A 72,089-nucleotide genomic window follows, 5' to 3' on the forward strand; every position below is an offset into this window, starting at 1 on the left:
CCCTTGGAAACCACTACTTTACTGTTAAGGACCATCGATTATCGTGCCTCCACAATGCGTGCCCTGCCCATGTCCATTTATTTATCTTCTTTAGGGACTATTTGATCCAGTGGAACTACTCGGAGAGGGCGTCCTCCAAGTGCTTCTTGCAAATAAAAGGCGATCGGCCGAAACGTCAAACAATAGGCCTACAGGACTCGTTGCAAAGGGGTCCTTTAAGGTGACTTCGCCGCTTCCTACTTGAGTTTTCTCCGGCTACAGTATCCTGTACAGAAATATTCTTTGGCGAGCACATATTACGACACTCATATCATCTACCAAAATATCTGTAGAATTTGTGTAATGGCATCTTTGTCATGCGCCGCAAAAAAAAAAAACTTGTGGCTTACAGAACCAGTAACAGACCTAAACATGAGCAGACTGGTTGTATCTGGGACTAGCGCGAAATAAACCTAAGAGATGTACCCGAATCGATTCAAAATTGTAATACTACCTTAGTTCATTCTGCATATTTCTATACAATCAGAGTTTCATTTCTGAAAAGACATTCTGTTCTTGAAAGCCACGCTGCTCGCCGCAGCAGTGCCAACCTCCTCTGTTTCCTCCACAAGTTTTTCCATAGCTTTGTAAATCAAACACCTTACACCTTAGATTTTCCGGGCCACTTCCCTTACTTCAACTTTTCTGCTTTCGGTTTCTCTGAACGTTGCGAACTGAAACTCTACGTTCAGATGCTCCAATGGCTTTTATCTCAAAGCAATGACGTAGCTAGCTATTGATAACTATGTAACCCATCATTTATGTAAAAGCCCTTTAAGGGGGTCTGTAAGGTAAATAAAATAATTGAAGCGAACCCTGTTTTGTGCGTTTACTTTCCGCAGATGGCCAGCACACGTCACTATGATCTATGGAGGGAATAGTGCAAATATTAACCGGTTATGAAATTCTAAACCCTGGCATTTCATTTTTTAGTATTGTATTGAGTAAGTTACTGTCACAGCTACCTCATGCCTGAGACGTTTCAAAAGTGGTTGCTTAGACTGAAGACAAGAAATCATAATACAAAACTAGGTACTCGCTTTTCATGCGGTCCAGGTTGTAGCTCTCACAGAAAAAAAAAACTATTAATTTCGTTTCAAAACTTGACTCTGCGCGGCAAAAAAGAAAAAAAAAAGATCATGACCATCAAGATTCCCTAATTTTTATTTCTAAATTCTTTTGTCCCAAGTATAAGCGTTCTAAGGTTATTTTAATGTTGCTTACGTTTATAAATATGGGTTTTTGTGACGTATTATATAAGTTTCCGAAACCGCTATCTTTCCAGCGAAATTATTGCTTGCGTGTTGTAGGGCGGCGCAGGCGGCAGGCAGCGTTAAAGCACGGTTCCAGGCATTGCAAGTGGCTATGCAGTGCATAGTTCCATTTTTCTAAGGAGAAAACTGATGATGCCATGCATGCAGGTGGCGGCTTCAGAGCATAAACCTTTGAAACCTTATTGCACGAAGCGAGACCATCGAGCGGCAACGAACACCACCTCCTTATTGTTCGCGCTTGCCTTGTCTTCTTCCGAACAATAGGCCATTGTCTGGGTGTCGAAGGACGGGAACAATGTTTCTGAAGGGTTAATGTTGTTGACACCAAGATGTTGGTTTCTTAGAAAAGCTGGAAATCCGACAGCATATTTTAAACTGAACACGTGTGTAGTTAAATCCATAGTTTGCGTATCCTTCGCTGTTGCACGAAGCTTCCACGCGTGCAAGTTCCTTAAAGCTTTTGAAGGAATATCAAACAACGGTGCAGCAAGAAATGAGAGTTGAAAGTTTTCTTTCTTCTATAACACTCGTGATAATTGGTAAGTTTTCATTGCTCACTGCTGAGGACCTCTTAACGGCAATTTAAGGATGCCAAATATTGTGAAGATGCTGTGGGTTCTTCCTTTTTTATCTCCAAATCCTAAGCGGTCGAATAAAAAATTGCAGCCATGCCGTGGTAGTTCGTTCCCCGTCTGGCTGTAATCTTCCTTCGGGACCAAGGAAGACGGGGCTGCCTTAAGATACAACTGTCAGATAGTTTGTATTTTGCGCGAGGCTCTCAAACTACCAGATACGTACAAAGTGGCTGCATTCTCAGAAGGAGTTGTCAAGTCTTTGTGCCTCTGATATGCCTAATCAGCAGAAATTCTTTGCCAGCTTCTCCCATACGTCGCTAAAGTGATGTGATGCAAACATAGACGTGCTGAGTACACTGTCCCATGTAACTAGCAGGACAGGTGTGCACATTACGCAGGAATTTGATAGTACATGCGCAATAATAAATATCGTATTGTTCAGCTGAATCAGCAAGATTCAGAAAAACTCTCGTTTGAATTTGGCATTCCCCAGGGCTTCTTTCTTGTACCTCTTCTTTTCCTCCTCTTTATCAATGACGTTGTAAAAGATGTTCCTGTAAAATCGATAGTATATAAATATAACTGTGCCCTGCATTAAGGAATAGAGAGCCCCTGGGATCAAGTGTTGTTAAACAACGCACCTCAGAAGCTTGTTGCCTGGCGTGAGGATTGGCAGATGTCGGTAAATTTTACCAAAAGTGCTTATATGTGTATTACTCACAAAAAGAAGAAGCTTAACTTATCGATAACTAACAACCTCAAATGGAACAGCACTTTGGTAAAGTAAAAGATAACGCCTGCCGTAAATTACTTTTTTTTCTCTCAGAAGAGCCTTAACACTGTCCGCAACCAATGTCCATTTAGTGGCATATCAGACAATTATACTTCCAGAACTCGATTACGCAGCAATTATGTTAAACCTTCTTACACAAACTAACATCAAAACCTTGAACGGGTGGAGAAAAAGGCACTTCGCTTTATCTGCAATAATTTTTCCCGCACGTCAGTCACAGAACTTTTAATACCAGCCAACTTTGCACAACTATACCATCGTAACTGAGTTTCCCGACTAAAATTCATGTATCAGGTTGTAAATAGACCCTATGCAACGTTGGCATCTCTGGCATAATGTCATTTTCTTCGGGATATGCCACTAGGCAGAGGCATCAACTAACTATGAAGCCATTCCGTGAAAAAAATAATTGTTTTAAAGCTTTTTATTTTCAGAAGACCGTAACTGACTGGAATAACTTCAATATTACAGAGTGACTCAACCTTCCCCTTGCCAGTCTGTGATGCTAGCGAAAAAGCTCAAATACACCTATATTTCTTTTTCTGCAGTGCATTGTTTCGCCTGTTTTTGCAGAGCATTCTGTTGTGAAATGATGCTTGCTGTTGTGGCCCGGCAGTGTACCTGTAAGTTTTAAATAAATAAAATGATTCCTCGAGTATGATTATGCTGTACTTTGGGATACAACTAGAGAATGAAACAGTTAAAGTGGGGCGTGCGCAAATTACGGTTCTCGAGCATTTAGGAATAGAAGACGATCAGCTAGCAGAAGGGACTCGACACATATTTCATTCTATTGTGCTAGTGACGCCTTTATATAAGACCGAAAGAAACACTTTGATCAGAATTACCACCTGCAGAAAAGAATATGTACCCGTGGCATGTTGATACTTTTGACTAGAAAGGCCAGCTCTATAACGTTGCTATGCGAAGTGCCGTAACATATACTTCTTAATTCTCTCGTATTATGGCAAAAGTCCTTTCTCTTCTGCCTACAATTTTAGAGCAAAAACAGGCAGCTGTTTGCGTGTTCTGCATGGCAACGAAAAATCGTTAACCAGCGGAGAGTTTACATAATTCAACTTTTTATGTCATCATACGCTGCTATCGCCGATGAAGCCATTTCTATAGCTTAAAAGGCTATTTTTTTAAACTAAATGGTTCACTTTCAGTTAATCGCTTTTTATTCAGGGGTCTAAATGTGCTATTATGCTGTTTGAAATATAAAAAAATTCCACATTTTTTTTTAATGCAGGAAACGGTTACAGCCCGGACGGTTACCGACCTGGCCCTGTTTTCTGCTCCCCAGATCCCAGGGTAAGTCTGAGACTTTTCTTTCACCAATATACTGAATGATAATATTACAAAAACTGAAATATTAAAAAAAATATTGCTGATAACCTGCTGTTATGTTCACATCCAAATGTGGCGAAGGTTCACAGCATTCTAAACAGTGTTAATATAGGCAAAAACTTGGTAGGGTTTCAAGTAGCTAACCCTAATAGATGGCGAAAGCATGTCCTTAGCCTAGTTGCCCTTTTATTGTAAAACTCTCAAGAAATGAAATAAAAAAATAAAAAAAAAATCGAGAGGAAGCCCGCACCCAACCAACGGTTATCGCAGGCGAACCAATTAAAAAAATAAAAGAAAAGGAGCCAACGCCCAAGAGAAAATTTAAGAAAAACCAATTACAAGAGAGAGAAAAAAACAGAGGCACAAATGATCGGCGGGCAAAAGTGATTTTTGGACGCAAGACACCCCTGAAGGATTAAGAATTGGGAAGGACGAAGTGAAAATGAAAGAGGGATGGGTCCAGCGTGCCCAGATTCTTCAGACAGGCTCGCAGGCGGCCAAGAGGAGGGAAAGTGCGGGGATCTGCAGGAAGGAAGAAACAAGAAAAGAAAGCAAAGAGAAAAAAACGAACAACCAGGAGATAATGGGATTAAGAAAGCAGAAGGTCTACATAAAAGACAGGGCAAATCGAAAAGGGAATCAAGGAAATGACAAAAAGGCAGGTAAAAAAACAAAGAAACAGAACGAGCGAAATGAAAAATAACCAAAGAATTAAAACATGAAAAATATAACAGCTAGAGGAAAGAAAAGAAAACAAAAGGAAAGAAAAAAATTGAAAACAAAACAAAAAATAAATGTAAACATTAAAAAAAACAAAATCAAGATCCACGTGCCATCCACATGCCCGTGAGGCAGGGGCAGGGCCACGGCCCACCAGAATTGGCCATATGGTGCCCCCGACGACATGAGACATGGGGAGGCGCAGAAATGCAAGGAGGTCCACGAGCCATCCGGGGGGAATAAAGGCGAGATACAGGGGAAAGAAGGGAAGAAACGCGAACAGCAACGCGAATAAGCAACGCACGAGACCGTGGGGAACCTAACAAAGAGGGGAAGTCATGAGGGGAAAGAAAGTGCAGATAGCCGGGAAGCCGTGCTGCTATGTCCGCGATGAGACGGCAGGCACGCAGGTAATGGACAACATCCCCCACAGCTGCCCCGCATGGACAAGAAGGCGAAAGAAGGAGGGCAAAACAATGGAAGTAGCAGGGAAAACGACCATGGCTAGTTAGGAGAGGGACAAGAGATCGGGGTGGAGGGAAAGAGAGCTGGAGACGGTTAATAGAGGGGACAAAAACAGCCAGGAGGGTGTCCGAATGTTCCGCGGTCCAGGTGTCAGACCAAAGCCCGAGTATGGTGGTACGCATGCGGGTGCGCACTGACAAGGGTGACAGCCATGACGGCCGCAGGAGGCCGTGCGCCGACGCCAGTGAGGCGGTCCAGTCAGCGAGCTAGTTGCCCCAGACCCCAGAATGGGCGGGGACATTCGCTTATCTTCGCGAAACTGATAGCGTGCCTTGTGTCTTTGCTATTTCTGATCTCCTCAACGTCGCTGACAAACAGCGTCAAGATTCCTCCTTACAATCACTCATTGATGGCCTGTGTTCAGAACACCCGAATCCGTCCCTGAAACTATGTTTTTTAGCATAACATGTTCCACCACCACAGCCTATCCCCTGATGCCCCTCCGCTATTGCTTGTTATTCCTGAACAGCTACGCTCCTCGGTTCTTGAAGAACTCCACGATCTACTGACAGCCGGACACCTTGCTGTCTCCCGCGCCGCACTTATGCTCGGGACCGGCGCCGCTTCTTTTGGCCCTGTTTATATCGTCCCATTAAGAGTTACATCACCGCTTGTGACCTGTGTCAGCGCAGAAAGAGGCCCTCACACTGCCTGCCGGTGTTCTCAAGCCCATTGATGTCCCGCTGGAACCTTTTCACCATCTTGCCCTCGACCTTCTCGGCCCTTTTCCCACATCCCTTTCCGGCATTAATTGGATCGCGGTCACAACGGCCTATGCGACTCGATACGTCATCACACGTGCCTTACCGAAGAGCTGTGCAACAGAAGCCGCGGATTTTCTCTTCCAAAATATCCTTTTTCAGTCTGTCGCTCCTCGCCAACTACTCACCGATCGCGGCCGCACAGATCTGACCAGAGTCGTTCAGGACATCCTTTGTTCGTGTTCCCCGCAGCACAAGCTCTCCACAACGTATCACTCACAAACCAACGGGCTTACTGAGCGGCTCCACCAAGCTTTGACCGACATATCAGCTATGTATGTCTCCTCCGACCACAGCGACTGAGAGAGCGTCTTGCCTTATGTGACCTTCGCAAATAATTCTTCACGGCATGGCTCCACGGGCTATTCCCCTCTCTAACTTTTGTTTGGTAGGCACGCCACCTTGCCCTCGGCACTCCATGCCGCCTTCTCTAGTCCCCACCAACGCATAGCCCGTTACGACATTGATGAAGCCACCCAGGCGCGCCAATAGCCTGCCATCGGCTCCAAGCCTCTCAAGCGTCCCAGCAGTCTACTCACGGCGACCGACACGGTGAAGTAAACTACGAATCTGGATGCGTCGTCCTTCTGTGGTCGCCTTCGCGTCACGATTAGAGATGTGAAGGCCTGAAAAAAACACTGCAATTTTGGGAAAAAACCGGTTTTTTTCGTTTTTTTCAGACGAGGGAAAATGGAAAAAAACATTCAAAATTTCACAATGCAATTTCAAGGTTTTACGATTGCTTGCTTTTAGTTTAGTTTAGGTTTTTGTTTTTGCTTTGAAAACAATTACAGCGTGCATCGTTGAACGATTGAAGGGCAGTCGTCATCGCCGGTGCCAGGTAGTGCTTTTTAAAACGTTCGTGCTACGAGTACGCGGGTTGAAGGCCAGGTCACATATAAGATCCAGGCTTGACTTAAAAACACACTAATACTTGAACTCACGGCTGATGTAGAAAAAAACGGCTGCAAATTCTACAGCACTACACACACGGCATAAATAACATAGGCTGCTGTGCATGTAAGCTGTTTTAGCCAAATACAAGCCTAGCTTCTTGATTTCCAACATAGCAGAACACAGAACATCCGCAGGAATTTGGTACAGGACAGGGGTCTTCAGTGAAGCACGTGACCCCATCTACCTGGTGGCAAGGCCTTTACCCCAGCCAGTCGCTAACTCGTCTGGCTTGCCGACTGCTGCAGATACCATCATCCGCCAGCTGCGAACAAACTGGTCACGTTTCGGGAACGTCCATACAAGGATTCGCAACAGGCTTTCAGGGGAACGCGTTCGAAAGCTTGTGTATGTGCAGTCGAACCTAGCTGTGGACACAGCTTCAATCCATGCTGCTGCGCGTAGTGCCGCATCCAGCGACAGCGACTCTGAGTCCGATATGAAGTGACTTATAGATCAGTTTTCATGTTCCCTTTCTCGGTGCAATAGAACAAGAAGTTGATTCCACAAATACGATATTTATACCTCCATATTCGCATGAAGTGCAAATCATTATTTATCTTCTCGGTGCAATAGAACAAGAAGTTCGTTCCACAAATACGATATTTATACCTCCATATTCGCATGAAGTGCAAATCATTATTTATCTTCTCGGTGCAATAGAACAAGAAGTTCGTTTCACGATATGACATCTATAACTGCATATTCGACTGAACTTCGGAGCATTATTATTGATTGTTGTGCTATTGCAAATAAATCTGTTTTTGTCATGTTTTGCAAAATTTCCAATTTTTCATGAAAAAAACCTTGAAAAAAACGTTTTTTTTCACGCCATTCAAAATTTCTTGAAATTTTACATCTCTAGTCACGATGGTCACCCCGAGAAACTTCCTTCCCACTACAGTGGCCCCTGCCGTGTGGTGCGCAGAGTGACTGACGTCAATGATGAAATCGCTGCCCATGCGTCCTCACCATCGTCCTCTCGCACCGCCACCGACATCAACCACGTCCGCCTCCATACGCCCTACCACGTGGCTGACACTTGGGCCCCCGTATTGTCGGGACGGCGCTTCTACCACCCCAGCTCATGTAGCAGGCTGACGACGACGATGGAGAGATGCACTATGCCACGAGTCGATTATAGACGAAAACGACAAAGATCTCTCGCTCGTACCTCTTCGCGCTGCTTGCAGATATCCCGGCCGCTTGTAAGTGCCTTCCTGATAGTACTTGTACTTGTATTCTTCCCAGTTAAAATGGAAAAGCGTAATCCCACCGTGCGCTTTTCGGGCCGTCCCTTAAGTTTCAAACTGGAACTCAAAATTTTAGGCGTTGTCTTCGACCGCCACCTCACTTTTTTTCCTCATGCTCACTTCCTCCGCGAGAAGGCAGAGATCCTCACTTCGCGCCTTGTCTCATTTATATCGTTCCATCGTTCCCTTCCTCCCTGTTCTCTACGTAGGCTTTATTTTCAAGTAATACAACCCGCTTTAACTTTCGCCGCGCCCGCTTTTTGGTCTCGCAGCGGCAATTCCCGTCTTCAGGACAAGGTTGTTTCAGTGCAGCCCATCCCTCTTCTCGCTATCACAGGGTCTTTCCGCACAACGCGCACGGCTGCGCTTCAGGTACTCCACCGGGTACCCCATGGAGGAAGGAAAACTAAGGAGAGGCCCTTCGTATTCCCAATGCATTGGTGAGAATGTGGCGGAAGTGACGTCAAAATTTAGGCTTAAAAAGTCGGGCCACTAGCAACGTTGTCGTTGTTGCTAAGAAAACTCGGGCCACTAGCAACGGCATACGGCGTCGTTAGCGTTGTTGTTGCTAGGGGCCCGAGTGTTTCTCGGTGGCGGTGGACGGGCTTTCGGCACGGTGTGTTCGGCCTTGCGTGTTAAAGTCTACATGCCTGGCGTCGTGACGTTACGCACGCATCTAAGATTGCTTTTAAATGCTGCAAATCAACCGCTCATTTCATATTTTGTTCGTCAAACTTGGTGTCGTTACGCGGAGCGATCGATGCATTGAAATGAATCTCGCGAAAAGGTGGCACTCCGGAACCGCGCTTCGACCCGCGAAGAAGCGTTGATTGTTTTGATCAGCGAACTTTCGCACCTCACCAAACAGCACAGAAACATGAAGCCGCTCTCGGCGATGCTGAGCTGCGTTTCGAAGGCCAAACGGGTAGCCCGAGGAGGATGGTGAGCTGAGCAATGTCGTCTTTCTTTGCCTGGCGTCGGAAAAGGTTCACCGCACCTGTGCGCCGGTCTTTGTCTAGGTGCGTGTTTGCGGGGAGGGAGGTGTAGGAGTGTAGCGGCGAGCGGCGTGGTTTTTTTTATAGCTTTCTGTTACGAAGCGCTTGCGAGCCGCGCGCGATCCCCGCCCCGTAGCTCGGTGGAGAAAGAAGATAGTGAGGAGAGCCGAGCCAACTTCCGGTTGCGGGGCGGCTTCACAAAAAGTGACGTCAGGGCCTCTCCTTAGTTCTTTCCTTCCCTTATGGGGTACCCCCTCTTCCCTTGGAATTGGATGGCCTCTGTGCGGAGTACAACCTTTTAAACGGTGTAGATCCCGTCACCTTTGGAGGTCACACTTACCTACCATCTGATATCTTGCCCCGCTTTGATCCCTGGTGCGACCATTCCTCTCTCGTTTCCTCGTTCTCCTTCACCCGTCTTCTACCTTCTCACTTTCCCTCTCAGTCCACCCTTCCCGGCCTTCATATATTCAAGGACGGTTCTTATACGTCCCACTCTGCGGGTGCTGCTTACGTCGCATTCTCATCTTCTGGCCCGCTGCGGAACGTGAGCCAGTTTCGTCTCGAGACAGGCTGTAGTGCCTTCTGCGCAGAGGCTGTTGCTTTTCATGAGGCTTGTTGTTATGTCCAGCGTGCCCCCTCTCCTTTACCCTTGCATGTATACTCTGATTGCCTTTCTCTCCTTCAGGCTCTTAACTCTAACAAAGACAGGTAGACCACTTAAAGCCGCGAAGAAGGGAGTCCATCATGCGTTCGAAGGTAACCAGCGCGTTGCATAAGCCGTCATAAGCCGTCAGTTGTCATGAAAGTGGTCTTTTAGCGGTCTATGTCACTAACAGCTCCTTGCCAGTACCCAGAACTAAGGTCAGTTGAAGAAAAGTCCTTGACTTCGTGAAGGCAATCTAGTGCGTCATCGATTCTAGGCAGAGGATAGATAGCCTTCTTACTGATGCCGGTGAGGTGACGGTAATGATGCAGCAGCGCCAGCTCCCGTCCTTCTTTTTAATCAGGAAGACTGATGTGGTCCAAAGGCTCGACGATGGTTCGATGATGTCTTTATCTTGCATCTTCTCCATCTCCTGCTTTGTTATACGGCGTTCTCCCCTGGGCACTTTATATGGACGTTTGTGAAGAGGAGCGGCATCATCGGTGTTGATGCGATGCTTCACATTAGAGGTTCGATACAACGGGTAGTCATCCAAGTCAAAGACGCCTCAAAAATAGGGCAGTAGCCAGATCAGGTCTCGGGCTTGCGTTGGTGAGAGTTCAGAAGCGATCATTTTGGCGCACTTGTCGGTTGGTGCCACGTTAGACAAAGGGCGAAGAGCAGAGAACGAGACGCAATTGGCCACAGCCGATATGACCTTTCGGCAGCAGGTCTGAGTGTTGCGATCGTTATGCATTGCGGGAGCGGCTGGACACGCCAGGCAATGTTAATTACCGTCAGGTATGCTCGATTTGCAGAGATTGTGACGACGGTAAGGGTAAGCGCAATGCTGCGCGTGAGGGACACATCAAGTGCCGGAAAGAGAATGCGATCACCATCGGGAACAGGTGGGACACAAGAGAAAGACACATGAGTGCTGACGTCGGGGGCCGACGGATGAACTCTGCTGTAGAAAGACTGGGTACAACTTGAGGCGGCAACTCTGCATAAGGAGGAAGGTCAAGCTCAACGACACTAATGCCGCAGTCGACGAGGGCCGAATGAGCAGAAAGGAAGTCAAGGCCAAGCATGACATCCTGAGGGCACTGGTCCAAACGGCGAACAGAACGGAAATGTGGCGGCCAGAGATTGTCACACGGGCTATGTGTAGTCGGATCACCAGAGGCATTCCACCATCGGCAGCGCGGACAACGGCTGTAGGGGCTGGCGTCAGTTTTTTTACTTTGGCAGTGGCGTGAATGGGAACTCATGACGGATACTTCCGCACCGGTATCACTCGGGACTATGACAGGGACTCCTTTAACATGAATGCTGAGCAAGTTACGTTGTGCAAGAAGTGCTAAGCGAGGATCTTCGAGCCGGGTCTCTACTGCAGCATCGCCTCCAGACGCTGCATTGCCTAGTTTTCCGTCTGGGAGCCTCCGCTGGGGCTAGGAGGGGTTAAGCGACAGCGTTCGGGTGAACGGGACTGTCGCCGCAGAGGGGACGGTGAGCGGCTCAGGCGGGCAGTCAGGAAATCAGCAGCAGTGCTTTGGGGATCCGCGCTCGGCGAGAAAACACCTGCTTGATCTTCGGGGCGGTGAAAGCTTGGCATGTAATTCGATGTGTAAAGACGGAACCAGCGGTTGCGACCGTGGCGAGCGATTTGGCCAACACGCGAACAGTGAAAAATAAGCCGATCATCGGATGTCTACCAGTCGGAAGGGTGGCGTCAGCGCGGGTCCAATTTATGAGGCCGTCCGTGATTCATCGCAGTAATATATCCGGGCTGGGAAGGAGACATGGGGCCGGTAGGCTGAAGACCAAGGTTAGAAAATTCTTAGCGGGCTACAGCTTTGATGACAGACATGGCAGACCACTGATGGTCGGCATCTGGTGGCTCCGGGATGACAGGGGACATGGCTTTCAGTTCTTGTGAGATGACGCGCGTGACAGTTTCAGGTGGTGCTGAAGCCTCTCGGGGCAGCAGATCTTGATATGATGATGTCTTAGTCGTGTTGGAGAGCCGGGCGAACTCACGGCTAATGCCACCGGCTTTTGCCTTCCTTGAAGCGTCGGCATTCCTTTACGATGCCGTCAGCCGCTGAGCAATTTTGATAAATTATCCGGTGGAATGCGTCGTCCACAGTGCATTTTTAAACGTCGCCTACTTTGCCCGATTCAGACATTTCATCGTCAAGTTTGTGGCACTGGGCCAACACGTCCTACATATACGAAACATAGGGCTCTGTCGAGGTCTGGAAGTGGGAAGCAAGGTCCCTCTTGGCCGCTAGTTGTCGGCCGAATGGTTTTCCAAACAGTTCGCGAAGTTTTAGCTTGCATGTGTCCCAGCTTGTGAGATCATCTTCATGGGCCTCGTATCAGACGTGAGCGGTGCCTTTCAGATAGAATATCATATTGGGAAGCGTGAAGGTAGGGTCCCATTGGTTGTAGGCCCTCATACGTTCGTACATGTTGAGCCAGTCGTGGACGTCGATGGCATCTGTGCCGGAAAACGTCCCAGGATCCCGACGGTGAGCCAGAATGACCGACGGTGTTTCCGGCAGTGTTCTTTGCTGCGAGACGTCTCGGGCACGGCTAAGCTGCCGAGGTGCCGTCCGTTTATTGATGTGGGCGTTGGTGAAATCTGATCCTCCATCAGATATGTAACGGGAAAAAATAGATTTACAAATATTCAAAGGGAGACTTGTACCGGCAGCCTGGATAGCTGCGAGCAGCGCTGAGCGGACCGAGTGAGAGATCTTTGTCCTCTTCACCCGTCGTCGACTCGTGGCATAGTGCATATTTTCATCGTCATCGTTGTAAGCCCGCTACAATATTAGACTAAGGTTAAGCTCTCATCGAGGTCAAACTAATCTGATCTGTTCTGTCGGAAGATAGAAGCTGAGGAAGTCGACAATGTACAGTGCACAACCCGAGTGTGTCTTGTAGTTTAACTCTAAGCGCGATCGGCTGCGATGATAGCATGGCGGTGTCGTGCAATGGCCAGCGAAGCTTATCTGTTCGCGCAACCGCCTTTTCGAAACCCAGTCACGGCAATATTTGTTTAATTTATGTGTGGCCTCTTCCTATGCTAGTTTTTGCCAACGTCACCTTCAAGATCAAGCTTGACACATACTCGATGAGCCGGTTAGTCCTCCTCAATTAGTGTTTCCGCACTAAAAGACTTCCATGCGCTTATAACGGCAGCCAGTTCAGTCGCTATTCGGTCGTAATAGCGGTGGTTCCCGCAGCGATGTGCGCTTTACTGAAGCTCTTGATGAGAGATGGGTTGGCTGCAAAGTGCGCTAAACTGATGGTTAGTTCCTTCGTTTATTTTAAGCTTTAACATACTATTGAGATACATTCTATGAAAGCTGTCCTTTCAAACTTCCGAGTCTGTCGTTTTAGGGTATTATACAGGGTGGTTTAGCAATGCGGGAGTGGTGCGAACAGACACGAAGTGCTTCTCAGCAACAAACTTCCAGCAGTGCATAACGCCTGTTATGCAAATAATTAAAAAAAATATCCTCTGTGCCCCTTGGTTTCTGTGGCTGTTGGCTTCTTTCATATTTATAACGAGCCCCTCATTCCCCTTCCCTTGTTTGCTTAATTGCTTAGCGAGGGCCTCGGTTCTGGCAGCCTTGACGGCATAGGAAGCATAAGAGGTTCTCACGCAGCTTGTACCCTCTCCGTTCGATGACGTTCTACGTCACACCTGCGGTAACTCAGGACGTTCTACGTCCGCCGCTTATGAACGTGGGTGGCGCTGATGAACATTCTCAAGGTTAGGTTACTTGTAAACATAAATACCCCCGAAAACAGCACATTTAACAGCCGTCGCCGTAGCTCGGAGGTAGAGCACCGGACGCGTAATTCGGAGGTCGTGGGTTCGGATCCCATCGGCGGCATGTGGTTGTTTTTTCTTCTGCTTTTCTAATCAATTAGCTCCACAAAATAAACAAATAATTTTAAAAAATATCCTCTGTGCCCCTTGGTTTCTGTGGCTGTTTGCTTCTTTCATATTAAAAACATGACAGTTAGTTTAGCACTTGAATTTCAAATTGTCCTAGTGTGCTGACTAGAACGAAAGACGTGCTGGTAATGGCTGACATGATGATTTTATATCGCCCAGTTTTGCGATGAAGACGTCTATCTCTGTAGCTCAGGGGGGCGTCATATGCGTAGCTTAAAGTTGCATGGTGCATAAAGCAACATAAACTAATGATCTATTGCAATTTTGGCGGCGCCCAATTATAAATGCCAGTTCTATTGTACGGCATTTCATGTACGTTTTTCTGCAAGGCCTGATAGAAAAAAACACGATGGCGATTGGCAGATAGTTGACCGTTTTTTAGGGCTACCGAAATGATGGAAAGAGATATCGAAACAAGCGCATAGATTGCATTAAAAGTGGCAGGTATCACTGATATCACCTGCAAACGTGATTGCTGGTTTTTGCTCAGGGAAGTGACCTAAAGAACATAAAGGGAAAGAAAGAACTTTATCTTTGATTATTTTTGATTATGTCAAGAAAGGTTCACCACTCATCCTGCAAAGGACGGGCTCGTATGAGCATTGGAATACATGAATTCTGCCGCCTGTACAACTTCCCTATTAAAATCGAGCCCGACCTGAAGGTGGAATGGCCCACGTCACCGGTTATTATGTGCAACTCATGTGTGGGGCTAGTTGGTACATAAGAATTGTAAAAGATGACAGAGGGAGAGAAGAAGACAAAGGAGGCAGGCCAAACGGCAGGACCAGCGCTGGTCCAGTCGTTTTGTGTGCCTTCGTTGTCTAGGTGTGTAGCGCAGCCTTCTTTTGTAATTCTAGATATCAGATTTATAAACAGCTCTCATTGGGTATTTTCTTTATGTTATCTTTATGTTATCAAAAATGTATCAAAAAAGATCCTTGTGCTTTTCAATAACTTACTCTATGCAGTACTGCTGTTTATTAGTGTTGTCGCTTCCCCGGGTGTTTTGCTTTGCGCGCACCCTAATATGTGGAGTTAACGAAAGCTGAACGCTGCTGCCTACTCTGGCAATGCACAGAGGATACAGCAACACCTCGATTCTCCGCCAATGAGCGAAATATACGCTAGTTTCGAGCAAACGAATATCCAACAGCTTGTGTACCTCGAATTGTGGTACTGAACCACATGTATTACACCCTGACGCCTGCAGGTTGACACATATGCCCCTTTTAACATAAGTATTTTTGTCGTACCTGTGATATTCGCGTGTTTCTTTCATCTTAAACAGTATGAATAGACAGACAATTGGTGTTTCTGGCCTGTTTCTTTAGTGAAATTCAGTTCACTGTTTTCTAGTTTGGCCTGGTGCCTTACGCATCGGCATTATAGTGTCCAGCTAAACGTAACTTAATTAACACTCAATCTGCACAACTCCGATCCGCTCGTTTGATTACCATCAACTGTCATCTTCCAGCTAGCGCCTCCTAATGAAATCAATTTTTAGGCTGCCCCATTCACTTTTCCGAGTGAAAATTTCTCACCTGTCCCTCATTCATAAAATTATTTTTTTTTTCGCCGTCGTTAAAACGCGAACCTCAATTCCAGCCTTTATGCATATAACCTCGCACAGACCACCTGTTTATGGCCGCCATTCTTTGTGGCCGTATCAATGTTTTCTTCAACTCATACTACCAAAATCATGCACAGAGTGAAACAGCGTTCCCCCATCCATTGCCTCTATCGTGGATGCGCCATCTTTCAAGGCAGGGCTTACTGACTTCCTTTTGCAATAACAACTTTATTATAGGTTAACAAGTCTGCACATTGTAATTTTGTATTTTTTTTTCTATTTGCTTTGTGCCCACCCCCAGTTTAACGCCCTTGATTCCTTGAGGGTATTGAAACTAATAAATCAATAAATTTTCACAGCAATAGTTTAGCCGTGCTTTATATATTATTTTATTGAAATGAGCTATTAATGGCTCAGAATATAGATTTGTCAATAAAAAGTTGAGTCACGTGATTAAGGATAGTTTTATTGCGCCTACCCAGGCTTTCAGAATTGCTTGGGGCGTAATTTTGCTGGCAGGACTGATATTCTACTTCCAACTGTTCACTCGCTTCTCTTAGTTTACTTTCATTTATTTGCTTTATATAAAATTATGCGCTGCATTTCAGCGCTTTCTTATGGCGGTTTTTTCATCTGAGGAGTTTCGCATTGTTAGCGACATTTCCTATTGTTCGTAAATGAGCATCTTGATTCCTCTTAGGAATCATCGACTGCATTAATAAAATTGGCATCGCCATTTGCTCCTTTTTCTTGTTGCATTCATTGAAAACGTAGCAGGAGCTGACATTTTATTGGATGCAGTATCCCAGACATGTGATTGAAAAATAGCCAGAAAATGTGGCAGGCGTTAGGAAGAAACCCCTAGTGTTTTATGGATTACCTGATTACAAGACATTTTAAGAGTCTTGCGCAGGGATGAGTTGGGTATAAGACTACTATGAACCCTATTCATAGGCTGGCATTTTGGTCAAGACATCGCAGTCCTAAGGTACTGAGGGAAGTAGCCGCAGGACACGAGTAAGAAAGTAGACATTCAAAGTAAACTGTCAGCCTTCAAACGTTTGCACCAAAAGACAAACTGTCATCGAGACCGTGTGAGGCATAAAAAGAATTTATTACTAGTAGCAAAGCCATACACAGGAAGCGGGTACACACTAATAACAATTATTAGTAAGTCAAGGTACCTACCTCTAAAAAAATTATTGAAAAATGAAATTAGGTGCACCCGTTTTCAGGTGGTGGTCTTGGTGATAAGAGGGTCTTTTCGACAAACCTTCAAATTATAGCACCGGAAAATGTATGTCGCCAGCATTGACCTGCTGTTTTAAACTGAAAAGTAAGCATTCTTTGAAATATTGCGACTGGTGCAACAAGTTACAGTAAACAAAATGGCTTGGAGAACGATGGAAACAGAAAATAGAAGAGTGTTTTCAGGCGGAAGCCTTTAATGTCTCATCGTTGTAAGCAGCAGTTGTCGACAGAAATGTCACGCTTTTCAGTTGGTCGAAACGGTCGTGACGCCACAGTGCGCCAATTTCAAACGGGGCCAATTGTACTTTGGCTAGTAACCATGCAGTTTTTTTCCCGCTAGAGGGCCAACGGAGGCGCATGTGCTTCGTATGGGCTCCGCGTTCGAGCACCTTCTGCAAGGAAAAAACCCAGGATACTTCGACTCCGACACACGGACAAGAAGCGTGAGTCTATACGGCACCTTTCAAGACCTCATTTAAGCAAATCGGAGCTCGGGCGACCGAGCTCCGACTGTCTAAAGCCAGCGTCGCTCCGGCGTCCTAGCTTACCCGAACGCCAGGCCTGGCGCGGCGCGAACGCCACGGCGGCAGTCATGGAGTACGCCGTAGCTGGGACGAACGCCTCCCCAGACGAATTGGAAACGCCCGATTGGAAAACGATTGTGTCTTACCGTAATCAGGACCCCAAAGTTATGTCATTAACAGCTCAGAAACGAAATAAGCAGAGCGAAAAGTCGAAGGCGCAACCTCTCCCTCCACTCCATCCTAAGAAACCGCTTCCACGACTACCGGAGGAAGACTATAAGATAATCTACAGACCAACGGGTGGCGTAGACATCACGCGCTACACCGAGAAATCTATCAGGCAAGCTATTGCATCAGCTAGCGGCATTACCGCGACCGAGGCTAACAAAGACCGATACAGAACGAACTGTACAAATAATGTGTTCACCATATCGACGCCGGTGCAGGCAAACGCACTACGTTACGTCGCAGTCAAAAAAATCAAGCTGGAAGGCAAAGACATCATCATGACGTCGTACATCGCTCCTCCGGAAAAGGCCTTGCAGGGAATCATCTACAGGGCTTACGATGGCGAAACGCAGCAAGAAATGATGACAGAACTTCGCAAAAGAAACCCTGAAATCGTCCAAGCACGAACCATGGGAAGAACATCAAAGTGCCTCCTGCTCCACTTCGACGCGGACGAATCGCCAGATAGCATCATATACTTCGGCGTCCTGTATCCGGTCTGCCCCTTCATTCCAAAAGTAGAGGCATTTACGAACTGCAGAAGAGTCGGACACAGAAGAAACGTATGTCCAGAGCCACTGCAACAACGGTGCCCGTACTGCGGAAACCAGCACCTCAAAGAAGAAATCTGTGACCCAGTCTGCATTGTCTGTGGAGAAGCGCACCGCAGAGGCGATAACAGCTGCAAAAAAAGATTTCTACGACCCCACACTAAAACGTCGGAGCACCATTGAAGATCAAAATCCCGGACCAGCGACGACTCAACATCCACCCAAAGAAAGGACCGCTCGAGCTCCTTCCCGCCCTTGGACAGCGGACGCAGCAGCAGTCGCAGCGGACGCAGCAGCAGCCGCAGTGGAGGTGACAGCGGCACCAGCAGCCGGACGCAGAGCCCCGGACCTAAACAGGTGAGCTGGGCGGGAGTGGCCTCTCACGGAAAGGGGACGGAGCTGCAGTTATTACAGTCGAAACTCGATCAGGCACTCCACCACATTCAAATACTTACGGACCGCATCAAACACTTAGAACAGAAAAACAGTAAACTAAAAGCACCCGCCAAATCAAAGGACCCTCCTCCAAAACCACTTGCCATGCAGGAAGTTACAGAAATGGAAACTACTGTGTCCGCAACATTCGAAACCCCAGTAAGCGTAGTAAGCAAGGAAGAAACACCTCGCAAAAAACGAGCACTAGCTGATGTTAGAAATCCCTCATTGGAGGATAGAGTCCCAAAACTCGAACAAAAAGTGGAAGAGCACAGTCAAAAACTCGATAACGTAACACAAACAGTTGACAATTTATCACAAAGACTCGAACAACACATAAAGAATGTAAATCACAAGTTCGGGGTAATCGACACCATTTTACAGGAAATTTTACGTCGGATTCCCCCGTCAGCTCAAGGGGCGCCAATCGATCTATCCCAGCAAAATGGCCAATCCTAAAAGCATAACAATTTGGCAGTGGAACTGCAGATCTATGCGCAACAAAAAAGCAGATCTGCAGTTACATATTCAATCGCAATCCGAAAAACCTGACGTAATAGCGATCCAAGGACCCAGAATATCTCGACTAAAACTGCCAGGGTACCGGGCTGTTCTGCCATGCCACATCACAGAACAACCTTTAACCACTACTGTGGTACATAGAAACCTTACCGTGGTTAACCACAAAATTGAAAACGTAGAGCTCGACTGTATATTAATCGAAATTTTATGCAGCAAAAGAAACTCCTCTTCTCTGTTCATACTGAACGCATACAGCCACCCCAGGGCGCAGGCTGGACCGGCGAAAGCCGCTATACTGAAAGCCCTACAAATTGCAGGCCAAAACGCAACCCTAATTGTGGGCGACTTCAACGCTCAACACGTGCAATGGGGACACGCAACTATATCTAAGAAAGGCACGGCCCTAATTGATTTTATCCAGCAAAGAGGGCTAACCCAATACACGGATCCCATGCAACCTACCAGGATAGGTAACAGCGTGAGCAGGGACACGTGCCCGGACCTCACGATAGGCAAAAATCTCCGAGACTTAAGCTGGAGCAACAGCAGACAAAATTTGGGAAGTGACCATTATATCATAGCATCTAAAATCGCCATTGCCAATCTCGAACCCCAACCCAGAAAAAACAAGATCACCGACTGTGACAAACTTAGGACGATCCGCGACCAAAATCAGGAACCGATCACAGACCTAGAACAGTGGACACAAAGCCTCCTATCAGATGTGGGAAAGGCCACTAAAGAACTAGTACATGACCTAGACGTAAATGCGATTGACAGCAGACTTACACACATGTGGGAGGCAAGGCAAAACCTAGAAAAAAGATGGCTTAAACAAAAATACAACAAAAAGCTTAGAAACAAGATACTCACACTCAAAAAAAAAAATTCAACACCACTCCGCAGAAATCGCAAGGCAGCAATGGAACCATATCTGCGAAAATGTAAATGGCAATCTAGGCACGAGAGAGACGCGAAATCTTCTGCGGCATCTCCTTGATCCGGAATCAAATAAAGCTACGACTCAAAGAGAAATCACCAAAATTTTAAACATGGACCCAGGCACGGATCAAGACATTATCAACACGCTACAGCAGAAATACTTCTGCACAACCCGAGAGACGCACTCACTACCAGATTATAAAAGACAACCTAACCCCCTCCTGGACGCTGACATAACAATAGCGGAAATAAGAGCAGCCCTCCATAAGATACGCACGACATCCGCCCCGGGAGAAGACGGCATTAACAATAAGACACTCAGAAACCTAGACGACGCTTCCATGACAGCCCTCACGGATTTTGCGAACGAGTGTTGGAGGGAGGGAAAACTCCCAGCGGCTTGGAAACATGCCATCGTTAAATTCATCCCAAAACCGGGCAAAAAGCTCGCGCTCGAAAACCTCAGACCTATTTCGCTTACATCTTGCATAGGAAAACTGATAGAGCACGTCATACTAGACAGACTCCAGTCTCACATGCACAAAGAAAATTTATATCCACACACTATGATTGGCTTTAGACCACATTTATCAACACAGGACACGATGCTCAGACTAGCAAGCGAAGTCCTATCTCAGGAGCAAGAAAGGAGCACCAGGGCAATCCTAGCTCTAGATTTAACAAAAGCGTTTGATAACGTCAAACACAAAGCAATCCTAGAATCTCTTTCACCGTTGAATGTGGGCGAAAGAGCGTTTAACTACATCAAGGACTTTCTCTCCGATAGAACGGCTAAAATTCAAATTGGCGCAATCAAATCCGACACCTTCTGTTTAGGAGACAGAAGAACGCCGCAAGGATCGGTCCTCTCCCCCTTCTTATTCAATATAACCTTAATCAAAATGGCACATGCACTCGCAAAAATCCCAGACCTAGAACACTCTTTGTACGCGGACGATATCACCCTTTGGACCACCAAGGGGAGTATCGCCACAATACAAGATGCGCTACAACAAGCGGCAGATGTAGTAGTAGAGGAGGCACAAGCCGCGGGACTCGCGTGTTCCCCCCAAAAACCTGAAGTCCTCATCCTGCACCCAAAGCGTCAAAGGAAAAATAAAGCGCCTGAGATCAAAATCTACGCGGAAGGGGCAGCCATCCCAGAAGTGAAAACACTAAGAATCTTAGGAATGCTGATACAGTCAAACCAAAAAAAACGACACGTTAATTAAGAAACTGAGAAACACTGTCAACCAAATCTCCTTCCTCATCAGACGCATCGCGAATAGGCGAGGAGGAGTTAAAGAAGCCGAGACCAGGAGACTAATACAAGCCTTCGTTCTTAGCAGAGTCAACTACACTACACCATACGTCACCCTCACAGTAAGAGAAAGAGACGACCTGGATTCTCTAATTAGACAGTCCTACAAAATTGCGCTCAACCTCCCACGTCATACTCCAAATGAAAAACTATTACAGTTAGGAATTCATAACACCTTAGCGGAAATGATAGAAGCACACCTCTCCGCACAATATGAAAGACTATCAGGCACTGAAACGGGACGTTTCATCCTAAAGAAAGCAGGAATACAATATGGAGGAAACCGTACACACACCTTGCCAATTCCAAGACACGTGCACGAACACTTAAAAGTCCCTCTTCTGCCCAAAAACATGCATCCACACTACGATACGGACAGAAGAAAGGCTAGGGCACAAAAACTTCACGAAAGATTTTCAGTTCAGAAAGACACGGCGCACGTGGACGTGGCAGAACATGCGGACAGAGACGCCTTTTCTCTGGCAGTTGTCGATCATCGAGGTTCTCCCCTTGCATCGGCGACAATAGATAAAACAAAATTTCTGGAGGAGGCCGCAGAAGCTGCATTAGCTTTAGCCATTACCTTCACCACTGCCAAATACGTCATAAGTGACTCCAAAACAGCAATTCGAAATTTTGCAAAAGGAAGGGCCCACTCAGCAGCCATCAAAATCTTACGAAAAATCTCAAATAACCGCCAGATAACATTGATCTGGGTCCCCGCCCATTCGGACCATCCTGGAAACGAGGCGGCGCACCGATTTGCCCGAGGATTCGTGGTTAACCGGGAGGTGCTCTACCCCGAGCTCAGGTCGGCCAAGGAGCGAATGACAACCTGCAAAGAAATTACTACCCACTTCAACAAAGAAAGACAGATCTTCCTAGAACCACATAAATCCCTCAGTAAAACACAACAAGTCAGTTGACGGCAGCTCCAAACAGACACTTTCTTTAATCCATACATGTACTCCATATGGTTTCCGGAGCAGTACAGCCCTGTCTGTTCTCTCTGTGGGAACCAAAAGACAGACACACCGCACATCCTATATTCATGTACTCAAGACATGCCATCGCACAGTCTGCAGCTCTCTACCCAATCTCAGTGGTGGTGGTGGTGGTGGTGAAAACATTTATTACGAATGAACAGGAGGTATGTTTGGATCAGCCCGTAAGGGACCGATCCTTACAAACACTAGGTGGAGGTTCCTAGTATGGGACCCCAGTGGCGGTTGCCGCCGCCCGGGCGCGCCCGACTAAGGCTTGTTGGGCCTGTAAGTCGTGGCAGCCGAGCAGGGCCGCCTCCCAGTCCTCCCGGGTTGGGTTGGGGATGGGGGGAATAGCCGGGTTGGAGGGGCAGGCCCACACCATGTGATAGGTGTCAGAAGACACTGCACTACAGTGTGGGCAGCTGCCGCTAGAGGAGGGGTCGAAATGTTTTAGCGCTGCCGGGCACAGCAATGTATTGGTGAGAAGGCAGAGAAGGAGCCGCTTATACGCCTTCTTCAGGCCTTTACATGGGCTAGGGCAGGGGTTCTCAAACTTGGTTCCGCGGAACACAGGGGTTCCACGGGCTGTCTTCTTGTGTTCCGCGAGAACCCTCACTGGCCCTGACCCGGCAGCTGATATGAGACTGGCTCTGAGTGCTCCTGAGCTACGCTTTGACTTGCTCTCAAAAGGGAAGCAGTGCCACCCATCACATTAGTATTTGTATTAATCGGTGCAATAAACATTTAACTTTTGCAACTCTCTCTGCAAAAATGCACTCGACAACATTGCTGGTAAGTGAAAGCGGGGTGGGGGGGGGGGTTCCCTGGAACTTATTGAAGGCTTTTGGGGTTCCTCCAAGCATAAAAGTTTGAGAACCCCTGGGCTAGGGTAAAGGCGATGATAATTTTGATAATATGTTTTAATATCTTTGAATCTATAGACCGGATTAAAATCGGGTTCCTGATCGAATGGGGAGGAGAAAACAGCACGGTTAGAGAGTGCGCGGGCGGCTGCGTCTGCTGCCTTGTTTCCTGCCAACCCCTGATAAGCAGGGGCCCGTATGAGGTAACGGTGTGCGGGGTCCGTATCCCGTATGCAATTTTGGTATATTCGATAGGCTAGGATGGGAGTGCGGCCTTGTTCGACGTTCCGACAGGCCCCTCGCGAGTCGGTGATTATGTATTTTGAATTGGAATGTGAGGCCGCGAGAGCAATCGCGACCTCTTCTGATTGTGTTGCACTGCGGGCTCTGAAAGTTAGGCCGTTAACTGTGTTGCTGTTGTGAACTACCGCGGCCGTGTACCATCCCCCGTGGTGAGGGCCGGAGGCGTCCACGTAGTATACACCTGTTTTGTTGCCATAATATCGGGCTAGCGCTTCCGCTCGTGCCAGGCGCCGACCATTATGGTCTTCATGTGACATGTTTGCTGGAAGAGGCCGCACGTGGAGGGCACGTCTCCACAGTTCCGGGATGCGAAACCTGTCTTCCATTGGAGGGGTGTGTTGGATATGGAGTCGAGCAAGAAGGCGGCGACCCGACTCTGTTAGCGACAAGCGCGTGTACTGGTTTGTAAGGTGCGCCTCCCGGAGCTCCCGGAAAGTATTCACCACACCAAGAGCCATAAGCCGGCTGTTTGAAGTAGTAATAGGGAGGTCAAGGGCACGTTTAACAATTTTGCGAAGGATGACCTAAAGGGGGAGGCCGCGCTGCTCAGCTCGGACCCGGAGGTTCAACTTCGAGCCACAGAGCGAGCCGAAGAGGTCGCCGAACGACATCGTCGGTCGGCCACCTTGCGTCCGGCCTAGAAGAGGAGCCCACCGCGGGGAGGGGAACATCACCCGAATCCGCGCCTAAGACCTCTTCTTTAATAAAGTTTACCTCCTCCTCCTCCTCCTCCTAGTAACCATGCAACCAATTGAAGGGTAGTGATGCTCCAAGTAAGTGGGAGTGAGCTTAGTTAATTGCTTAATTACCAAATTAGCCTAATTAACTTTTCTAGTCACGCCATATAAATAAATAAAACCGAGTATGAAATTGGTCGAGCTCGGGAATCGAACCCCGGTCTTCGGAGTGCGAGACGAGCATGCTATCCACTACGCCATGCCAGCTCGATGGTTTGGAATGAACAAAGGCGCGTCTAGTGAATACGGTGTCTTCGCTCACTGCCATCCTCCTCCCTTCCCTTCCAGCGAGGTTCAGGTGTCCAGAGAGTAATGAGAGACAGATACATTTCCTTTCCTCAAAAACCAATTTACCGACGAGCGAGGCGTAGAACCGAATGGGCGATGGCGTTTTATGGACTGCCTGGCAGCGTTGCAAGACGCTGTCGCGTTCCACTCTTAGAGTCGAAGCTTAACATCTTTACCACACATCAGTGACCGCACTTTAGGTCAAAAAATGGCTGAGGCTTAGCTAAGGTTAAGCCTAGTCAGATGCGAAGCATATTGGTGGCTAGGCTTGGTAATACATGGCTTTCCTTGGTTGAATACTTGGTCATTTTAATACAACCACTAGAAGCCTTCGTCGTGGGGGAAGACAACGGCATGGCTACAACCAACGGAACGCCGACTAACCCCGAGACGCGCGTTGGGTTAGCGCCTGGATTGCCACGGAAGCCGCGTCTGCCTGCCCGGTGGAGCGAGCGTTTCACCTACACCGAGTGTGAACGCGCGTTCGAAATGCGCGGGAATGCCGCTCGAGGACATTCCGGCGTCTGTGCGATGGCATCGTTCTCCCTCTCCCAGCGCGTGACGGCGATCTGTCGTGACGTCATGTGTCTCGTGGTATGTCACGTGATGTGACGTCACTGCACCACGTGGTCTGCACGGCGTGCAACCACAGCGACGGCGCGAGGTGGACCCCCGTCTTCCTCTGTCGTGACGTCATGTGTCACGTGGTATGTCACGGGGTGTGACGTCACTGTACACGTGGTCTGCACGGCGTGCAACCACAGCGACGGCGCGAGGTGGACCCCCGTCTTCCTCTGTCGTGACGTCATGTGTCACGTGGTATGTCACGTGGTGTGACGTCACTGTACCACGTGGTCTGCACGGCGTGCAACCACAGCGACGGCGCGAGGTGGACCCCCATCTTCCTCTGTCATGACGTCATGTTTCACGTGGTATGTCACGTGGTGTGACGTCACTGTACCACGTGGTGTGCACGGCGCGTAACCACGGCGAAGGGCTGTAGTGTACCTCTAGTGATATGCTTCGCATAAAAAGTGAACCCTTTTGAATTTTGACGGGTGTCCACCGAGATATGTGAGACAGTTACTGCGTAATTTCCTTTCCTCAAATACAATTTTTATTTTCTTCATTACGGGCCATCTTTGTCTTTCTTCTTTCACTCCCACTTCCTCCCTCCCTCCACGGTGCGGTTCAGGTGTCCACCGAGATGACAGAGAATTACTGTGCCATTTCCTTTCCTCAAAAAGCGTTGCGTTCAAACGGCAAGGCATCGCGCCGAACGGGTGGTGGCGTTCCGTAGACTCCCTGGCAGCGCTACAACACGCTGTCGCATTCCACTCCTAAAGGCGAAGCTTAAGCGTCATTAATTAGCAGTTAATTAGTATTCAGACATTAATCAGTAATTAACCATTAATTAGTGATTTGTCATCACTCAGTAATTAGTACTCAATTACATGTGACGCCTCCAGTGCCAAAGAAGCAGTCAAAGTGGTGCGGAAAACGCTTTCGCCTCTACGCACTTTAGACAGTCAAAGTGCACCCTGAATTTTACAAAATAAATCATTCTTACGCGCCTAAGGAAAGCGGGAAGGATTTTCGACCAATATGAATTCACAATCACGTAATTCTGGAACCTCCCAGCCTTATTTACTGTTGTTAGTTGAAATTAATGAAAAAATACAATTTAAAAATATCAACCTGTTGCGGTGCCGCTCACAGAATGCTTGAGACCAAGATTCCTAACTACACAAAATTTCAAATTGTCCTGACTTCTTTTCCACTAGTCCACTTGTCGAGACGTTACCTAGTGGTCTAGTGCTCCACCTGGACCCTTCTTGATTTTGTTTTTGTATGCGGGAGCTGGAGTGCGCTTATTCAAAAATAAAGGAAAACCGAAGGAAAAATTGGTTGTCGGCCAGGGCACTAAGCTACACTCAGGCGATACAGAAGGGACAGGGTAGGAGACAGGGAGGAGCGATGCAAAAGTTAGGAGAGCCAGTGAGAAGCGAGGGGGGTAGAATATATAAAACGATGTAAAAGGCCCAATTAAAAGGAAACATTAATAACTGAATGATGTTTCTCATTACATGTAAGCGCTAACTGTCTGCGAAGGCACATGATACCTTAATTAAAAAAAAAATTACAGGACGTTGGATAGCGTTAAAAATACTTGTGCATGGTCAGCTTAATTAGTAAATTTAAATCATTACAAATGCGAAGGAATATGCGCGCTACATTATTTGGAAATGTTACCAACGGCTGGAAGTTGGAAACAACACCGGGGTAAATTCTTTTCCTGGAATTGACAATCCACGTACTTTATTACATGACTGTACGCTGTAAAAAGGCGGGCGCATATTGTGTCAAATGCCTGTGCACATGATACGCGTAAATATGTAGAATATAATAAAAAACAAGAATGTTAGCTTGTAGGTAGCAGGTGTGTTGTGTCCTATCTATCCAAGATGAACTGTAAAATAGCAGAGGGGCCTGAAAACATCTTCGCTTAAAGCAGAAGACCGGAAGTTGAAGCTACATTTACGCGGAACTAGTACGCTACTATAGACAAACAAATGAGGTCCCGCATCTGCAGCGAAGCCTCTGGTGTGTACATTGAACAGCTAAAATACTGTCTGTAAGCAAAAGGCCCGATGAATATTTGTTAGAAATGAGTGAAATGAAGAACCAAAATTTGTTTCTCGAATCTCTGACCAAATATCGAGGGGCTTTAGCCTTCTGGCTTCCGACATGCAATGCAGCCCGTAAGGCAACGTCTCGAGGCTGCGTAAACTGATGTTAAAATCAAGATGGCTCAATGGAAACTGCAGTTAGAGCTTCAAAAAATATGTGGGCGTCAGAAAAGCTTAGTTCTCTATTCTTAATAATATTACCAAACCAAAAGAGCACAACACATTTTGGTGGGGCGTTTGCTGTGCAGAAAAGAATAACTGACTGCTTTGTTTTTTAATCGAGTGAACCCAAACGCCAGGAGGCTACTCATCGGTATAGCATAGATATATGTGGACAAAAACCCATAATAAAGCTGGAAGCTGATGTATTGGCACCAGCTGATGCACAGCAGTTCTCATTGGAGGGCAATAAGAGAGACGTTTGGAAACCACTGTACGCAACACAGAAGGGTGGATATGGCGATGGTGGTCATAAAATATAAATAATAGTTTGGAACTATATATAGCGTTTCTGAGTGGGTTTTGTTTGAGCACTGTATCACGGTATTGCTTTGATTATTGCAGCATATTCCGTTACTGTCATGTGTCTCTCAATGCCACATGACTAACGGGCGGACTTATTGGGTACATCACGATGGAGTTCCTTGCATTGTAAGTACAAAAGCCGCACCTTGTCTAGGAATCTCATTCATCTGAATAGTATTCAACGGCTTGATAACGCTTTGCGTCTGCCCATAGATAATATTACTAAAATCGCACGAGTTTTAAGAAACATTTTGTGTAATTCAATTGCCACTAATCCGAAAAAAACACCCGTGAGATACTTCTAAATCACAACGATTTTGTGTGGCAAGCAAACCTTAAATATCCTAGGAGAGTGAGGGAAACTTCCGGTGGGACAGGTGCTAAAGTGAGACGCTCTGAATTGTATTAGGTAAAGAATCTAGAAAGATCGAATCTGTTTAAGCGGTGAATTTGCGAAAATTAGACCGCACTTGAATAGGTTCCAAGCGTAACTTTCAAAATAAAGTTCCTAGCATCCGCCCTAACCAGTCCTTAGTGTTCAGAAATGATAACCCCGTTTTTAATAGAGTGCAGCACACCGACTAGGAATTAATCGCGGGCCTTCACAATATTTCCAGTTTGCTAATCAGTTCTTCCAATTTCATATAACAATTTTAAGCTGTAAGCATATGCTATGAGATTTATTCTTGGTCCGAGGGACATGTAGGCTGTGTTCATTCTTCAAATCTGGATCCAGCGCGTAGTTGCCCGATGTGAATCTCAAATTGGAGACAAATTCTCGACTTTTCTTTCGGTTTGCAGCCAGCCTACAAATTGTGCAGAATGGGAGTAGAGCAGAGACTGCTGTGCTGGGTTCAAAAACTTTATTTGATAACGTAACCATTTTGGTACGCTTCTCATAATGCCTGACTTCGCTGTCAAATAAGCGTTTGAAGCTAATTTCTCAAAACATCCTAAGATACAGAAGTTTGGTAACAGTTGCTGAATTTATTGCTATCAGAACGTCTTTCATGGCTGCCTGTTCTAACTTATATTAACAATGATCCTTCAGCGAGCGGTGGAATTTTATGTCCGTGTCATTAAAAATATATACATTCAAACTACATATCATATCATATGCTAGCATAAGCTTGGAAATGAAATAGAATCCCCTCACCGATATTTGACATTGTTTAGCTATTTAGCAATAGCTGCAAAAGCACATTGCACGCCACTGAAAGAAACAAAAACGGTACATTTGAGGTGTTGTTGAGAATTCAAAAACATATGAGATTCTGTTTCTGGTTTTTGAGCTAGTAGTGTGCGTGGCAATTAGGATTGTTTAGAAGCTGCGAAGATTTAACATAGAGTTCCTGTTGAGTGCTGCAATGGCCACCTTTGTAGTCAGCATTTCAACATTGAGGACCTCGTTATTATATTAGTAATTTTACATCACATAAATTGTGGCAAATGCAGGGCCACATTTTAAAGCTGGAACAGCCGCTAAAGCGTTTTCGACTAAGCAATTGCAGCAGGGTGTAGATCTGAGAAATCTTGCAGGTACTGTTTCGAGGCAGAGCACAAAGTATTTCCGATGAAAACTAACTGCCAGCTGTCCATTAGACGTTTCGGCGGGAACCTTTGAACCTGAATTCATGGGACTCTCAAGCTCCTCCTTAGGATTATTACGCTATAGCCTTCATGGGTCTGTTCAGTGTCCTGGGTACACTTTGCATATAGCTTCGCAATCACCGACACTTTTGTGTATTTTCTTTTTAATTTTTTTATGCCGCACTTACCACAAACACACAAGGCCTTCATTTAACCAAATCCATCGAACAGCTCTCAGTGGCCGAGGGGTAGCGCGCCAGGCTCAGGACCCAAGGGGCAGCGGCTCGAATCCCGGGTTGACCGCTTTAGTTTTAGGAAAGAATGCAATTTTTGGAGGCACAGCTTTTGTGGTGGTACGACGTCTCGGCCTTGTACACAAATGGAGAAATGTGTAGTGATGTTATCATTGTTTTTCTATCTGGTCATTGTGGGGCGTTAAATTTCCCTCACGTGGCTGTGTAGTTGTGACGTCAGGAGCCTCTCGACCAAACTGCGTTTTCTCGACACAAAGCCAAAGCATACAGCTAAAACTCCAGTTTGTGTCCTGACGGGGACCTCTCAACGCTCTGGAATTAAAATGTACTTCGCATCCAGTTTCAGTTAAATAATTGGAGACGGCGGAGTATTGGCCAATGCTCCAAAGGCTTCTGCACTGCCCTGCCTCGTAAGTACGCTACTGGAAGTGACGATGGTATATCTGTAGAGGTTTGGGTGGTACGCTTAAACGAGCTAAGCTTAGTGGTTGATTAGGCCTTTCGTAAACCGAAATAAAGGCCGAACCTCGGTTTCTCAACAATAGTCTTTTTGCCATTGTCTTGAAAACTACTCCAGCAGTAACATCAAAGAAAGAGTTCAGTACGCATTTATGCGTTTTAATATGTCATTTAAACATTGTTTTTTGATTACTCCGTTCGGTTTCGCTAGATTTGAAGGTTCCTGGAGAAGGAACGAATAAGTTTATTAAGTTGTTAGTTTAAATTCAAAGTACACGCTGAAATTTTGAACAGTTCCAAAAAATCGTAGCCTCTAAAACAAATCAACCAATTGTCAATGAACTATGCATTGCTTCCTGCACAAATAAGTCGCCAGGATGTCCACAAATATTTACTTATAGACTTACGCCAGACGACAACGTGCGCAATGCGGTTTCATCTGGTTTTGATATCACGTTTTCCTCTGTCGTGTCCCCTTAAAACTTCGCAATGATTATGCTAAAGTGGCACTGTAAATATAACCAAGGGAGACTATAATCACTGGGCGAGGTACTTCTAAGAAAAACTCCGGCAGTGAGTCAGGCGGCAGTGGTCCATGGCCGTGTTTTCATCTTGATTTCTATGTCGTCACCTGTGCTCAGTGGCTGCCTTCAGCGACGGAGCACATAGTTTCGCTGCGTAATGTTTAAGGTTAATTCTTACCATTGTCGAAGCTGTAAGTCTGGGAGTCTGTGTTGTCAATATATGATACAAAAGCGCTCTTCTCCTACGCTAATGTTTTCGAGATGTATATCAACAAAAAGTCGAAAAGTTTTTTTAAATATAAGGACGAAACACGTCATACCGCCTGCGATCAGTTTTGACTGCCCTGTACCAATCTGAGGAGTCAGTATCAGTGCCAGTACCAGTATCAAAAGAAATCAGTGCGCTTGCTTATCATTGGCTACCGCAATCGGCGTTTCAAAAGGCAGGCAATGAACGTTTTCTTAAGCAAAACTTACTTCTTTTCACCTACGCTATTTGGGAGTACTTTACTACACGACAAATTATGAAATATTTGAGGAAGATCTTTATGCATTTTTCACAAAATTTTGTTTTGGTAGCCGTTTTATAGATATTGTTTCAATTTCATTTGTCGCTTCAATCTACCCAGTGTTTGAGAAGAGCTCCCTGCTAATTTTTAGAAAATCTAGCCTTATTAGGTACCGAGGCGACTACAGCGGTATATTAATACCAGTTGTAGAAGCGATGGAAAACCAGGTGAATCATAGTACCTACTCAACTAGTTAACCCATTTCTGAGAGGCAACTGCTAAGCTGTTAAAGTTAGACGCTTCGTTGGATCTGAGACTTTTGGCCCGCCGTTAAAAATACTTACATGCGAGTTAAAACTTCGGCAAAGTAAGTTGTAGGCCAAAAGATGTACGCCAAAAGAAAGCATGCGTCTTTGGCATGCCCCTAGATACGCCACTCGGCACACGTGACTATATGACGCATGCGTCACGCTACCACCTCTAAAGCATGGGCTGGACCAGCGATTGTAGCAAAGAGCAGCGGCGAGGCAGTCAATGCGGACGGAACAGAGGTCACGTAGCACATGCGCCGCGGACTCATGTCAACCGACGGGCGTTGCCTAGCACGCGCTATTCTTGCACTCTCTTGAAGACCGAGCGTCTTGGGATGCTAGACGGGCAATTTTGGTGATCCTCAGCGCAAGGTTGTTTCCCAAATTCTGAAAACTAGTATGGCTGTTACTAACGATAGCTACAAATGACCAATTGCAATTCGGCACCTGTGATCGTTGAAAAGGTAACTCTAAGAAATTATGCAAAATTACTGCTTGGGCTAGTTCGTTCATGCTCGAAGATGTTATGAAAACGGCGTAACGAGCGAGGACAAAAGTAGAATAAATGCGACAAGACCAGTGCGTTTTGTACGACAATGAAGCCTATGCGCAAATGGATCAGAAGTAAAATACAACAACGTATCGCCAACTCAAGGAATCATTGCTGCCGTAGTATATCAAATCAAAGATGAATAAGTAATTCATGGAGGGAACTATTTACCAATCCAACAGGGAGCAACAAATTCATAACAAAACAAAGTACCTATCTACGCTACATAAGCAGAACAACGAACAGATAAAACAAATCAAACGCTTGGGGGATAGTCAGTGAGCTTGTTTACGATGAGATCAATGACCAAAAAAAATTGGCAGAGGCTTAGCTTGGTTAAGCCTAGTGGATTGCGAAAGCAACCCGCTCTTCATCCATTTCTTTCGCACGCCGCCGCTTCTTAGCTGCAGCACATCGTTGCAGCTTCACCTTATACACATCATCCGACATATCGTGGAGGATTCGCTGGGACGATCGCGACGAGCCGAGTTGGGGCCCCGCTTTTCCACAGCTGGTCTGACGTCACACATAGGTCACGCTAAAGGTCAATGGTGAATTCTCCGGGATTACGGCCGAGAGCGGGAACCTCGACCAGTATTGCTTTCGCAATAAAAAAAAACACAGAAAAACACACGAAAAGGAAGGTAAGGCCAGCGGCTGCGTCAAAGCGAAAACCTCTAGAATGGGCCGGTCCTGTCATTTGTGTTCTACTGCGTTCCTCATTCGGCACTCTGTTTTCATTACATCTTCTAAGAAATGAGTTAACCAGCTTACTGGCAGCTTGATGCACCGCTTCTTTGATGTTTGCCAACACGGGTATTACTCTGCCAACTAAGCTACCTTTATTCCTGCTAAACCCTGCATCAAAACGTATGCGGCAGGTTTGCTTGAAACGCCACCTAACCTTTTGTTGGGCGTTTTGTAGCGCGTGTTGTAGGGCTGAAACTTATTGTACGGCCGAACCAGTGCAATGTTTCTTCTTTGTATCGTTTATTTTTACCTCTTTCTCAAACGTGGCTGGTAACGAGTGCCATTAACGTAAAAGATGACGCTTTATGCGTTTATTAATGGTGTTCTTCTCATGTTTTCTAATATGAGTGTCCTAATAACAACCACCTCATCTTAGAAAAACTAATTCATGTGTGAAATCAATGGGACGTCTTTTTGCGTTGCCATTCGGCGTCATAGAAGTAGTAGCGGCAGCTTCCATTCATGCTTGCTATAAAGCATTTAAAATGCTTCTTTTCTGCTCAGATTGTCATTTTACTCGTGTCCCTTATAATGAAGACCCCTTATCACACTTGCAATTTTGAAAAAAGAATGTTGAAGGCTGGCTTACTTTTTTTATTTGAATAAATACGGCGTGACAAATTTTAAGATTCCAATCTAAAAGAAAACTAACTTTATTTGAGATGCCTTAGCTCAGAAACAAATCACTCTTTTCTTCACAGGTGTCCGTCACAGCCTGAGACGCTTTCGGACGTTACCCCCCCCCTCCCCCCCTCCCCCCCCCAAAAAAAAAACAAAAAAAAAACAACAGCACAATTTTCTTCACAACTTTTCGTTTTTAATTTGAGTTATATGTGGAGCAATTAAGCCGAAGTCTATGATGGTCTCGTATTCGCTTCTCGGGTTCGAATTTCCCAATTATTCTTTGTAGCGAGTGGTTAACGGCATGGCTTCCCAATATACCGTTGCACCGTTTTACTACAATTTCATCTATGGGCTCATGGTTGCATGTACTTGTCCTTTTCAGGTCCTCGCCCTAAGCCTTGTGACAACGTGTACAGAGGAGTAAGTACAGTGACATAAAAACTCCTCTGATTTTCACTTTAAATGCGAGAGCATTATGGCCCTTTTTCTCAAACCTCAACTGTGTGCCTTGCCCCTAAACCACCTCATGACCCCTAGCTGTCGCGCGCCGCAATTCTGTGGGTGCAGTGGTAGCAGCAGGCGCGTAGGGCTCAGTGAATCGTTCTGGTCCGTTGCATGACGTCAGCGACGTTACGCGCCGGCTCAGCGTCTCCTGCCCAGCGCTGCACTCTTGTCGTGTTCGACTTTGCGTTGGCAATGAATGCTGCAGGACCCCAGACTTGCGCAAACATTGCGACAACCACGCATGCCCAAAATCTCGAATTCTGCCGGCTAAGGCCACAGCGGGAAGAATTCGCTAGGGCTCAGCGCGGTGAGCGTCGAAAGCGGAAGCGAAGCAGAAAAGACGCAAACAGCCAGAGCGCCAGCCGTATTAATAGTACTTTCGTCTGGGCGAGTTGGTTCGTAACAGCTATTAAAGGAATAAAATTCCGCAAAGGGGTTGAAGAAGAAAAACGCAAGAGGCGTGAGGAGAGGACAGAGCGCTCCGTCCTGTCCTCACGCCTCTTGCGTTTTTCTTCTTCAATCCGTTTGCGCAATTTTATTCCTTTGATAGCGTATCATTAGCAATGCGTAGAAAACACGAAGCACCAGCCGAGGCCAACCGGTCCAGGTCCTGCTGCCGCAGATTCGTGCGATAGCATTAAATAGTCGGGCGGTATTTTTATTGTAGATTTCCCTATGACCTTAAACCACTCAATATTGTCTTGACATTTTACTTCTCTGATTTCATTGATCCGTAAATATCACGCAAAATGAGTCTCTCGCTCGAATACTTGATAACAAAGCAACACATCTGAATGTTAACGGGCAGCGCTTTCGGGGCACGCTAACTGTAGAAAAACGAATTCCATTGTATCAGAGCTATTTCTACGTCGATACATCAGCCGCCCAAAACTTGCATGTTGATGCCGAATTCTTAAGGCGTATTTAGCCCGCTATTATCATCTTGAAACCTAAATAAAAGATTGTGAACGCATTTGCGAACCAAATTTCAACTGTTTTATCCTTATCAACGCCCAACCACAAAAATCACAAGGAATAACGGCAGTCGGGCGCAAATCAGTAAGGGAAGGCACTAAGCGGAAATGAAATGTCTTGCTAACAAGCATTATGCATTTGAAACTCCTATATTTCAGGAAGGATACGCATCAAACTGCAGCTACACCTGCAATCAAGGCCGCTTGGGAACTCACGTTGTTCGTTATATTCAAGGAACGCCATGCATAGTAAGGCTTGAGTTCGCATCTTTGTTTGCTTTACACTTCACAAGGATGACACACTGTCAGACTGCAACAAGAACAGTTTAGAACTGTGAAATCGGCTAGAAAAATTTCATGGAATAGTTACGTACTAATGTAACAATTATTCGGCGTGAGCTGGTTCAGGCTGACTAGAAATTGACTCATAACACTTTTTTGGGGGGGTCGCGATGTAAGTTTACGTTGCGTTTATAAACACTAGGTCTAGACAAATTGTGTTGTGCTGAACTCTTCGTTTGAATGCAATGCCTCTTGTGTTTAACCTGATACACATCAAAGTGTAGCAGCGGGAAATGCTATTATACCAATTATATTAGCATGAGGTCATTGAGCCAAGCGCCTTAAGTTTTGATAACTAAAGTCAAGAAGTAATGATTTCAGTATATAATATGCCACAAACAGCAGGCGCAGCATCATGAAGCAACTCCTTTCTGTGGACAGAATATCCCCTTAGTTACGCAGTCTCTGACTGTCATTATCCTTCCCTACAATAAACATAAACACCTACAATGACTGAAGCTATTCAAATAAATGTAGAAAAAATGCACCAACTATGCCCACTTCAGGCGGAGTATAACGGCGGTACCGCATTTCTTTGGCCTTAGCGATATACGTAAGGCACACAATGAAAATTCCAAACCTGTACAATAAAGACTGCCGTGGGTAGGCATTTGTCTACCACATCAGGAAGTTCACTCCTCTATATAAATAGACGTAGCTCGGTTGCTGGCGGAAAGTGCGAGGCCAGACTTTTTGCGAAGCGTTTCATGTACTTCGTTGCAGTTAGTAGTATAAAGAGCACGCTACTTGAGAAGAATGACTGGGAGGCCGCGTCGTGTAAATTTAGAACAGCATTTCATGATTCGCGTGAGAGGGGACATGCTGCGTTGCAGTCTCTTGCAGAGGCCCGTGTGCTTTGCGATGTCAATGCACGTGAAAGAACCCCAGGGGGTCGAATTTTCCGCAGCCCTTCACTACGGCGTCGCTCGTAGCCTCAATCGCTTTGGGACGTTATATTCCCATAAATTCATAAACCATAAAACTTTCACAGAACATATTCTGGTGACTTCTTGTTTGCTAATTGCTTCGTCGCTGCACGCATGCACTAAGTTAAAAAAATCGGCATCCAGCAATGCACCCAAAAATTCATATACGAAAAAAATTTGGCATGTTTCCTTGCAATATAGGGCCAAAGCGGTGAGCGCAGCGCTGACAACGTGAGATTCCCTACCCGGCTGTCACCGTCTTCTCGTGCGATCGTAAGACAAAAACAAGAATGTATATTTTTTTGTTGGATGGCCCAATTAGGCCTCTCACTGACTCGTACAGAGATAGCTAGGTGGAAGACGTCTAAAGAAACAAAACATTCGCTTCACAGCAGCAGTGTCCACCGAAGACAGGAGAAGGGGTGCCAGAGCCACCGATGCCTTAACCCTCTGGCAGGTGTACAGAATATATCTCATACACACCGGCACCAGAGCTAACTTCGGATGCGGTGTGCAACAAAGCTAGCTTTATTGAATCGACATTCGAGGAAATGATAAATAGTTCGTGCTGCGTGGACATTAAAGTAGTATGTGTTGTAAATTTACAAAAACATTGCCAGCAGTACATCAGGCGTCGCAGCTTTATGAAGCAGCAGAATAAAACCATACTGTGACAAGATAGGTAGAGCTACTTGGAACATGGTGCTGAAAATCCAATATAGTTACTCAAAGCGTTTTTCTATTTGTTGAATTTATTATACCAATACGTCTGAAAAAGTTACCTTTTAGCTAGTGCTTTGGTGATAAATCTTTCGGTGCCAAGCTGTACAGGCTGTCAAACATTGCTTAATTCTTAACATTTCGCTTTCATGTGTTTTAAACTTAGTTCCTTTCTCGCTTTGAAAAGGAATGATGAGAAATATTTTAAAAAAACTAAGTGATTAGGAGCTTTCGCGACGCGACAGCAGCACTCGCAAACATGAAATTCATGAACGTAGCCGCATTTCATGATGCCGCGAATGTGACAGCGCGCAGACAATCAAGCAGGCGCTGGCGGCAGTATAAAAAACGATTCGTGTGACTTGGCTGCGTTCAAAGCATAGAAGAGAGCGGCAGTGTTAGTTCCCTACAGCTATACCCAGGTCCGAAGAGTAAGCTATGTTCCTAGTCGCGGACAGCGTTCCTTCTCTGGCGCCTCACACGTGGTGCCTTGGCTTCTGAAATTGGCAATTGTTCTCCTTTCGCCTGCCCGACAGACGCACCACCCGCACGACGATTAGGAAGCTGCTTTGTTTCTGACCGCGAATAGCAATCAGGAAGTTGCGAGCCCGTTGTTTTCTACACTGAACTGGGCCCGGTCGCAGGCGTTAATTTTAAATTTCCCGCCAGCACCTACTTGATTCTTTTCTCCCCTGCACATTTCAAACTATAAATTGATGAATTAGACGTTTCTTTTTCGCGCTCTTTAGTTTGACACCGCAATTTAGCCAACAACTAAATGGCTAAAAGTTTTCGTTCATTCCCAGAACCTTGAGAAAATACGTAAAAAGATAAATAATGGTGTTTAACGTGCCTCTACCTACGTAGCTTCGCTGTAATTTTAACATTTGAATAAGGATGACTGAGAAACCTTAAACAAGAGTGCATCGATATAAGTGATGTCAAATTATCACCATCTATGATTTCTTAATGTGCTTCCACTTCCCTGGCATGTGAAACTCCCAGCCAAGGATGAGAAGCTGCATAAAGCGATTTGCACCCTGTCTCGTCTTTGAGCGAGAGAAGGGAGCCTACAGTGCAGTGCAAGTAATATGTGCACCCTATTACGCGGTGCCTCTTAGATGGCGGTAGCCGCACAATGGTGTACTCCATATCATTTGGCTACAGATGGTGCCCTTGTCTACGCTCGCCTCAGTTCTCCAAGCTGGAAACGCGCATAGTAAAGCTGGCTGCTTTCGCAACCTGAGTAGCTTCCACTGTTAGCCGCATTTCTGCGTTTGATGCTTTTCGACCCATCGTGTTAAGCCACTGCTCCTCATACTGACCAGAAGTGATTCAGCATTACTGGCTGTTTTCGCTGCTGGACCCCTCTACATTGCTCCTATCGAAGCCTTTCGCTGCATTGGCCACTTCTCGCCTACGTAATCAGCTACATAAATATTCTATTGGAGACATAGCCGAGCCTTTCTATGCCGTCAGTCAATAGGCTCCCTAAAGCTCTTTAGCAGTGCATGGACAGAAAGCTGTCGGCGCTGCACATCATCTACCATGAAGAGGTGCAACAATACGGGAAATATAAGGTTCTTTATTTGGCTTCGCTACACTCGACAGTGGTCCATATTCACAGCGACATTGAAGTGACAGAGAAATGCACACAGTACAGCCAACTACTACTATACTATAGACAATTGATTACGAGAACGCGCTTCACTCAGCGGAAGCCTCAGGAGTCATGAAGCCACTGCGGAATGATGGTAAAAGAGCCTTATGTGAAAATTCTAGAAGATATCTAAAACCACTACACAGCTACCAATGTCCTCCATAAAGCCAGCCATAAAATCTGAATAATGAAGAGTGTCACAAGGGTGCAGGGAGACGGAATCTCGTCAATACTATTCACCGCCTATTTAGAGGCGTGGGTTCGGAACAGTTCGAGACAAGAATTAATGAAGAATACATAGTAATCCGAGATTCGCTCATGACATTGCCTTGCTAAGTCAATTAGGACATGAGCTTCACAGCATGATCAATGAGTTAGACAGACCAGAAAGGTGGGTCTAAAAATCAACTTGCAGAAAACAAAAGTAATGTTCTATAGCCTCGCAGTGAAAGAGCACTTCACAGTTGGTAGTGAAGTGCCGGAAGTAGTGAGGGAATACGTGTACTGAGGGCAGGTTGTGGCTGGTGATCCGGATCATCATAGAGAAATGACTAGAACACCAAGAATGGGGTGAACCACACAGGGCTGGCTCTCTCAGATTATTAACGGTGGTTGACCGATATCCGCCAAGAAAAAAGTATCGACAGCTGTATCGTGCCAGTACTCCCCTACGGGGCAAAAACGTGGAGGCTAACGAAAAAGGCTCAGCTTAAGTTAAGAACAATACAGACAGAAAGAAAAATGTTAGGTATAACGTTAATAAACTGGATGCGCGCTGAGTGTGGGAGTGAACAAACGCGGCTTAATGGCATCCTACTCAATATCAACAGGAATAAATTGACTTGGACAGGGCATGTAATGAGAAGGCAAGATAACCGCTGGTCCTTAAGGGTAACGGAGTGGATTCCAAGAGAAGGCAAGCGTAGCAGGGTGGCGGCAGAAAATTAGGTGAGCCGATGAGATTCAGAAGATTGCAATGATACGGTGGCCGCAGCTACCGAAGTAAAGGTTTAATTGGAAAACATTCGAGAGCCCTTTGCCCTGCAGTGGACGCGGTCAGGGTGATAGTAAACGTGATTGTTGGCAGCTGCGGTGCCAAGTGTTTTGCCTGAGGCTGCGATGCCGGTTCCTCATTTGAGGCGGCGTCATCTAAGCGAACATCTTCAAGCTTTTCCGCAGTAGCAACACTAATCATGGAGTCAGCAGGGGGATATTTTTCCGAGGGTGTTGATGGCAAGTCTTGCTGAAAAGCGGCACTTGGTGTCTGAGTTGTTGATATGCACAAAACGAAAATGGTCACAGACTTTTGCCACGAACGTAGAGTCGCTTACGCATTGCACAACCATCGCTACATCCCATGACAGGGTTTCCCCTGTCGTAGTCCTGACGAGAACTCTATCACGGCTTCCATCTGCGGGTCCCTTCCTCGGCCCTCGTTGCTATGAGTGGTGTCTCTGGCTTGACGGCTGCGCATGTCCTGCACAAACTTGGCTTCAGGAGCGAAAGCTTCACTCGGGGTTGTTTCAGGAACAGCTCACCCGGCGTTCTTCCTGTTACGGAGTTCGGGGTGTTCCTGTAAGCGAGCAAGAAGTCGTTGAGTCGTTGATGCAGAGTTCTGTTCTGTCCTCTTAGGTTACCGTGAAGCACTTGCTTGAGTAGAGTGGCTTTCGTCGTTTGAACTAGCCTTTCTGCTGCCCCGTTTGATAAAGTATGGTACGTTGGCGTACGCGTGTGGCGGGTGCCGTGAGAACAGGTGAAATTGGAGAACTCCTGCGAAGTAAACTGAGGTCCGTTATCGCTGATCAGTTATCGCTGTCCAGTCATCGCTGACCAGTTATCGCTGATTAGCTGCAAACATCTTTGGCAAGCCCACAAAATGTGATACAGTGGTGTAGGTTCCCGGCAAAGTGGGAATGTGTTTGGGTATTATTCAGGTTGTATGTTTGGTTTGGTTTGGTTTGTGGGGTTTAACGTCCCAAAGCGACTCAGGCTATCAGAGACGCCGTAGTGAAGGGCTCCGGAAATTTCGACCACCGGGGGTCCTTTAAGGTGCACTGACTTCGCACAGTACACGGGCCTCTAGAATTTCTCCTCCAAAGAAATTCAACCGCCGTGGCCGGGATCGAACCCGCGTCTTTCGGGTCAGTAGCCGAGCACCATAACTACTGAGCCACCGCGGCGGCGCGCGGTGTATGTGGTGCAAGTGGCTTAGCTATGGATATTACTTTGTATGTACTTTCCGAGTTAGATGCTTATGTGGTAAGGTTCGATTCTCTGATTTAGCTTGTGCTAAGTAAGGACCTCACAGTACTGTCGAGGAATCGGCTTCGGTTCCACCGAGCCTCATGTTAGGGCCCGGTTAGTAAGAGTCCGGGCTACGGCATGCACCGACTGATTACCGCTTAGATTCGGGGACTGGTGTGTGTGTACCGTCAATAAAATGGAGAGTTGAGCTAGTTGGTACATACTGATGGGAAAAGAACAGCGCTAAGACGAAGGACAGAAAAAGAGGTCAACAGGAGGACAACCGGTCCTGTTGTCCTCTTTTCTTTGTCCTTTGTCTTAGCGCTGTTTTTTCCCAGCAGTGTGTACCGTTTCAAGAAGACGTTTTCTCTATGTCAAGATACGGTGTGGCTGTGTCGATATGTAGCTAACTGTGCAATTTTGACATGACGCTTACAAGTGTGATCGGATATGACGTCGATATAGTCTTTCACACAACTGCAGGCAATTGCGAGAGCTATTGCCGTCTCGTCGGCTTGTGCGCTTTTGTAGGTTCGTATGCTGGCGGCTGAGACGATCTGCATGGTGCGGTCGCCGACGCAAACGACCACTGCAGATTAGGAAACATACTGCGCCGCGTCTGAGTATTTCTCGGTTATGAGATTTCTGTATTTTGCCTCAAGAAATGCTGGGGCTGCGAGTCGTACCTTTGTATGGTACTTGGCGTGCACGTTTTATGCGATCGGCTTGACGCTGCTTCTTGTACCGAGATCGGACTACACTGCGACTTTCTGACAGCGTTCGTCGTTGTGCTCTGGATAGCCCCGTCTACGCAGACCATGACTTTCTATGATGCTTTGGCTTTAACTCTTCAGCTGTCTGGTTGAGTGGCCTTAAATCTCTCTTCGACTGTGTGGCACTAACAGTTCGTCCAGTGAGAACGTCTAAAAGTGTGGTCCGGGACACTTTTTCTTTTATTTCTTTTCCTTAGTCCAATCATTGTATTAGTTTGGTGGTAGGCTTAGAGCTCGTTTGTATGCTGTGCGCAGCGTTATTGGTAGCTCGAGTTGATCTATTTCTGTGGGATCCATCGGGAGGTGTAGCGCATAGTCGACAAGCCGTGGTTTCATATACGCGGATGGCATCTTGCTGCTTCATGCAAAAGTACTGTGCCCTAATGCGACTGAAAATATGCAGATTTCTCGGAACTCTATTTTGAGGCTTTGTACGGCTCGCACACAGCCTCTGTCTTGTTGAACGTCCTGGTCTAGTTTTCCTGCATCAGATACTCTAGGCCTTGATCGCGCTCTAATATTAGCGAAATGAAAGGCGTTTCTGAGAGGTGATGACATGCTCTCATCTCTTTTTGTCTAATGTATCGCCTTTTATATATATCTTTACTTGAGACTCTTGAACATAAGGGAGCGCAAACGACAGTTTTAAATGCATGTGACGCCACAGGTTTCCTTAATTGAAAGCTTTCATTACTCTACATCGGTCAGTGCTAGAACATTGCGCACACAGGCAACACTCTGCAGCACACTCCAAGGACCGCTGCGGATGCGTTTCTCATGTTAGCTAAGAGCATTTAATTCACACTTACCTCCACATTGCCAACAAGAATGCACAACAACCGTGCTATAAACTGGTGCCTCTTTTTCTAAGGGCAGAACGAAAAGCTTTAAGAACGCGTCGCCTTTCGTGGAGTCTGCTGGAGCCGTCATTATTTACCGTTTATCTTCTGCTTTTTTTAGCAAACAAATGCAAGAGGAAAGCCCATTGGAAGCCCAGGAATCTGCAAAGCTGGCAAATGCATCAGACACGACGACTTAGGTTGGTAAAAATCCCAGGCATTTCTTCGAAACAACTCGCTTCAAATATTCTTTAAGAAAAGCCATCGCTGAAACCAAGCAGCAGAAAGAATTTAATTTTGTTAATTGTGATGTCGATAACTGGTAAATTATTGTGCAAAAATTTTATCGCTGAAAGATAATTGATTACAAAGCAGAAGAAACCATGAAAGAGCTAAATCAACTATGCATTTATTATGCAAAATTGAAAGTTCATACGAACCATACCACAAAATAATATACTGACTAGAGTATGTTGCGTGCTTAAAGCATTCAAGGTCCATTTCATTCATGCTAACTTAGCTGTCAATTTTCTGAAAAATCGGAGCGCCTGTAGCCACTTTTATGGACTCGTTGGCATTTCACACTGCGCTGCGAATTATTTTTCGCCACTTGAACCAAATACTTCTGGGGTGCTCTACATCCACGCAATGCGAACCAAAATATGCCGAAAGATAGGTTACGTTAGGTTAGGTTAATGGGGTTTAACTTCGCAAAGCGACTAGGGCTATCAGGGACGCCACAGTGGAGGGTTATATAATTATGGTTATAGGTCTGGAATAATTCCGAATAAACTCGAAGAAGTTATTTAGGCAGGCTCGGCTCAAATTTAGTCAGGACTAATGATCTACATACAAGCAATATTTTTGATATGGGGGCGGAAGACAAATTATATCGTAGGCATCTGAGCAGTTTATTAGGGTCGTTCTGCGATCACATGAGGCTTTTGTGTTCGCCTCCCATTATATGTGCCGCGCGCGGTCTATCATTGCGACGGCGGTATGGCTGCCGTTCTCTGAAAAATCCGGCGGCGTCTTCGTCGTTCTTGTCGGTGTTGTGAGCGAAAAATTTGCGCAGAGGCAGCAGAGGTGGACCACTTTGGTCGCGTGACCTTTTAGCGGCAGCACACTGGCCACCGTGGCATGTGGCAGCTAAATTAATGATCAGTGACGTGAGGTTGCTCGAAAAAAGCAGCCTTGGTCTCACTATTGGCAGCATCGGCCATCGCAGGGCAATAACGCTTCGTTTAGCTGCTGCACCACTGCTCCAGGAGCGGTATGTCAACTCCTAGGGATTTATGAACTGAAAGTCCGGAATGACCAATTTTGCATGTAGGTTCATTAATCCATTAAGCCTCCCTTTTCATGCCTTTAAGTCGGAGCTTAATAGTCTTCCCCGATGTTTCTCTTCCTGGGTGAACGAGTATCTGTGACTGCTTCCACTGAGAAAACACATTATGATCAGGGCTTGAGTGGTGTCGTAGAAATTTACTTTCCCTCTTTTGTGCTTCGAGCTTCGCATTTACGCATTGACGTGAACTACCGCTGTCTAGACTCTGAGAATGATGGATTATGAAATATTTGGAGGCATATAATACGGTTTAAAGTATGATAGATTAGAAAATATATTAATAAATTTCAAGTAACATTACACTGTTTGCCGGGACAGCAAACGATAAAAAATACTTCGGTGAAGTGGCAATATACTACTGCGAATGAGTACTGTTTAATCTCTGAAAGGCGCCGCCAGCAAGAAATATATATGGAAGGGTTGAGGTCAACAGGATAAATGAAGCCGGGTGGGGAGGGGGGGGGACATATCTTTGGCCCCCACTACAACACCACATTCTTTCTCTTTGTTGATGCCTCTTCCCCTCCTCCAGTTTTTTTTTTAGAGATCGTGTGTGAGTTTTGTTCATTCTACTATTTACAAGCAGAAGAGATTTGCGTTTTAACAACTGTTTTATTTCGCAATGGAACCAGGGTTTGGGGCAGCCACGCGGCAAATATTTTCTGAGAAGTACCACAGATGTAAAGACAAGGACAACTCCGCAGTAAGTGATATATAACTCTATTTTCTTGGAACCCTTGCATAATAAATTTTGTCATGAGTTCTGAGATTCAGCTGATATCATGAGGATTTTACATTGCACATGATGTCGGATTCTTGTCTTGAGAACACAGATATTAGTGTAATTGCGGATAGCTTGAATTAACAATGAACATAACAGCGGCTCGTATTCAGTAGAATTAATATGATTCTAATTTAAAACCAGTTTAAAATTTCAGATATTGTGGAATTAAAGAATTTCAAAAACCGGTTTTGTTATGTTTATAAGAAAAATTGACAAATTAAGCACCCTGATTCTTTACGTATACGGGAATTTCTAGGCTTAAATGTCAACTCTAGTTAAAGAATACTACAAAAAAAATACTTCCTGCAGTGTTCAGTGTGGTGGAAACTATGCCTGATCGGTAACAAAAAACGAAGACTTGGAGAAACGAATGGCTTAAGAGACGAACGTCTACTTTCAAATTCTCCGTTGTCATTATTCCGCACACATGCACTTAAAGAGCGCATGGCGAGTCTGCATTACTGGCCATCCGCGCCTCCTCACAAACTTAACGCGGCACACCATGTGCTGTAAAACTGTCGAAATTGCATTGGGTCGACGAGGGAGATAATATAAGCTGGTAATAGGATATTATTCTGATTACCGCAAACTTTTTTTTCATGATAAAGCGCGCTTGAAAGAACTTTGGAAAGTGCAAAAATACATTTCCAGAATTGAAATTTAACTCGGAAACAGAAGGAAAGCTTAAGAACGTCACCAGCCTCGGCATGCCTTAGCAGGAAAAAATATATGACGGTGATATATATCTATATATTTTTCTTTCCGCAGAAAATTGTGCTTTCCGATTGTCATTACTACTGCGAAACAGATGGAGGGTTGTTCTTCGGTCACTACGGTAACGGCACCGACAACTCCTGCTTTGTAAGTATCTTGGCTATTTCAGAACCTTGCGGCTTCAACTTATTGTATTAATTTTTTTTGAAGATGGTGTGATTGCTTTATAGCTTTATTTTTTTCTTATGTAGGGGAGTAGTGAGAGAGCGCGGAACTTCTAGAGCGGAATGTGTTCTAATTAATGGGCTGTGTTCCGAGATGAAGCGGTAAATGCTGGTCGGACTCACACTGCACACTGTGCGCCCGTCTCTTGTGTCGTTGTCTTTTGAGCGCTTTCGCTATGCTGTCACATACGCAGAGAACAGCTTTACAGCTAGCTTCAGCGGTGAGACCATGCACGATAGTAACGCCCCTCACTGCTTCTATCCACTGCGGCATCAAAATGAATTCGCCGTTCGGCAAGTGAGCCCAAGATCGTGGGACTGCCACCCGCATGCGGATGTCGCATATCAATTTAGGCACACATTACGAAATTCCGTTTTCTCCATGAAAATAGGGGCGTAGAGAAACTCAGGTGGTGCAAATTAATTTGCAGCCATGTACAACAGCGCATCTGAATGTCAACGTGCCAATTGAAGTCATTAAATTTGAAAAACGTTAAAGTCGTTTTTTATATTCAATGCACAGCCAAACGCACTGACTATACCTTGCGGCGAGCGGCACCACTGTATGTGACTTCCAAGACAAAGCTGAAGACTATTGGTTTCCGTACACCTCTAAAGAATATATAGACAATAAAATAATTTAGTGGACAGTTTAGAACGCACATTTTCTCTCCCTTTGAAAAAATTAGGAGGACGCTTAAGCTTCGCCTTAAGAGTAGGCGCGATAGTGCCTTCTCCTCCTTTTCCCTCTTCTCATTTCTTTTCTTTCTCACTTCTCACGTAAACTCAGGTTGCAGTCGTAGTTCGTCGCCACATCATTCTCGACAAACGCGATTCCACGAACGCCAGCATAGTTTCCACGCCGCAGAAACGGGTAGCAAGCCGCAAGCTTCGTGGGGTACACGCCTTGGATGTGCGCTGCGTTGTTCGCCGCTCACCGCGTGATTGCTGCGTCCCTGCACGGCCCCACTGCGCCGCAATGAGACGAGCAGGAGGCGCTGCCGTTGCGCGCTGTCTGTGGTGGTAGTGGAATACATTGCGAAGAGGAGGGAGTTGTTTTTGTGGGCGCCGCCTGATGGCGCTACGTGCGTGTCAAGCGAAGAGGAAAAGTAGCGGAAACGCACTTTGGTACCCGCTGAACCGCGACCTCTGTAATTTCGATGCTCATAATTACTAATATACACCACAGCATATGTCTCTAAACCACCGTTCTAAGACAACACAGTAAACGAGCCTTTGTTCAATCCAAACCCTCGAGCTGGTGCTCTATAGTTTTTGTGCTTAAACACATATTATATATATATATATATATATATATATATATATATATATATATATATATATATATATATATATATATATATATATACACACACACACTTGTGGTACATAACCATGCAGAATAAATACCATGAAAGGAAAAAAAGAGCTGGCGTGGCGGAGTGGTTAGTGCGTTCGTCTCCCATTCCGGAGGCCCTGGTTCAAAGCTCCAACTAGACCAATTTCCTGTTCACATTTATTTGTTACTGATTATGGGATTTCTCGCTCACGGCCGACACCGACCCCGGCTTTTCTGCGACATGCGTCCGTTAACGCTGTCGCGTTAAAAATAATGCGATTTGCGTTAACTTTGGTTTGGCTTGGTTTATGGGGTTTAACGTCCGAAAGCGACTAAGGCTATGAGAGACGCCGTAGTGGAGGGCTCCGGAAATTTCGACCACCTGGGGCTCTTTAACGTGCACTGACATCGCACAGTACACGGGCCTCTAGAATTTCTCCTCCAAAGAAATTCTAGCCGCCGCGGCCGGGATCGAACCCGCGTCTTTTGGGTCAGCAGCCGAGCACCATAACCGCTGAGCCACCGCGGCGGCTGCGTTAACTTTCCATCAGTCGCTATAGACTTGAACTTAAAATGCGTCCCTATGAACTTGAGCCTCGGCGTTTTCTCCTCTGGCTATTTCTTCCCTCTGCAATTTGTTGGGTATTTCCGAGCCTGTGCTCATGTAAACAAGCATAAAAAGGTGTCGGCCAAAAGGTCGCCAACCGAGTGTATTGAATTAAGCCATTCAACGGAGGGCCTCAAAGCAATGTTGAAGCGAATTCTCAAAATCCTCCAAAATATGGACGGCTCATGGCCGATGTGGAGGTGTTATTCTGATCATTACAGCCTTAACACTATTCTCGAGGCGCCAACCAGCTAAGGAGACTGATGCATGGAAGCATTGTGGACTACACGGCACTTCATATGCTTGCGCCAGAAGGAATGGTGATTTACCTGCGCAATTTTTTTACGCACAAAAAGCTCACCGGCTAGAACGAAACAAGTAGAAATAAGGCTGGAGGACATGAACACGTGGGCGAGTCTGTTAGACATACTAACAATCGAAGCAGTGCAACAGCATGAAGCCAAAAGGACGCAAAGCGCCGTGTTTGCCCTGTGTCTTCTGTTGGCCTCGCGCAGTTGTGCTGCTTCGATTGTTACAAGAAAGGTCCTTCTTAGGCGCGCCGCTTCTTTGTTTCGTGTCCCCACTGGCTCAACGTTCTGCTAAAGTACTTCCAGCAAACCACGAGAGATAGCTTGTGGTCTAACAATGTAGAATATGGCTCACCACAACTTCCTAAACAAATTTCAGATCACAATTACGAGCCAGAAGGAGTACCGCTAATTCAGTTCACTCAATGTGATTTAGTGTGGAGAATCGCATATAGGATATTTATAACAGGCCCTTTCTACACAAGCTTGCACAGCAGGTGAGCAACTGAATGATTGATATACATATCGCTCATCAGGCGTATATACTGAAAAGTTCAACTGAGGGATATTGCAGATATACATCGTGTTCGTGCGATGACTTCGAATACAAAAATATGCTTTTTAAGATGAAAATATGATTCTTTCTCGATCATAGCGACGGTGTCCGCAGTTATAATAAAATGTGTTAAATAAATTCATTAATTTGCAAATAAAAAAAATTCCACTCAATACTCTTCAACTTTTTGCACTCGGGCGCTTGGTTACAATCATAAAATTGTGGATGGCTGTCACCACTTCGCTCACTTTAGCATTCGTTCCCGACACCCTTAGAGCGGAAGGGGGGGGTTAATGGTCTCGGGGTCTCGGACTTAAAGGCGATGCACTCTACTCGACGTGGCAAGCTCTGCGGAGACTATAGCTACCAAGTGACAAGAGCTTTTTGCTCGTTTGGTGCCCAGCTTTCACCGGTGGAAAGCCAGAAAATGGGTCAGAGCCAAAGGTTCACAAACAAATTTAATATTATCTACCGCTGTATTTCCGAAAGAACACCAAACTGCTCGAGTGATACCGGTTTTTAAAAGTGGCGACAAATCTTTGATCCAAAATTACCGCCCTATATCTATATTACCGGTATTCTCGAAAGGTATAGAGAAGTTACTACATGGCAGAGTCCTGTCATTTTTTAACAAGCATGATCTCCTCCTTGACTTTGAGCACGGTTTTCGAAAGAATCGATCCACAGAAACAGCGCTACTTACACAAAAAGAAATAATAATAGATAAATTTCAAAATAAGGAAATAGTTGCAGGTATCTACATAGATTTAACAAAAGCGTTTGATTTATTAAGTGACAAAATTCTCTTACATAAAATGGAAACCTACGGTATCCGTGGAAAAGCACTAGACTTAATGGAATCATACCTCTCCCATAGAACACAGTATGTAGACTTTAAAAGCTCCTTGTCCTCAGTACAGAATACCTGCACAGGAGTTCCCCAGTGAAGCATATTGGGTCCGCTTTTATTTTTAATTTATTTTTAATATTGTGCATTGTGAACCTGATAGTACATTTGTATCTTACGCCGATGATACTTCAGTGTTCATTTCCGGGAAATCAGAAGATGATATTGAAGAAAAAGCAGGTAGAATAATTAATACATTAAATACATGGGCACAAGCAAATTTTCTGAAGATTAATCCTAAAAAGACTAAAATAGTGTTGTACTTGCCGAAAGGGAAGGTATTGTTTAGGCCACTCAATGTATGTTTAAACCATGATCCTGTGGAGATAGTGGATTCTGTCAAAATCCTTGGTGTCGTGTTTTCAAAACACTTGACTTGGAATGATCATGTGGATTATATCAGATCCAAAACATCTTCAGCTGTCGGAGTTATGTCGCGCCTGCGCACCATTCTTCCTGTCAAAATTAGGCTGTTGCTGTATAACTCCTTAATTCTATCTCTCTTACAATACTGCATTATCGTTTGGGGTACCACTGGTATCACGAACATGACCAAGTTACATCTTCTCCAAAAAAGAGCTGTTAGATGCATTGCTGGTGTTCCCTATTGTTTCCCTACGAGTGACCTCTTTTTAAAATATGAAATCCTGTCAGTCTTAGCTTTACACGAACACAGACTTTTAATGAGTTTCAAAAGTGCTTCGCGGAGCAATGAAAATTATGTTGGTAGTTTGGCAGAACTTGCAAAAAACGCCCATATTCCACAAACCAGAAATAAAGAAATGTGGCTAGTTCCTACACCTAGAGCATATTACTCACAACAATCTATCTCGTATACGCTGCCAGTGCTATTAAATAACTTAAACAAAGAAATGTTTGACCCTTTCCAGCATTCAAATACCGTTATTAAGAAATTTTTTCTGAACAAGTTTGTGTCATGACGCTGCATGTATTTTTATGTTGGTACTTTTTGCTTTTTTTTTTCAAGGTGTGTTATTTTCTTTTGTGCTATAATGTATAGCGCAGAATTTATTGCCGCTTGTCTGTTGCAATGCCAGAGTGAAAAAAGGGGGCAGGACCTCTGTCAAGCTTTCGAGCTTTTAGTCCTGTCTCCTTCTCTAATATAGAGAAAATAAAAGGCTGATTGATTGATTGATTGATTGAAACAAATTGTATACAGCAATGAGACGATACGATACTCAGGATTTCACAATCGCTCGTACGAGTATATACAAGGATGAGGAGGACGATTAGTCAGAGGAAAGGCAGGGAGGTTAACCGAAGACTAATCGGTTTGCTACCGTACACGGGGGGAAAGGAGTGAGGGGATAAAAAAAAAGAAACAGAAAGGAGAGTAAAAGAAAATTGAAGTCACATGGAAATTCAGCGTTCGGTAAAGTCGCAGCTACAGATACAAAGTGCTTATTAAAACAATGCAACTTGTGCAAAGTTGCGCTCGAGAGAGATTATAATACAAAAGAATTTTTGCCCCTAAATTGCACTAACACATGAGAGAGGCAAGCAAACAAAACACAATTTGTTCACCGGGCACTGCTACAGTCCGACGCCAGATGTTCACAACGGTGCCGTCCCGCAGACTGCCGCATTCTGCCTCGTCGGACCGTGGCTGAGCGAGTGGTGTTTTCCTGAGAGTCGAGCGGGCGCGCTTCTCTGTAGCTTAAACGGAGGCTCGGGGCAGTCGACAGCGGTCAACGCCCTTCTTATATAGGCTTGCTCTACGTCTGCCTGTTTGCCCCAAGGCAGGCGCGCACATGCACACAGTATCGGCTGTGCAGTCTAGTTCTCGCGCCGTGCCCGCCGCCCCGTTGGTCGAAACCGGGAGTGGCTTGGAGTTGCTTCCAGTTTTTTCAGGTCTGGCGCCGCCGAAGCGCGAGTGAAGGGGGTGGGGGGGCGGGCATCTCTTAGCATACGAAACGCTACGCCCATGTATAAACGTCTCCGACATTCGAGAAGGGTCGGCGTCATGGCTGACGCAATCTCCGAGCGCGTCGCATCGGCGAGCCGTGGTGGACGGGGCAGCCACACATACAAAGCTAGTCGCTCTCCGGGGTGCCCTTTTCTACTGTTTTACGACGGACGCCGGCAAGAGGCATACATGCGGCGGTATTTGTTTCTTTTTTTTTCAGAAATGCGCTGAATTTTGTCACGCTGGCGGTCAGAGCATCCAACATTAATTATTAAATGAGCAAGACATATTGCCCTTCGTGCCATGGAGCGCAGAATTTCAGCTGTCCAGACGCATCCAATGGACGCGCGCTAGCCGAAAAGCAAGCATAGGTAATCTCAAGCCTCCCCGGCCAGCTAGAGATGCACGCCACATCCGGCAGCTAGACCCAGAGGGAGAGAGCAAAAGGTCTGTGATGCGCTCGCTCCGAGCCCCATAACTTCTTGGGCGTGAATATGCGAGCACCGCAGCAGACGCATGCCCCTTCGATGCGTCTATGCTGCCCAAAATTCCTAGCCTGGTACCGTCAAGGGCGTTAAAGTTTTTGTTCATCTAATAATCGGGCTGCCGTGATGGACTGCTAGAATTTATTTGCCAGGAAGAGCTTGGCATCTCAAGCATAGGGAAAGGGATTCATAAAGAGCTGACAATGCCATAGGTCCCAGCGGCCTAATTTACTGTTGCGCACCATCGGCTCGGTGAGAGATTTAAGGTTTCAGTACAGGCGCGCGCAGTTTGAATGCTAGCATGTGCTGCAGCCTGCCGCGGCTGAGTGGTGCATTCTTCCTGTTCTGTATCGTCTCCTATTGACATCTATTTACTTTTAGTCCTGAAAGATGAAAATTACATTCCGGGCGCTCTTGACCGGCATTAAGCGGCTGGGTGAGAGACAAGGCTTCAGTACAGGCGCACGGAGTTTGAATGCTAGCATGCGCTGCAGCCTGCCGCGCCTCGGTGGTGGTGGTGGTGAAAACATTTATTAAGAATGAACAGGAGGTATGTTTGGAACAGCCCGTAAGGGACCGATCCTTACAAACACTAGGTGGAGGTCCCTAGTATGGGACCCCAGTGGCGGTGGCCGCCGCCCGGGCGCGCCCGACTAAGGATTGTTGGGCCTGTAAGCCGTCGCAGCCGAGCAGGGTCGCCTCCCAGTCCTCTGGGGTTGGGTTGGGGATGGGGGGAATAGTGGGGTTGGAGGGGCAGGCCAACACCATGTGATAGGTGTCAGAAGACACTGCACTACAGTGTGGGCAGCTGCTGCTAAAGGAGGGGTCGAAATGTTTTAGCGCTGCCGGGCACAGCAATGTATTGGTGAGAAGGCAGAGAAGGAGCCGCTTATACGCCTTCTTCAGGCCTTTACATGGGCTAGGGTAAAGGCGATGATAATTTTGATAATATGTTGTAATATCTTTGAATGTATAGACCAGATTAAAACCGGGTTCCTGATCGAATAGGGAGGAGAAAACAGCCCGGTGAGTGAGTGCGCGGGCGGCTGCGTCTGCTGCGTCGTTTCCTGCCAACCCCTGATAAGCAGATGCCCATATAAGGTAACGGTGTGAGGGGTCCGTATCCCGTATGCAATTTTGGTAGATTCGATAGGCTAGGAAGGGAGTGCAGCCTTGTTCGACGTTCCGACAGGCCCCTCGCGAGTCGGTGATTATGTATTTTGAATCGGAATGTGAGGCCGCTAGAGCAATAGAGACCTCTTCTGCTTGTGTTACACTGCTGGCTCGAAAGGTGAGGCCGTTAACTGTGTTTCTGTTACGAACCACCGCGACCGTGTACCATCCCCCGTGGTGAGGACCGGAGGCGTCCACGTAGTATACACCTGTTTTGTTGCCATAATGTCGGGCTAGCGCTTCCTCTCGTGCCAGGCGCCGACCATTATGGTCTTCGTGTGACATGTTTGCTGGAAGAGGCCGCACGTGGAGGGCGCGTCTCCACAGTTCTGGGATGCGAAACCTGCCTTCCTTTGGAGCGGTGTGTTGGATATGGAGTCGAGGAAGAAGGCGGCGATCCGACTCCGTTAGCGACAAGGGCGTGTACTGGTTTGTAAGGTGTGCCTCCCGGAGCTCCCGGAAAGTATTCACCACCCCTAGAGCCATAAGCCGGCTGTTTACGTAGTGATGGGGAGGTCAAGGGCACGCTTAATAATTTTGCGAAGGATGACCTCAAGCGCATCCTCCTCTTGTTGTCCATTCATCCTGTTGTGTATCGTCTCCTATTGATATCTCTTTACTTTTGGTCCTGAAAGATGAACATTACAATCTGGGCGCTCTTGACCGGACATCAACGCAGATGCGCCACGGCCTTCGTCAAACTTTACCAGTCCAGGAAAGACACCAGGTCCTTGTTAAAATGAACATTTATTTTCCTGTATATAACCCCAAAACGGATATAATAGCCGTCACCATTTAGAAAATCGCTAATCTCGTTCCGGGCTTTTTGTGGGTCCATTCTTTCTGCAGCACGGCGCACAGCAGTGGTTGTCGCTACCACCGGGCACCCTCAGTTGAAAAATAAACTACGAGCAGATGTCGTTCTCATCAATCTTGCACAAAAACTGTGCCAACGGGCCAAATACGCCAAAGCGGCGAAATTACGAAGTAGGAAACATGCTTTTCATGAACCTCTCAAGCGGAGCATTATTGCATCACACACAAGATGACACCTTGATTTACGAGCATTCTTCGATTACTCGACGTTATTCGCTGCCCCCTGACATCTACAAGCCCCATTCCACGGCTAACTGAGCGTTTTGTTCGAGAAATGTTTGGTACCCTGCCGGCTACAACACGGCCTCCCAACAAGACCCTCAAAGTGTGTTGGGGCACTGAGAACTCATGCGAGGGTACAGTCTGAATATCTTCGCAGGCGTAGAAGACAATTCTGGACGCACCAACTCCACATTTTCGACCTTTTAGAAAATCCTACCAGCTTACTTTTTCTCTTGGTCATATTGCAAAGCGAACAAGCAAAGCTCAAAGCGCACTATGCGGGCGAAATGCGCGTTGTCACTAGAGCACACGACGGAGTCTTTCAAGCACAAGTTTCTAGTTTTTGAGCTTTTCATGCGTTACCTTTCTTTCCCGGCAGTCTTTAAAATTGCGCGCCCGTATTATCAACGCGACAAAACTAATTTTCGACATGTTTGCCCCTTTTTTTCAAGTCGACCACATATTTTACGCGACCGTCCACAAATATCACTCGATAGAAGTTGTGCATTGCTGGTGGCCATTAAAACTTCGCGTTCCCGATCAACGCAACGCGCAACAATGCGAAATGAACAGCGAGGCCAAGCGCACAAGGCATATGAGCACTCTTCACTAACTGCGCACGAACCGGTGCCATGGCTCGTGCCGAGGAGCGAGCAGGCAGGCGTACCTTTCCCACCGGCGCCATACTTTGCAGGCCGGTTTGCTCAGTGTAAACTGCTTGACATTCAGAGTAGTGGGGCAAAAAAAATTGCTGGGGTTTAGCTTTGGTTAAACCTGGTAGGTTGCGTAAGCATCCATAGCGTTCCATTCGGGATCATCACCGGTTGTAGACGATTCGGTTTCGATAGAGGCGCGGTGCGCCCGTCTAGCAGCGTCTTGAGCGCGCCGCTTAGCAAGGCGCTGTTCGCGTTCTTCATCTGTCTCCGAAGCCCATTGTCGTTTCCAGGCTTCGTCAAGCCGACGTAGCCTCCCTTTCTGTTTATCAGGCGCCATAACGACGGAGCCAGCAAGCGAACGAACGCATTTTTATACCTCCTCCCAACCCCCCCCGTTCTCCAGCCTCCTCTCCCCACTCCGCAGCTGGCGAGAGCGCGGCGAGGGCAGCGCCTCCACTCGGCAGCGGCGCGGCTGCAGCTGTAGCGCGCCGCGCCTCGCGCCGCCCTTCAAGATCAAACGTGCCTCACAACCGCCCCGCCTGTCGCCTGCTGAAGCCTGTCGTAATATTGCTTACGCAATAAAAAAAAAAAAAACCATTTCTCACCTTGCCATCGCCAGAAACCGCTCCAGTTCCGCGTCGAAGAGCAAGAGAGATGCCAAAACACGGGGTCTGCGAGGGGACAAAGACGCTGCACGCTCACAGGCGGAGCTGACCGTCTACTGGTTTCGTCTACTGGTTTCGCCTGCCTGTAACCCGTATGCTCTGTAGCCGCTCGCCCGCGCGCATGCCCACGTGTGCTAACGCTGGCGGCATCAAAAACAGAGGGCATATATGCTAAACGGTTACATACTTCCTGGGGGAATATTTCGCCCAGTGTCAGCTCTTTACAAATTTCATTCTGTATGGCTGAAGTATAAGTATTATTAGCAGGGAGTAGTGAAATAGCAGTAACATAGCAGATAGCTGATAGTAGTAATGTTACACAACTAACAAACTTCACTGAAAAGTTTTCTCCTTTCTGGCGATGTCGTTCCTATGGTCGCGAAGGAATCATTTTGTCTCAACAAGCGTGATTCACAGCCGGCACACGTGCGACAGAAACGGGTGATCATAGCGGTGAAATATATATTGTCGAGGACAGTGGCTTCCTGGGGAGCAAGTAGATATTGCTTGTCTAAATTCTGTGATTGTGCGCCTCGGCTCATGCTCTCCAGACTCCTAGCAATGATTATGTGCGTTTCTATCGTGGTGGTGGTGATCTCTTTTATTACTCCCAAAACAGGGGACCAGTCTGAGGACCGGTTGCGCTGGCTTAGAGGAGGTCGGCGGGGATCCCTTGGGATGTCGCGGCCTCCACCGCGCGCTGGATAAGCCGGCGTTGGTCTGCCGGCTCGGAAGTACGCAGGAGAGACTCACACGTCTCTGGGGTATTTGGGTTGTTTGTGTTGCAATGTGTACAAGTCCACACCATGTGTATGAGAGTGGCTGGAGTTGAACAGTGTTTGCACATGGGGTCTATCTTTTGCGGAAAGATCTTGCTGTTTAAGAGGGGGTATGGAAAACTTTTCCGTTTCTATGGTATCGCTGATAAATGTGATATCGTTATTGCTACTGCTCATTGTCTCTCTTTCATTTCTTGTACTTGGGGGTTTTATAGCGCTTACTCTGTTTATAACTCATCATTGCTTATAGTATATCCACATTTTATGTCATGAGGTAATACCAGTGCGTATAGTTTGATTTTATATTTTATGTTGTTCGATATCTGGCGTATTCATTGCATTATTTCTGCTGGCAATTGCGTGTTTTGTAGCTTTACTGTGTTGAAGGTTATGTTGCCAGTTCAGGTGTTTTACTATCATTATGTGAAAAGGAGTAGCCGGGACCGCAATCACACCATCTCCTTCCATATCCACGTCAATAAAAATGCATATTTCTGCAAAATACATAATCTTTAGCGGACAATCAGTATATTATAATCGCTGCTCCTCTTTAGCAATCGAGTAACACCAGAAATAAATAATGATTTTGCTATTTCTGGCAACATGAGAAGAACATTACGTATCTGTATATTTGGCGTTGGTCCCACAGCTCTTCGACCGGGCTGAACCACAGCGACTCGGATGGTGCTGCCGTGGGAAGTGCAATCGAGAACCTCACTGTAAGGGAGCCAAGATTATTCGCTCTGAATAAAGTGGCATTGAAAATACAATTTGAACTCTTGAATACAGGACAACATCCTCGCCTTCATCGCACCACAGATGCAAAAAAATATTCGAATAAATACCTTACACACGCAATTCCATCTCTGCTTGTTACAAAGCCTAGTCAAGCTATATCTCGACTCTGAATTTTCCACAAGCACAGCTTTTTTTTTTTTTGTCCACCCAATGTCATTTCAGCTTCTGGACGTAGGATCGTCAGCACCGTTACATGATGCTGTCTCAAATGCTGACTTAATTCGATTTCACTGAACGCATACAAGCACACAGGCAAGAAAATTTACTCCGTATCATCGTCGTGTGGAGGTGTTCTCTTAAAATGCATTCAGAAACTGTCGGCTCACATCGTAGGACGGATATGGAAAGCAAAACGATATGTAGCGTTAAGAGTTTGGTAGATGACAGATTGGGTCAGGGAACAAACGTGGTTTAATGATATCCTAGTAGAAATTAGGAACAATGAATGGGCTTGGGCAGGGCACGTAATGCGAAGACAAGGTAATGGATGGCTGTAAGGGTAACGGACAGGATACTAAAAGAAGCTAAGAGTAGCAGGCAGCGGCCCGAAAATTTGGTTGCTGGATGCAATTAAGAAGCTTTCGGGGATAAGATTGCTGCAGCTGGCACAGAAGAGGGTTAATGTTTTGCCCTACTACAGCGTGTAGTGCCATATAGGCCACATCTGCTTTTCGACCTGGGCCACACCCGTGGTCTTGCTAATTATTTTCGCAGCTTAACGCGCTGCTGCCACCAGCTATTTCTCTTTTTCCGGCAAGACAAGGATCTCGGCTTTGCATAAATGCTTCTTATCCTTGTGTGGCACAGCATTCAGCTCTTAATTGCGCTTAACCGTGACTCACTGTTCGCCTGTTTTATTTTCTCTTGAGTGGCGTATTCAGACAGCTTGGGTACTTTGTAGCCTTTGTGTTAAAACAGCCTAAAATTTCTAGAGTGGAGAGAGTCTAACTTTTTCTTTCGTCACACATTCGCGCAGTGTCCTGTATCTCGTCCCTTTTTTGACTTCGCCAACTGGGGTCCCACACTAGACGAAAATGTGTATATGGGCACCAGGCTCTGTGCACTCCCAGTCAGAAGTATTCGGCGCCAGGGGTTTGCTTGTGAGGCCAGCTATATGGCTCGTTATGCATGCTCAGCTACCGTAATTTCTCGAAAGAATGGCTTCGCGTCCTAAATGCTCCCAAACTTTGGACTGCTAGATGTGCTAGCGACCCCCGCTAAACAGCTTAGGTACACTTTTGACACGGTCTGTACCTTCCAGCGTGTAATGAACACCTTGAGCCATCAAGTCATCAAACAGCCTCACGACTGACGATGCCATGATTCTGGAACATGGTAACACAGGGTTTCCTGCACCTGAACACACTGTCGGTACAAAGTCATGAAAGCACGTAAGGACAGTATCACACTAATAGGGGCAATTATGCAAGACAAATTGATTGCAAATAGACTTCATGCAAACGCGACAGGAAAAGCATTTTCACCGGTTGAATTGAATGCATTCAAATATCGTCACTAAGATACTACCGCAGTAAGAACTGCTCAAGAGAAGGGACAACTGCGCGCTGGGCTGCACATAGGGGACTAGGATGGGAAGGTGTCTGCCGTGGAAAACGCCCGCAAGAAGCTGGAAAAGAACCTCATTATACCAACGCATCTCAATTTCAAAACAATCATGTCTGAAACATTCTCAAAATTCCAAGCTTATCAGATATGTGCTGCGATAAGCTGCTTTGTGCAGAGCGCGCCACCGGGGCTCTGCTGAGCAAGACAGCGCCATCTAACTTTATGTATTTTATTTTCATTTACGTAATACAGCAGACCTGATGTGGTCCAAGCAGGAAGGGCAGATAACAAGGCATATTTACAAAGGCCTTAAAGTTAGTACACAGAAAAAAAGTTTGACACATGACAGGAATGAGCGAAACAAGTCAAAAGAAATACATTGCACATCAATTTCCACATCAAAATTCATTGCTAAGAGCCCTTTCAGAACTCTCACTTGAGACAGTCTCGTCAGGCAGTGCATTCCACTCGTTTATTGTGCGCGCAAAGTATGAGAATCTAAACGAGTTTGTTTACGCGAAATTTGTTGTTAGGGCATGGGTATGTTGGTGACGGGTTTTATATGTGGTTAAAGATGCAACATAAGGTGAAGAAGAAATTCCAAACTTTCCCTGCAGGAGTGAAGAAATATTAGTCGAGCAGTTTTCCGTCTTATATGAAGACGTTTCATTTCGTTGGCGGCCATTAAATTGAATTGTATTGGGTTTAAATGGCGCATAAGGGCGGCCATTGAAGAAGATAGGGAATCAGTTCTCTTGAATTTATTGTACATGAATCGCAGAGCCCGTCTTTGTACGTTTTTTATTTTTGCTATATCTTTTTTGGTGCACGCGTCCCACATAGAAGCCGCATACTCAAGTTTGGGCCGAATAAGAGAGTTGTAGCCTAATAGCTTAACGTGACTGGGTGCTCCCTTGAACTTGTGTTTCAAAAGTCCAAGTTTTTTTGATGATAATGAACAGATGTAATGAACATGGTCGCTACAGTTGAGAGGTGAATTTATTAAAAAACCTTAATATGTGGATTTTTCGACTTCCGAAATAGTAGTGCCGAAGCAGAGTAACTAAAGTGAATAGGATGTTTTTTTTTTCCTTGTCATGCGCAAAAGCACTGTCTTATCAGAACTGAAGACCATTCCTGATCTGTCAAACCAGGCCACAGTTTTGCGAAGAGCATCATTCAGTCACATTTGGTAACCCACAGAGCTCATTGGGGCGTACAGCATACAGTCGTTGGCAAATAAACCAATTTTAACATTTCTATCAATGGAACACACAATGTCGTTTGCATAAATCAAAAATAACAGCGGACCCAGCACATTTCCTTGGGGAACGCCAGAGGTCACTGGAAGTAAGGTGGAAGAAATTCCACCAATATCCACAAACTGAGTTCGATTTCGTAGGCAAGCCAGTTTACCGAGGTCAGGGACACGCCTATTAATTTAAGTTTTTCAAGAAGTTTATTGTGGGGAACTTCATCAAACGCTTTGCTGAAGTCTAAAAAATTATGTTCAGTTGTCCTGATTTATCTAATACGGAACTGAAGTTATGAATAGCAGTAACCAACAGCATCACAGTAGGAAAACCTTTCCTGAAGCCGTGTTGGACTGGAGACAAGCATGCTTTAAAGTTTAATATTTCATGTATGTGGTTAGCGATAATGTGTTCAATTAGTTCACAACAGGTACTCGCCAACGAAATCGGACGGTAATTGTTTAAACACGCGCGGTTTCCCTTCTTATTCGCAGGCGCAACTATGGCTTTTAGCCAGTCGGGGGGCAAGGAAAAAGACGATAAAGATAAACAGAAAATTTTTGTTAAGAAATGAGCTAATGATTCAGCATAACGGCGTAAGAAGGCGTATGGTGTGTCATCTGGACCATGCTAACTTTTGGCATCAACCAGAAGTAGGGATTCAACAACCCCTTTATAAGATACAGTGATTGATTGTTCAGGCAGAAAGTCGAAAACATATTCAATGGCACTTTCTTCAAAAAATACAGAATGAAGGTAGGTATTGAAAGGGGTAGCAATTGATTTAGGACACTTAATCACGTTTTTATGCACAGTGATTTCATTTATTTGCTTCTGCGAAGTTCGAACGTGATCCTAAAATTTACGGGGATAATTTCGAATAAATTTTTAAAACACTCTGCAAAGTAACGTTTTTTGCTGGTTTAATGTTAGAAGAAGACACTTATGATAAAATAGCTAAATGACGAGACCTGTCGTTGTCAGTTTTTTTTTAGCCGTTTAAGCCATCGTTTTAGGTGAATAATGTGCCGATTTATCCAGCGATTTGCTTTCTTCAAGCGCCTCTTCTTATCGGGTATGAAGCTATTGATACAACATTTACGGTGTTCCTCGAACATGTTTCCTAACTGTGTAACACTTGTTCCCTCAAAGCTTTCATAAGCCAATTCCAATTAATCAAGAATGGATTCATACAGCGCTTGCGAATATTCTTTTAAGTTATGATGGTTTGTTTTTTTTACACGACCGTAAACTAATGATAAAGATGCTACTACTAATTTGTGATCAGATATCCCGTCATGAACAGACACTGTGTAATCACAAAAAGAACGTTTTATGAATACTAAATCTAAAATTGACTCAGAAGAACCATGTATTCTAGATGGTTCGGTGACTATTGGCTGAAGGTCGTGGGACAAAATTATATCATAGATCGTGTCAGCATTTTCAGAACATCCGTGGTTTTCTCTAGACCATTTGATGGTTGAAAGGTTAAAAAATCCTGGAAGTATGACATTTTTATTTTGCAGTTAAACTGCAAACACTGTAGCTTATGTAGATAGTCCAGGTCTGAAATAGGAGGCAGTGCCGATAAGATGAAAGTGTAGCCAAGATACGTGATTTTTTGGAGCAAGGAGGGTTCAGCTTAAGTTAAGGACGACGCAGCGAGCTATAGAAAGAAAAATAATAGGTGTAACGTTTAGAGATTGGAAGTGGGCGCAGTGGTTGAGAACAAACGCGCGTTAATGATATCATAGTTGAAATCAAGAGGAAGAAGTGGGCTCTGGCAGGGCATGCAATGCGAACACAAGATAACCGCTGGTCCTTAAGGGTAACAGAGTGGATTCCAAGAGAAGCCAAGCTTAGCAGGGGACGGCAGAAAGTTAGGTGGGCGGAAGAGATAAAGAAGTTTGCGGGGATACAGGGTGGCCGCAACTGGCAAAGAACAGGGTTAATTGGAGAGACATGGGAGAGGCCTTTGCCATGCTGTGGGTGTAGTCAGGCTGATGATGATAATGGTGAGATAGCTCTTGAGTGCTTGATTTTATTGATCTAGTTTCCTTTTATTATGCAAGCAGAAGCTGGCAAATGGAGAAAAAAATTGTGCATCTGCTCTGCATTCGCTCTCTGACGAGCCATTTTGATACAGCAATTACCTTACCCTGTTTTTTTTTTCAGTCTGTGTAACGAGCACTCTCTAACTCCAAAGGTCACTGTCGTATGTGTTGCGATTTACCCTTCAGGGGTTTATGGGACTGAGCGCTAAACAATCATCCCTAAATGTTCACCCACCCGAAGCGCTGCATCGTACTTCGCTGTGCTGTTTTATTGTGGCCCTGTTTTCTTTTTTTTGCTGTGCAGTTTTGTCGCTTTGCTGCTTTGTCCGGCGAGCTGTTTTGATGCGTGCTTTTTTTTTCCCTGTGACATTTTGTCGCAATGCTCTTTTGTTCTTGTGATGTTCTGTGGCTGTGCCTTTTTTCCCTGCGCTGTTTGGTCGCTGTGGTGTGTTTTGTGTCCCAGTTTACGCATGATGTTTTATCATGTGATATAGTTTTCCGCGCCGCGGTAACTTTCATGGATCAAATTCTAAGCGTCAGTTGATCTAGAGCAGTGGCCTTCCGGTCGCCTGCGCTGCGGGGAGCATCAGCTTTTCGACCCTCGTGGAAGAAAGCTTATACAACACGATCAGCATTTGCCACTGGGGGTTTGGAGCATTTGCGTTTGCGTGAGATATTTCCATATTCACGTTTGGGGTCTTCTTTGACCTGTTAAGACCGTTCTTCTGCTCGCCGTTTTTGTGCAGTCAGTCAGGGTGCAGCTGTAGAATGTACGGTCCGTTCCTCGGAGCTAGATATCATAACACGCCAACACAACCGATATTTTCTATTCTTCTAATTGGCCACACTTATTTTAGATGGTCACTTTTAGGTGCCGTTACGCGAGCTCGCGGCATAGCCAAACTATCTCGATAAATGTTCGATCGATGGAAAAATGTCCCACACTTGATATCGAAAACGTTCCGCCACGCAGCAGCCTTGCATGCAGATTGTCCGCTCGGACGGCTCGCGGCTGTTTGGCTTTACTTGACGTTTTTATGCGAAGCATACTACTTTAGCTACCACTTCAGCCCTTCACCGTGGTTATGCGCCTCCAAATCACGTGATACATGACGTCACACCACGTGACACGATGACGTCACGACAGTAGAGAAACGGGGGCCCACGTCGCGCCGTCGCCGTGGGCCTCCAAATCACGTGATACATGACGTCACACCACGTGACACGATGACGTCACGACAGTTCACAAACGGGGGCCCACCTCGCGCCGTCGCTGTGGTTGTGCGCCTCCAAATCACGTGACACGATGATGCCACACCACGTGACACGATGACGTCACGACAGTGGAGAAACGGGGGCCCACCTCGCGCCGTCGCTGGGGTTGTGCGCCTCCAAATTACGCGACACGATGATGCTTCGCATTCTCCAGGCTTAACCAAGTTAAGCCTTAGCCATTTTTTTTGCCTAATGCATAGCAGCTTCATTTAAGCATAAAATTAATCAGCTCATGTGTGCCATCAGAACTTTGTTTCCTCCATGTTTACGCATTTCTGTACAGGTGTTGTTTGATAAAATTGTAATACATGGAGGCGAAATTCTAATGGATCGCGTACTGTGCGATATCATTGCACGTTAAAGAACCCCAGGTGGTCGAAATTTCCGGAGCCCTCCACTACGGCGTCTATCATAGCCTGAGTCGCTTTGGGACGTTAAACCCCAATAAACGAAACCAAACCGAAATTGAATTGTCGCATAAAAAAGATATATAAAGCTACACACATGCACCACGCGTCATGAGCACACATGATAGTCGCAGGGTTGCTGCACTGCGTTTAACCACCGACCATTGCTCAGACCGATTCTGTCTTTAGCAAGATGGTGCAACGGGTCGCGCCACTAAAGTTGCGCAACCCAAGAAGGTCAAGCCAACGCTCGTTACCCTGCATTGTTCACTGCGCATCCCTCACTTACGAAAACTGAAAAATGTCGGGGTTTCCTGTGGAAAAAAAAATATTAATTCGTTCAACTGTCCAAAGCTACACAACGGGCTCCGAGCGCAAGTATAATGGAAGTTTTAGGATTAATTTAGACCACCTTGGAGTTCACTGACGTGCGCTATCGATACGCAAGACGTGGGAGTTTTTTGTACCTCGCTTTCTCGAAAAATGTGGCATCCGAACAGTTGTGGGAAGCACTCGAGGGCGAGCATGGAAACGCGTGCGGGTTGTACGGAACTTGGTCGACGCCTTCCTTGACTCCTTGCCGGGGAGAATTGCTAGTGCTAGAGTGGCTGAGGTAGTCCGATCACTTACTTAGTATTTGTTTATTTATTTGTTTATTTATTTACGAAAACTTCTACCAGAGGATCATATAGAGTGGGCAATGTTGCAATAACAACCAAGGAGATAACTCCCACCACATCAAAATTCAAACCAATCACACTCTTCGCAAAAGATCTCATATGCGCTCGAAAAACATATAGGTGATAAGGAGCAGCAGGGATCGTCGTTAAACAGCATTATCCTAGAATGAAAGGAGACAAAAGTAAAAAGACAAAACGCAAGGCGCAGGCAGCCAGGTACCAAGAAATACGTTTTCGTGAAAGAGGTACGTTTGAACACACCCAAAAACACGGATCGGCAGGGAATAAAACTAGTAAAAACATGGACCAGCAGGCAATACAAATGGATCCGCAGGTAATAAAAATACACGCCAGAAAAAAATACTAAGAACAAGAAGACACTAAGCGACATCAGAGAAAACACGCGCTCATCAAAATGGGCAACATAACATGCGGCAAGGACATGCTTTTGAAGTTGTTCCACTAAACGATTGTACAGGAAAGGAAATAGTTTTTAAAGTGGTTTGTGCAGGCGAAGTGTGGCGCAAGTCTGCCTGTCATGAATGTGCCTAGTATGTCGGGTTAAGCATGGGCGCAGGTAATAACAGAAGCTGATTTAAACTGTTAATGATAAAGTGAGATTAAAATTTTAGCCTTGCTAGCGCTGTTATCTTTTCTAGGGGGAATATTGTTTGCCGCCATGACATCGGACGATGAAGTTTGCCTCTGATAACGGTCGAAAATGAAGCGGATAACTTTTCTTTGTACTACCCTAAGGGAATGTTAATCTTTTCACAAAAATGGATGCGAATGTACACTCGCATACTCAAATTTAGGTTTTATATACGTGTTTGAAGCTAATATCTTTATGCGCTGTGGGGCGTACTTCAATTGTTGCCGAGAAAGCCAAGTTTCTTTAAAGAGGCAGCGCAAATTGTTTCAATGTGACCAGTCCGCCTCAGATGCTCATTTAAGGCTACGTCTACATACTTGTAATTATCTGTCTGCAATAATTTATCGTGGTTAAGTGTACTGGAGAACTGTAACGGCTTTGTCTTGTTCCTGCCCGTAGAAGAAATATTTTATCTATATTGATTTCCATCAAACATTCAAGCGCCAATCTTGAATTGCATTAAGGATTGTTTGCTCGCAATTTAAGGCGAAAGCCTTTAATGCCTCATCGTTGCCTACAGAAGGCTGCCAGCAGAAGCTTCTCAGCAGAGGTGGTGGTGGTGAAAACTTTTAATTGATGAAATAGAGTTTGGGAGCCACAGAGTGGCCCTGCTACATGGTCGGCGTCCCTAGTCCGGGACACCGCATGACGAGGCCCCGTATCTTGCCCGTTTCACCAGAGCCCTTTGGACTCAAGCGAGGAGCCACTGATCCAACACCGAAAATAATCATTTGGGCTCCTGGCCACCAGGGCTTACGAGGTAATGAGGCCACTGACGCGGCTACCCGGGCGGTTATTGAGCGGGCTCCTCATCCCAGCTCTTCTGGCTTGGAGACTAACCAGCCGCTGCTTCGATTCAAAGATATAATAAAGCATTATAGCGACAACCACCGCCCTTTCCCGGCCCCTGTAAAGGGGCTGAGTAAGATGGAGGAGAGAACTTTAAGGCGCCTGTAGACAGGCACTCTACTCTGTCCTGCAATCATAAAATATTACGATCCGAACACGGATGGGCGATGCCCGCACTGTGGGGAGACTTGTGATATCTTCCACATGGTGGGGGCATGTACTCAAAATCCCCGCCTACCCCCTTCCTCTAACCCTTCCAGAGAGGCATGGGAGACTGCCCTCTCAGCAGTGGTGTCACGCTTTTGAGTGGTGTCCATCGAGATATGTGAGGCAGTTACTGCGTAATTTCCTTTCCTCAAATACAATTTTCATTTTTATTTCGAAGCAATAATGCTTTCGCTACCACCTCAGCCCGTGCCGTGCCGCGGCCGCATAGCCACGCTTGACCTTTCGCGTGACCTCGCTGTGTGACGTCATACCATCTGTGTAAAAACGGGGCCCCATCTCACGCCGTCGCCTAGCGCGGCGCATAGCCACGGCCTGACTCCCGCTCTTCTCACGAGGGGCGCTGCGCGCTCTGTGACGTCATACCATCTGTGTAAAAACGGGGCCCCATCTCACACCGTCGCCTTGCGCGGCGCATAGCCACGGCCGTGGCCTCACTCCCGCTCCTCTCACCAAGGGCGCTGCGCGCTATGTGACGTCATACCATCTGCTTAAAAACGGGGCCCCATCTCACGCCGTTGCCTTGCGCGGCGCATAGCCACGGCCGCTGCCTGGCAGCGCTCTTCTCGTCAAGCCTATGAGATGCCGCCTCCAGCCTATACGCTTCGGCAGGTTGCAAAGAGAAAGCATCAGCGAGCTACGGCGACAGAAGAACAACGGGAAGAACGGCAGCAGAACCACGTATTGCTTCGCAATTACCAGGCTTAACCAAGCTAAGCCACAGCCAATTTTTTTCGTTACGGCTCCTCTTTGTCTTTCTTCTTTCCCTCCCACTTCCGCCCTTCCTGTACGATGCGGTTCAGGTGTCCACCGAGGTGACAGAATTACTGCGCCATTTGCTTCCCTCAAGAAGCGTTGCGTTCAACGGGCAAGACATCGCGCCAAACGGGTGGTGGTGTTCCGTGGACTCCCTGGCATCGCTACGACACGCTATCGAGTTCCATTCTTAAAGGCGAAGCTTAAGCGTCATTAATTAGAAGTTACTTAGCATTTATTCATTAATAAGCAATTATACAATTATTAGTAATTTGTCATTACTTAGTAATTAATCATTAATTATGTGTGACGTCATCCAGCAGTGACGTCACCAGTTCCGTAGAGGCAGTCAAAGTGGTGCGGAAAACGCTTTCGCCTCCACACACTTTAGACAGTCAAAGTGGCCCTTGAATTTTTGATCATGGTTACTATTTATATGCTTGAAAAGAAAGCAGTCATATTTATTGAAAAAATTGCTAAGAATATATCAATAGTGTAATGAGACGACTCGCACAATTAGTGTGGACGGCCAGTCTTTGTTCGAGCGGTGTCGCTCAGCAGGCCAGCGTTCGCAAGCGCGCACCCGAGCTTCGTCAGCTTCGTATTCCGTCTTCTTCCTCTCCTTCGTCGGCGCTAGCCGCTGCGACAGCAAACCAAACCCCAACTGTCTTTCTTACAATAAGAATAAATTAAAACTGATAATAAATGATGATTTGCATCTGTGGAATGAAGCCGACGACAAAAAGTTGCTTCTCAGGAGAGGCAAAAGCGATGTGCAGTATTATTCCGGTGAGTCTACTTCATGACAATATAACCCAGCGCCCTTAACAGTATTGCCTTCTAACGCGAGAAGCGTTGTCAATAAAACTGCAGAGTTTGAATACTTGCTTCTGCTGTACTGACTCGAAATTGTGGTCATAATAGAAATCTGGCTTTTTGCAGACATGCATGACTAAGAGGTTGTCTCATTTGCTTATAGTCTGGACCGTTGCGATCGCGATGTTCGTGGACGAGATGTAGCTGTGGCAGTCAAACAAGGCGTTCCGTTTCAGAAATATAGTGGCGTCGTTAACCACTAAAGCGTTTGGCGCAATATTGATATTTTCGGCACTTCGGTATTGCTGGGAGGAATCTACATACGACCAAACTGACCTGACTATTATATTATGCAGAGCCATGAATTTCCTAATAAAAAAGTAAATGACCGCTCTAAGACAATTATAACAGGCGACTTCAACTTGGGAGGCATAAATTGGACTCCTTCGGCTTCTGAAACTGCGGAAACCAGTAGTTCGGAAATGGCTTTATGCATTAAGCTCAGCTTTTTCCTGTGCCAACCAATCAACGAAGCCAGCCGAGTCCAAGGACAGTCCAGTTCTGTACTTGACCTCGCATTTGTTTCTAGCCCTCTTTACGCGGTGGCTCTCGTTGGGGGCGGAATATCACCACAAAAAATGCTCTAATTGCAGTTCCCCATTATTCACTGAATGGTAACAGAAACGGCAATCCTTCACCCATTTCATTCAAAGATTACAGCCGTGCAGTTGATGTCTGAGTACTTGACAGCAAGGATACAGTGGGAGATGGGCTGAGTTCTGCAGTTAATGTAGATGACTTCTTTCGAAAATAAAAAAATTCAGTAGCGCAACGTCAAGCTGACGTTATCCCAAGAAGGCGTAAGATAACTAAGAGAAATACTTCTCGGATAACGCGTTTTGTTATCCATCTAGAAAGAAAACTGCAGAGAATGAGAAGAATAAAAAGTAATCAGTGGATGTCAGTAAACTTTTCAATAAATTAAAGAAGGAAATGAATGAAGCGAGGTACAATTCCTTTTCAGTTGCCCTTTCAGATTTCAGGAAAAATGATCCCGAGAAATTCTGATGGTTTTCATCAAAACGAGAAGAGCAACAGTCCGAAATGAAGTTGATGGTCGCGTTATTAATGACGCATCTGCTGCTGCTCACTCGTTGAACTTATACTTTTACACTTTTTTTTTCCAATAAGCCTCACCTCTAAGTAAAAGCAGAGTGCGGCCTACATCGCTGATGCCAGAGATAGTGATAACGGAACCTGGTGTACTTAATCTTCTGCAAATTTATAGGAAAAGTGGCCCGGTCTTGATAATATTGTGCGAAGAAGACGAAGCTGGCAGTGGCGCGAGACGGCGCGCTCACAATAGGCCAGCGGCCATTAAATCATTAAGAGGAAGAGGACGGAGCTGTGCTGACGTGTCTCGCATGGGCTCCCGCCTCGAAGCCACTTTTCGGCAGAAAGAGTCAGCCTTCGGGCTCGAATATTTTGGTTGACATCCGGGCCATTGTCCAGTGCCTGCTGAAGCCGGATTTTACCAATCTACGGACACCTAGGCATATTGCCGGCTGACTACCGGCCTAGCCATCGAGCTCGACCTAGCTCGTCACCTCTCCGCCGGGAACTGAGCTCCCAGGGACCTGCAAAGATGGAGTACGCCGTGGAAGGCGAGATGATATCAGCGTCGGAGCTCGAGGATGGAAAATGGGAAACCATTCTTCGGTACCGCGACCGACAACGAGGCCTGAAGAATAAAGGGCCCGCATCAACCGACGACCAGCCTGCGCAGGGGCACGGCCAAGGCAAGTCTAATTCCAATTTTCCATCGCGAAAGAACGGGAAAAAGCTACTTGCACTCAGCAAGAAAGCACTTCTCCCGCGCTTACCAACCGATGATTACAAAATCGTCTGCCGACCACAAGGTTGGAATCTGAGGGACTTTGCGCCCGGACTACTACTCTTCTGCGCCTGCGAGGTGTCCAGGCTGCCGTATGATACGGTGAAGAATGAAGACATTATCAGAGTCAATACGGCCAACAACACCTTCACGCTATGCACGCCCGATCGTCAACGGGCGACTGCATACGCCAAGATTGAAAAACTGAACCTCCAAGGTCAAACCTACAACGTTACGTCGTACGTGGCGGCGCCCGAAGACTCGGTAAAAGGGGTCATTTACAACGCCTACGCGGGAGACTCGCCCGAAGCGGTTCGCCAAGGCTTCGGAAACAGAAACGAAGGAATAGAAGTTGTGGATGCCCGAAGGATCGGACAGTCCAGAACAATACAAATCACCTTTTTTGGAAAGAAGCTACCCAGCCAAGTAATCTATCAGTGCGGCGTCTTTCGGGTCCACCCCTTCAGGGAGCAACATGAAGTATGCTACAACTGCAGGAGGGTAGGACACCGGGCCGACGTCTGCTACAAACCTACAACGAACCTTTGCCGCCGCTGCGGAGAAAATCACTCGCCTCCACCTGAGGGAGAACAGCCAACCTGCCAACCCGTCTGCATCGTCTGCAACGGGGGCCACAACACAGGCAGCCGGAACTGCAAATTCCGGCTGATCAACAGGAACAAACAAGGAACGCCCCATGGCAACCAGGCACCCAAGCAAGGGGACAACGACTCATCACTACACGGACACCAGTCTAGGCCCAGGAAGAAGGAACAGGGTGCTACCGGAAAAGGAGGCAGCCACAGCCGGAACAACTCCAGCTCCTTCCCGCCCCTGGGGAACCCAGCAGGGAACGACAAGCGAAGCTCGAGCCGCGGACGCAGCGATAGCCGCTCCAACAAAAAGGTGAGCTGGCCAGCAGAGGCCTCCCAATCTATTGACGCTCGAGAGAAGGAGTTTCAGATACAACTACAATCCCGAGACAGAGAAATTGCCAGCCTTAAAAAAGAGTTGGCTGACATTAAACGCCTGTTACAAGCGCATCAGGTACAGAATGCCACTGCGGCTAGAACGCCACCCACCGCGTCCCAGGCTTCGACCAATATTGCGATGGAAACAGACGCCATTTGCCACACTCCCTCCACCGCGTCCCAGTCTTCGGCCCATAACGCGACGGACACAGACGCCAGAATAGCAACTAAAAGACCGCTTCCTACAAAAGAAGGCGAGGAATCCAAAAGAAAGGCCGAGGCTTCGGAAGCCGACACCCCGCAGCCATCGAAAGCGCCTACCAAACTCAGGGCAGACATCAATACTCTGTCAGAGAGAACTAGCGCTATATCAACAGAACAAGCAACCTTCCAAGGCCTCGTTACTACCAAATTTGCTGAGATAGATATTCGCTTTGCAACACTAGAGGGACAGGTATCCCAAATAGCCACGTGTATGCAGCAAATAATGGATAGGCTTACAACTATCGAGGCCCGCCTACCCCCCATCTTGGATCTGTCCACGACGCCACAACCATCTATAACCCAACATGGCACCACGCCAAAAATTTGAAATTTGGCAATGGAACTGCAGAGGCTTCCGCCGCGAGCGGGCCCACTTGCAGCTCCACATCCAACAAGCACCGTCTGTTACAACCCCAGACGTGATTGCATTGCAAGAAGCTAGCGGCAGGGCTACACTGCCAGGCTATAAAGCATATCTGCCACCTCATTATGATACTAGTAACGCAGCCGGCTCCTTCACAGCCACTCTGGTGCATAGAAATATCACCGCAATTCAACATTTTATAAATGATTCGGAAGAAGATTACACCCTACTTGAAATAGTACCAAGGCAAAAAGGAGACTCAAATCTCTTCATCCTTAATGTATACAACCCGCCCAGAAACAAAGGCAATGGACTCCCACACTTGTTGATAAACACAGTAAAGCTGGCTGCTAGGGCTCAACTAATAATTGTGGGAGACTTCAACGCTCAACACCCAGCATGGGGATATACCAAAGCAACTCCTAAAGGGAACCTGCTCTGGCAAATCATACAGTCACTAGGGCTCACAACGCTAAACAACCCGAGCGACCACACACGCATGGGTAACAGTGTATGTGTCGACACATCTCCAGACTTATCCCTCTCTAAAAACGTCAAGGACGCAAAGTGGGTCAACACCGGGCAAAACCTTGGTAGTGATCACTTCATCCTTAGCATCACCTTCCCCACGACAAAACTTAAAAACAAAGCAAAAGAAATACGAACCACGGATTGGGACAAGTTCAGGCAACTTCGCGACAAAACAGCTCCAAAGGAGATCTCTAACCTTAGCGACTGGGTTATCTCCCTGAATGAGGATGTCAGCTCCACTAGCGTTGTGGTGCCAGTTGAGAAGGAGGAGCAGATTGCAGACTCAAAACTGTTACACCTGTGGCAGGCACAAAAAGGCCTCCAAAAACGTTGGAAGAAGCAAAAACACAACAAGCGACTACGCAAAAAGATCGCTGAAATCGAGAGGCGAATCGAGGAACATACACTTACTCTCCAAACACAACAATGGAACCAAATATGTGAAAGCGTCAATGGACAGCTCGGAAATAAGAAGACATGGCATCTTCTAAGACACCTGCTCGACCCAGAACAAACACGTCCCGTGCAACAAAGTCAACTGTACAGACTCATACATAAATATGAGGGTACAACTGAAGACCTAATCAAAGAGCTAGCAGAACGTTATCTAAACACGGATGATGGTACCACACAACCAGACTACCGGGGGACTCCTAATCCAAATTTAGACGCAGACATCACAGACGCAGAGGTCTGGTACGCAATTGGAAAACTGCGGACAACATCTGCGGCAGGACCAGACAAAGTAACAAATAAGACTCTCAGGAACTTAGACGCAACGTCGATCGCGGCGGTTACAGACCTTATGAACAAATACTGGCATGCAGGCAACATACCACCAGAGTGGAAACACGCGAAAATCACTTTTATTCCTAAAGCGGGTAAGAAACTCAGCACTGAGAATCTACGCCCAATTTCATTAACATCATGCCTAGGCAAACTCATGGAACATGTCATCCTCAATAGGCTCCAAAACTATGCGGAGGACATGAAACTCCTACCTGAAAC

General features: G+C 46.2%; 1 protein-coding gene across 1 annotated transcript; it reads left to right on the plus strand.

The window, feature by feature from the left end:
• Positions 1-1,732: 1,732 nt before the first annotated feature.
• Positions 1,733-56,493, plus strand: LOC149327438 (uncharacterized). Its single transcript, XM_089563976.1, has 10 exons — positions 1,733-1,852; positions 3,934-3,995; positions 27,640-27,726; positions 29,785-29,854; positions 33,554-33,591; positions 34,809-34,898; positions 42,275-42,353; positions 44,134-44,204; positions 45,054-45,146; positions 56,373-56,493. The coding sequence occupies exons 1-10, from the start codon at positions 1,807-1,809 to the stop codon at positions 56,472-56,474; spliced, it is 738 nt and encodes a 245-aa protein (XP_089420102.1). The 5' UTR covers positions 1,733-1,806; the 3' UTR covers positions 56,475-56,493.
• The last annotated feature ends 15,596 nt before the right edge of the window (positions 56,494-72,089 follow it).

This window comes from Amblyomma mixtum, chromosome 10 (assembly GCF_055824585.1).
Source record: "Amblyomma mixtum isolate Tamu chromosome 10, ASM5582458v1, whole genome shotgun sequence".
In the NCBI taxonomy this organism is placed as follows: domain Eukaryota; kingdom Metazoa; phylum Arthropoda; class Arachnida; order Ixodida; family Ixodidae; genus Amblyomma; species Amblyomma mixtum.

What these genes read in the sequence shown, in the direction of transcription:
- LOC149327438 (XM_089563976.1), top strand. Translation starts at nt 1,807, where the DNA reads ATGAGAGTTGAAAGTTTTCTTTCTTCTATAACACTCGTGATAATTG. An exon ending in ACGATGGAGTTCCTTGCATT is followed by an intron (nt 27,727 to 29,784) that starts GTAAGTACAAAA and finishes CTTCGCATCCAG; the next exon opens with TTTCAGTTAAATAATTGGAG. An exon ending in CATCAGACACGACGACTTAG is followed by an intron (nt 42,354 to 44,133) that starts GTTGGTAAAAAT and finishes CAATGGAACCAG; the next exon opens with GGTTTGGGGCAGCCACGCGG.